This window comes from Pelmatolapia mariae, linkage group LG7, assembly GCF_036321145.2.
Source record: "Pelmatolapia mariae isolate MD_Pm_ZW linkage group LG7, Pm_UMD_F_2, whole genome shotgun sequence".
Classification (NCBI taxonomy): domain Eukaryota; kingdom Metazoa; phylum Chordata; class Actinopteri; order Cichliformes; family Cichlidae; genus Pelmatolapia; species Pelmatolapia mariae.
In genome coordinates this window covers 12789695-12861783 of record NC_086233.1, presented here as the reverse complement: position 1 = coordinate 12861783, position 72089 = coordinate 12789695, and the positions used below count along the sequence as shown (strand labels likewise).

At 39.5% G+C, this 72089-nt stretch overlaps 2 protein-coding genes across 9 annotated transcripts in view; both read right to left on the bottom strand.

The window, feature by feature from the left end:
- The window catches only part of nrg1 (neuregulin 1), a 71542-nt gene extending 38648 nt beyond the window's left edge, over positions 1 to 32894 (bottom strand). For 2 of the 6 annotated variants that reach the window (XM_063477937.1, XM_063477938.1), the window contains exons 1-4: positions 32492 to 32886; positions 31439 to 32403; positions 26509 to 26647; positions 10673 to 10731 (exon numbers count right to left, since the gene is read on the bottom strand). In XM_063477937.1, the coding sequence (XP_063334007.1) occupies positions 10673 to 10731; positions 26509 to 26647; positions 31439 to 32138 (898 nt within the window). In that variant the 5' untranslated portion in view covers positions 32139 to 32403; positions 32492 to 32886. Of the gene's footprint in view, positions 1 to 10672; positions 10732 to 21051; positions 21120 to 26508; positions 26648 to 31438; positions 32404 to 32491 lie in introns of all 6 variants that reach the window. The other 4 variants (XM_063477934.1, XM_063477939.1, XM_063477940.1 and 1 more) reach the window with 4 other exon arrangements.
- Positions 32895 to 49590: 16696 nt separating this feature from the next.
- slc38a9 (solute carrier family 38 member 9) lies at positions 49591 to 71587 on the bottom strand. Of its 3 annotated transcripts, none has more exons than XM_063477931.1 (16): positions 71469 to 71587; positions 71229 to 71300; positions 68059 to 68202; positions 66397 to 66526; positions 64974 to 65092; positions 64780 to 64843; positions 64526 to 64619; positions 62416 to 62586; positions 61886 to 61945; positions 61249 to 61455; positions 60347 to 60454; positions 58793 to 58899; positions 58541 to 58654; positions 56883 to 57031; positions 52210 to 52299; positions 49591 to 51184 (listed from the first exon to the last, which is right to left on the bottom strand). In XM_063477931.1, the coding sequence occupies exons 3-16, from the start codon at positions 68154 to 68156 to the stop codon at positions 51019 to 51021; spliced, it is 1677 nt and encodes a 558-aa protein (XP_063334001.1). In that variant the 5' UTR covers positions 68157 to 68202; positions 71229 to 71300; positions 71469 to 71587; the 3' UTR covers positions 49591 to 51018. The 3 variants fall into 3 exon arrangements, with proteins under 3 accessions (XP_063334001.1, XP_063334002.1, XP_063334003.1); XM_063477932.1 differs by having other exon boundaries at positions 71491 to 71587; XM_063477933.1 differs by having other exon boundaries at positions 71475 to 71508.
- Between the last annotated feature and the right edge of the window lie 502 nt (positions 71588 to 72089).

Below are 72089 nucleotides of genomic sequence, written 5' to 3'. Positions count from 1 at the left end.
CGAGACTACTAGGTATGCCCCATTCTACTTGATGTTTGGCTGTGTCCCACGGCTACCGGTGGATGTTATGTTCAAATCTGTCTTGGATGATCCCATTGTGGCGGACTTTAGCAGCTACTCCAAGCTTCTTCTGTCATACTTGTCTGAGGCTGCCAAGATCACCCAGGAGCACACCAGCAATGAGCGGGAGCATACCAGCAATGAGCGGGAGCATCAGCCTGGTCAGTACAATAAGAAAATCAAGGGTGTGTCTCTGAATGTTGGGGATCGCGTGCTGCTTGCCAATAAAGGCGAGCGGGGCAAGAAAAAACTTGCAGACAAGTGGGAACCTCGGGTGTATACTTTTGTGGAGAGGCATCCCAGGACCCACATCTACAGGATCAGTGACTCTTCAGGCCAGAGTAAGGTCGTACACAGAAACCTCCTGTTGGATGTGAGTTTCCTTCCTGTTCAGGATTCATTGGGAAGTCAGTTTCTGGACGTTTTCTCCAGTGAGGGGGATCTCAGTGCGTGTTGGGATCTGGAGGACCCTGGCAGTCTAGAGACTACCACAGCAAGGACATCCTTGTGGGTGCTTTTGGATTTGAGCCATGGGGTGGATGTAGATTCTGTGGCAGGAGAGCACGCCTCACAGTCCCCGGATTGTCATCACGGGTTATGTGATGGTGCGGACATGGACAATGCCTGTGTTGTTGCCTTACCTGACTCTCAGACTTGCACAGCTTACACTTCAGCAAGTCCTTCTGGTCAGACCCAGCACTTTGCTCTTCCTACTCCGGTTGACTGTTCCACTACCTCTGACGTGACACGGTCTGGCGCAGTTTCTGCTCCAGCCACCTGTCATGGGGACACTGTCGTTCCACAGACTGTTCCTCTTTTTGACTCTGACATGAATCAGACCTCTGGTCAGCCATATCTTGGGCAGCCACCCGACTTGCCAAGACATGACCCTGACCATGCTACTGTTCGAGGCAAAGTGGTCACCAGAGCAGGTCGGGTGGTCAAGTCAGTCAACAGGCTGATAGAGAACATGGTCCAGAAACCTATTGTCTGGGGCCTGATACCGCCACGGAAGGCTCGGTCTCTGGCATAGACCGTTTCCCGGTCACCCCATTGTATATCATGAATGTGTATTTGCTTGGGGCATCATGACGCCCGTCCAGTGCGTCTTTGGGGGACCATGTTTGATGAGGTGTAGGCCGCACCTTTGTGTTCTAAAAGGGTTGGAGGCCTGATCAACCTATCCATCTTCTTTTGATCCGTTTTAGGGATAGTTTTTTTTAACTGAACTATGGGATAAGATCCTTCGGTTGCCTGGTCTGGAGGTGATGGCAGTTCAGCATCGTTGTGCCTCTTGGTATTGCAGTACCGTTCAGATGTGTAGTGATTTTGGTGAAATTCAGGGGGGGTGAATGTAACATATGTCTTAAATACTTGTGAATTTCACCCAAAACACCTTTTTTTTTTAATTAAATATTTCATTTTGCATTTTAATCTCCTGCCTGTGTGATCTGAGTCTGTGTGTTCGTGTGTGTGCGCTGCGTATGACGTAGGCGCGTGCATGTGTGCCCCGGTCACAGCTCCTTTCAGCATGGCTGGAGGAGAGGTGTCCTGGCAGACGCGACACACACAGCTCAGACCTTTATTTCTGTGTTGCAGATGTGCAGTAAAAAGCCAAAGACCCAGTGCTGTCTCCTGCCTCTTACTTTCACGCTAGAACACAACGCATAGACAGGCGTAACATACAGATGGGTTACACTCACAGTAGAAATTATTATTAGTTGTGATTCTTTTACCCACACTGAGCCACGTGAAGCCACTACAGGATCTCCACCTGTCGAATCTAACTTTAACCCCTGAGAGTACCTGCTTTCCTGATTAATTGTGGAGGCAAAATCTCCTTCTATTTACCTAGAAGAATTAAATTCTCTTTGTTCTCCTCTTTTTTCTGTGCTCATGCTCTACATAACTGATTCAAGCAGATTACATTCATTTAGTATATTTAAGAGACCACACTTTTTCATTTTAACTTAAGTAAAAGAAATTGATTCATTACTTCAACTTTAAGCAGAATAGGTTTTAACACAAGTATCTATACTTCTGTTTCTACTTTTCCCACCTCTGATCTTACAAAACTATTAGTCAGTAAATGAATAAGCAGAGAAATAATCCAACCATCCTTCAAGTGCCTATGCAACTCAGGGTTGCAGATGTGTTTTATATAAGCATTAGATCATCCAGAATCGATACAAAGGCACAGGAAAGAAACAGCTACAAAACTATAAAGGACTATAAAAGTCTTTTCTAATTTTTCTCACGTTTTTCCAGACTGAATGATATGTGCATACTTCTATACAAACAAAACTGATACAACAAAGAATATGATGAATCTCACAGCCAAGCAAAAAGCTTGAGGAATAACACATAACACCAATACATAATACACCCCAACACAGATTTAACCTAAAAGACCAAAGACCTAAAAGTTATTGTATTCAATCTTTCTACTAATAACCTTATTTCTAAAATAATAGATGTATTTAACAGTGCTTTTCCCCCCCATCATTTTTTGTCATCTTTCTGTGTTTCTTGCTTCACTTTCAGCTCACCCCCACTGCTCACTGTGGATAGCTGCACTCTCTATTTGTTTTGACAAAGATTTTTGTCTGTTGAAAGGGAGTTTTTCCCCCCCCCTTGTGATGCCAAGAAGTGTCCTTCCTCACAGGAGATTTTGGAATTGTTTGGTTTTTATTTATAATCTTTTTTTTTTTACCTTGCAACATGAAGAACCTTGAAAGAAGTATTGATTTGTCTGTATACTCGTGTATATATATGGACTGAGTAGTCCATGTTATTACAAGAAACAGGCATGTGGACACCTGCACAGACCCCTTCGCTCACCATCTAATGATAACATTTATGTCTCTTGAACCTTTGACCTGTTTGAAAAATTGCATTTGAAAAGACTTGGAATGAGCTACCTAGATACTTAAGACCTGCAACTACAACTTTAAATCTCCACCATAAATGCATCACATCACAGTGTAAGCAGGCATTATTTTCTTATTACTGAGCAAGTATTTCCATGCTGTCACTGGAGTCACCAGGATGTAGGACACAAAAAATGAACAAATTCAACATTCAACTTGCCAATCAGATTTAAATACTCAGAAACTAAAGGTGCCAGAACACTGTTATAGATTGTACAGGCTCACTTTAACCCATGATTACACACATTTTAAACAGAGCCAGAGTCCTGAGACTGACTGACTTTTTGTGTTTCTCAAATTCTAAAATTGTAGCACAGGTTCTCCCTCGCCACAAAGAGTACACCATCAATCCATCCATCAATCCATCCATCTTCTTCCACCTATCCGGGGTCAGGTCGCAGGGGCAGCAGCCCAAGGAGAGAAGCCCAGACCTCCCTCTGCTGATTCTCATTCCCACCGCTTCACACTCGGCTGCGAACCATTCCAAAGCGCGCTCAAGGCCATCACCTGATGAAGCCAACAGAACCACATCATCCACAAAAAGCAGAGATGAGAATCTGAGACCACCCAAGTGAAAGCCTTCCGCCACTTGGCTACACCCAGAAATTCGGTCCATAAAAATTACAAACAGAATCGGCAACAAAGGGCAGTCTTGGCAGAGCCCATCACCCACGAGGAACGAGTCCGACTTATTGCCGGCTTTGCGGACCAAGCTCTTGCAACGGTTGTACAAGGATCGAATGGACCGTAGCAATGGGCCAGACACCCCATACTCCTGGAGCGCCCCCCACAGGACACCCCGAGTCCACACTAGACTGGTTGGGCAAAATCCCATGCACCCTCAAGTATCCTTGAGAGGATAAAGTGCTGATCCAGTGTTGCACGACCAGGACGAAAACCGCAATGTTCCTCCTGTATCCCAGGTTCGACTAACGGATGGACTCTCCTTTCCAGCACCCTGGCATAGACCTTGCCAGGGAGGCTGAGGAGTGGGATTTCCCTATAGTTGGAACACACCCTCCGGTCCCCTTTCTTAAAGATGGGAATCACCATCCCGGTCTGCCAATCCAGGGGTACTGCCCCTGATCTCCACTCAGCAGTGTAGAGGCATGTCAACCCAGATAGTCCTACAACATCCAGAGCCTTCAGGATCTCAGGGCGGACCTCATCCACCCCAGTGGCTATGCCACCAAGGAGTTGTTTAACTGCCTCAGTGACCTCGCCCCTGGAGATTGGCGGGTCATCCAGTTTGTCCCCAGACTCTGCTTCCTCCACGGAAGACGTGCCAGTGGGATTAAGGAGGTCCTCGAAGTATTCCTTCCACCACCCAACAAGTCAGCAGTGCTCCACCAGCACTATACACAGTGCCGGTAGCACACCGCTTTCCCCTCCTGAGTCACCTAACGGTTTGCCAGAATCTCTTCAAGGCAGTCCACAAGTCTTTTTGAGTTTTTGCTTCAGCCACTCCCTGCGCCGCGTTCCGCTTGGCCTGTCGGTACCTATCAGCTGCCTCCAAAGTCCCACAGGCTAACCCTACAGGACATCTTCTTCAGCTTGGTGGCTCCCCTCATCTCTGGTGTCCATCATTTGGTTCAGGGGTTACCACCATGACAGGCACCAGCCACCTTGCAGCCGCAGCTCAGTGCAGCGGCTTTGGCAGTGGAGATGCTGAACATTATCCATTCGGACTCAGTGTCCCCAGTCTCCCTTGGAATGCTGTTGAAGCTCTGCCGGAGGTGTGTGTTGAAGATCTTGTGGACCGGGGCCTCTGCTAGGCATTCCCAGTACACCCTCACTATACGTTTAGGCGTGCCAGGTCTGTCCAGTGTCCTCCCCGGCAACCTGATCCAACTCACCACCAAGTGGTGATCAGTTGACAGAGTACACCTAATAACAATACTAAAATGAAGGAAAATGCACTCATTGAAAAAGCTATTAAATCCTGTATATTTAACCACATGTTTTAACACTTTAATGTTTTAACTTAACTAATGGGGACCTCATACCTGGTTACAGCCTTGAATATCTATATCAGCTAAAGAGAAATGAGCCTACACCAATGATCAACCAATCAATCAATCAAGGCTTTATTTGTCACATGCAGGTTGCCCTGCGGTGAAATGGGATCCCCCCCCCGACCTTACATACACACACAGACATTACATGGGATACAAGTCGGAGATTGGTAGCGTTGGAGAAGAAAAACATTGAAATGTACATTACAACGGGAAAGTACAAGAGGAAAAAAAGAGACCCCTTCTCATGCTGTGCCTCCGTGGTGGAACAGCATGGGAACAGGAAACAAAAAAAACTCCTCTGCACAAAAAGCACATAAATGTCCACAGCACAACATTGTGAAGACATAACAAGCCACACAGTAGGGTGATGGGTCAGCAGTAATCTGAAGCGAACCCAGCAGCCGCCTCGCACGTCGCTATCTTATCTAGCGCCACACGTAGACCCGCCGTGCTCCCCCAGAGGAAACAAGCGTGGAAGGCGTTTGGACAGGGAGGGGGGTGATTGTCTGCATATCAGTGTAAGTGTATGTGTTTGCATGTCCATAGTTCAGCGGAGACAGTGTCCTTCGCCCTACCAGGCTAAGTAAACAGTCTACCAGCCAACCCAGGTGGCCTTGCATGGAATGGGGAGGAACAGTGTCAACATAGTCGTTATCAGGGATTGTTTTGTTCGGCTCCAGCCTTGAGCCCGCAGCTGGCGCCGGAGGGGTAGCCGCATTAAGATGGCGATTTCTTTCCAACAACTCATGAGAATTTGGAGCTGTTTTTGCTTTAGCACACCGACACTGGTCTCTCCATCTCCCGTTGGATAGCCGCCAGTTTCTCCACGATGTTGTTTACCTTCAATTCCGTGGTCTTGTCAATCCTTTGCTCACAGAGCAGATTCTGAGACCTCACGACCGCAGCCAACTGATCCGTGATGTATTCCAGCTTCCGCCCATAGTTGTTGATTTGAGCTGATTCTTCCCTGATGTGACCCAGTATCCGCTCAGAGATGTTATTCTGAGTATTCACTGCAGCCGCAATAGCCTCCAAGCTCTTGACCATGTCCCTGTCTGTGAGCCCTTTCTGAGAAGCCGCGCCTCGTCCCGTCAATTCAATCTCAGCGGGCAGCTTTGTGGGGGTTTGAGCAGCCGGTTCCACTGTCTTAATTCTCCGATAAGCCAGGGCCAAGCCAGCTCCGATCAGCAAGAACCCTGTTATCATGGTTCTGAATAGGTAGATATCTTCAGCCAATGAATGTCAAAAACAGACACTATCCGAATACCCAATCAAAGTTAATCAAATGAGAAGTGGTTAAAGATCATCAGCCCAAAGATTATCAAAAAAGGATGAAATTCAGAACAGCCTATCATCTTTTGCCATTTGACTGAAGTTCCACACATACCCAGATTTGAATTTGAGATGATTGCTTACTGAGACATGGGCCCTATCATTTCCAAGGCAGTTACACCAAAAGATAACACTAAGTTCAAACTTTACCTTGCATTTAAGACACAAACCTTTTTTGATGTACTGATAAACCAAAATTAGTAAGTTAGATTTTTTTATATAATTCACATAATACTCTTGCTGTTGCACAGAACTTCCAGCAGGAACAAAATCAAATGGCATCATTCTTATGTAGCACTTTTCTCCTCTATCTGAGCACTAAAAGCACTTTGGTTTGTAGACATCTTTGCACTTTAATGTCAGAGCAAACTAAGACTAAATGCCCTGGTCTGTTACTTAGAAAAACTTCAGCCAACTATATAAGTTCAGAATTTAAAAGGCATAATAAAAAATGTGTATAATTTATGTAATAAATGTTAGTATCAATGGTTATTACAATGTTATTACAGTGGCCTCAATCAGCATGTAGTGGGGTGTGGTCTGAGGCTTGGCTGCAGGAGTGGGGTGGTGAAGTGGGTTCAGAGGACAGTGCCAGGGGACACTGGCAACTATAATCTAGTCATGCCTCCCCTATTTCAGTAGCGTGCCAGGACCTGGAAGGAAGAGCTGAAGCTGGGACTGGACCACTGAGTGCGAGTATGAGACAGCTGGCAGTGTGTGGCCAAAAATGCCCTTCTAAATAAAATTACTGTTAACCACTTAACAGTGTATGTTGTGCTGGACAAAATAACACTGGCGTGTGTGACTCACTCAACTGGGGAACCCCTAATAATAACCACGTGTATTTATGGTCCATCTATGAAGTGCACTATATTACCAGAAGTTTTAACGCACCAATTCAAATCATTGAATTCAGATGTTCCAATCACTTCTATGACCACAGATATATAAACTCAAGCACCTAGACATGCAGGCTGCTTCTACAAACATTTGTTAAATAATGGGTTGTTTTCAGGAGCTCAGTGAATTCCAGCATGACACAGTGATATTATACAACCTGTGCAACAGCAAGTCCAGGCGTGAAATTTACTCCCTACTAGAGCTGGGCGATATAAGATTTTTTCATATCACGATATGTTTTTTTCATTTCAGGCGATAACGATATATATCACGATATAAGCCAAATAACTATATGTGTAAGATTTAAATGTGCCGTTGCTCACAAGTAAAATGTGAAATAATCACCAGCTTGTCTTGATTTTAATATTTATTTCCCATAATAAGTTCAACAGGGTAGATGTACTTAAGGAACATGAGACTTTTTCAGATAAATAAAGGCAAATATTGCAAACTACACAAAAGGCAGCCGCTAAAGCATTTAAGTTTCAAAATAGAACAAACAAAACGGACTACTAAATTGTCAATTCCACTTAGAAACAAAATATTAATTCTAAAAATAAATCTTAGTTTGTTTTACAGAAGAACAGACAAAATTGACTAACTTTTGTCAATATCAAATAAACTGAGAACTAAAAGGAAATTTTCAATCTCTCCTTGTTGTATAGCTTTCTAAACTTTCTGAATCATTTATCATCCGCAACTGAAAATAGTTGTGGATGATTACTATACCTTTCTAATGTGACGTTGTTGTCCCTGGCTCTCTTTCTCTCTCTCCCTCCGGCTCTGTTCCAGTGCCACTGCGAGTGTAACTACCGCCCCTCCCCCCTCTTCCCAGCGCAAAGCACAAGGCTCGCGTGCGGAGTGAAGCGGAAAAAAAGTGCGAGAGAGAGGGTGAGAGAAAGAAAGAAAAAAAAACCCATGGCTCGCGATAAGGAGCCGGCTCGCGACGTTCACGTCAAAGATTTGGCTCTAGAGCCATTTCCCAAACAACTACACATGTGCGTCTTGGAACTCGTGCTGTACGTAACAAGTCAACTTAATTTGGATTGGCTGTTCTTCTTTTCTTTTCTTTTTTTTAAGAGATCAAGAGAGACGAGTGTCTATCGCAATAGTTTAATTTTTCTATCGAGAAAAAGTTATTTCGCAATACATATCGTTATCGTTTTATCGCCCAGCTCTACTCCCTACTAAATATTCCACAGTCAGAGGAGGCGCAAAATGATAGAGGTTGTCAACTTTCTGCAGGGTTAATCACTATAGACCTCCATATTTCATGTGGCCTTCAGAATAGCTTGAGAACAGTGACGTACAGAGCTTCATGGAATAGGTTTCCATGGCTGGGAAGTTATATGCAAGCCTTACATCACCAAGTGCAATGCAAACCATTAGATGCAATGATGAAGGCTTAGGTGTCTGGTTTTGGCAGTTGCGGCAGTTGGTACTCATTTAAGTGTCTGTGTAGGTTCTCAGTCGTCCAGATCATGGTAGTCTAAGGAGCTTAGAAAGGTACTTGTTTAACTGCACTGTGCTAAGTGTGAAGTTTGGTGGAGGGAGGATTATGGTGTGGGGTTATTTTTCAGGAGTTGGGCTCGGCCCCTTAGTTCCAGTGGAAGGAACCCAGAATGTATATCAATATTTCTGTTTGAACATGACTGTGCACCAGCGCACATAGAAAGGTCCATAAAGGTTCATCATGGTAGAGTGGGTTTGGTGTGGAAAAACCTGACTGGTTTGCAGTGTCTTAACCTTAACCCGACAGAACACCTTTTGGATTAATCAGAGCTGAGACATCAGAGTCTGACTTCACAAATGCACTTCTGGAAAAATTGTCAAAAATCCCCATGAACACACTCCTTATGGTTTTTCTGGCTTTTCTTCTATGCTATTTTCGTAAAACATTGTTTAATTCATTGCAGTTGTTTAAAGGGTATAAGGAAAAATTCCTGTTTTGTGGGTATATCCTATTTTCACTGTGCTACTATTTCTAATGCAAATGTATGATAAATAATGTGTGAATTCATCTTTGAAATGCTGATACTGTATAAATGTTGACTGTCTTATTTTCAATTTGGATGAAGATTTGCAATAGAAGTTAGCACACTAAAGCATCTGCTTGTTCCATTATCAGACTTACATGATGAAAAGTGAACAAACATGTCACAAACCAGAAACTGAAAATTTACCTTAATAAGTATGTGTGTGTATGTATGTATATATATGTACATGTGTGTGCAGATATATATGTATGTATGTATATGTATGTGTGTTTGTTACTATGTAATTATTTTGCCTGTTACCTGTGGTAACGCAAATTATAATTAATATACTCTGTATTTAGTTATGAAGGTTCTGTTTGTTGTTTGCGAGCTGCCGTTGAGAAGCTTGCATGTGCCCAGGGCTGTTGATGGGTTTGTATGGTTTGCAACGATGGGCGTAGCTGCAGGAAGTTTGTTTTTTGTTGATGAGTGAGTATAGGGGTGGGATTTAATAAGTTTTCTTTGTCCCACTCCTTTTTCAGGCAATTTTTGTTTTTTTGTTTTGTGCACTTTATGTTCAATATAGGTATTTTTATTGTGCCTGAAATGAATAAATAAATGAAATGAAATGAAAATGAAATGAATATAAAGGTTGTGCCTTTTGATCATTGTAGCATAAAAGACAATGCAATATAAAAGTAAGAAACAAGTTTGCAGCGGTTCTGTGGACGAAAACACCAAACAAAAAGCTTCAGTAACTAACAGTTACAGTGACTAAGACAGTAAATGTTAAATAGTAAACGGAATGATTCTTATATAGTTTTTTCTATTCTCCCAGAGCACTCAAAACGCTTTATAGGGCAATCACTCTTTACAGTAGACCTGAATTGGAAAACTATCACAGAATGCACTACCCATAATGTGCAACCATAAAGTGGATTGACTATGGAGAATATGTTTGAGTACATCAAATGTGTCCACAGAGATTTGTTCATCAGAATGTAAATTTCTGCTGAACCTTTTGACATTTTGGTGTCAATGTCTTGGATCCAACCCTCCATGTGTTGACAGTCCAGGCTGGTATTCGTACTGTAACAGAGCAGGGTTTTTTTTTTCTTAGTATGCTTTGAGCCATTTGAGTATTGTTGCTAACCATGTGCATTGCCTTTTAGACTCAGTTTAATATGTTCTAATATTCAAGTATGATAATCCACCATTTCGTTTTTGTGAGCATGTAAAAGGCTGTATTTAAGAAAAGTGGTTGTATGGATTGAAACACTCATTTTATGAATGTATATAAATATACATAATAAATAAATATAAATAAATATAAATACAGCTTTAAAGAAAACACTTAAATGGAGAAACACTGCATTAATGAAAAATATAAGAAGAAATAAAGAGGTTAACTGTTAGTCAAGTTGCAAGCCAAGAAGATGAGAGGAAATAGACATACTGTAAAAGCTGGCCATTACATAGTTTTGGCAGCGATCACCAGTAAATTCAACTGGACACCTGAGTAGGAAACACGAGAAATAGAGAAGAAGAGAAAGAGGGTGTTAGTTTATGTCATATGCAAAACCCACAGTCATCACTGGTGTTATGGATATCTAAACCAGCATGTCTAGCTATTGAGTCTTTATTTAACGTTCTCCTTTCAGACTATGTTGTGTATTGCATAAGTCATAAATGACAGATGATCAATTCTAATTTAGTGATTACAGTTAACCTAATTTAACTACTCTCTTTGCAACAGACTGAAATTTGCATGTATGTAATAAGACAATTAGGATAACCCCAGTTGCATAAATTTCAGATAAAATAGAATTAAAGACCCCAGTAATGGCTCCATTACTCTTGGTCATTCAGTACTGCAACAGGTAATCCCTCTGCTCTCTTGTATGTGACATTTATTTTTTTCCAACACTGTGTTTAGACTTGAAAATTTACAGTGACCTGCTAACCTGCTCAAGATAAATATGCAGTAAAATATGCAGTGCTGTTGATAATAATAATAATAATAATAATAATAATAATAATAATTATTATTATTATTATTATTATTATTATTATTATTATTATTATTATTATTATTATTATTATTACTACTACTACTATTTTGAAAATTTTTCACGCTTACACGTTTCAAAAACGGTTTTAATATGTTTAATACACAAAGATGTCCCAAGTACAAGTTACAAAATGCAGATTAGAAACAATCATTTTATTTTTTATACATAATAGTTATCAACCTACCTGGCCCTATGTAACACAGTTAACCCTCTGAGCTCTATCCTGGCCATTTGTGGCCACTTTGCTTTTCGCTTTTCAACCATTTTTGTTCTGTTAATGCAAATGGAATGAAACTTCCCAAAGGTGTGTATTTCTTTCAGATTTTTTAATTTTCAACATCAGCTCCTTAATAATGTCAATAATATTCACTATAAATTAAACTGTTCCTCTTGGCTCTATCGTGGCCATTTTTGGCCAATTGAAACCCATTATAACCACTTTTTTGATTCCTTGTTATTGACAGTACTATATCATGCGATTTAGGTAAAATTGCTTTCATTCTAAACTCAACACATGAAAATTGTAGTTTTTAATGTTTTTTTACCAAATTACATCATTTACCCATTTTTGGCCAAGCAAGCAATTTCATGTAATATTCTGAGTTTCTAGTAGCGGCCTTTGATGGCCTACCACACTCCAATGGACCAAAATAATGAAACAATTTTGACATAGGTTTGATCTTAAGGATCTAATAGTTTGTGTTTGTGCATGACATTGCAGTACAAACATGTATTTGCAAGATAGACTGGAATAAATTCAAACATTACATAGGCTGCAGTGAATTTCTGTGGATGCAGGCTATTGAGCTTTGAGGTTCCCAGTCAAACTTAGCTTTGAAGCACATGTTAAAAGCACTTTTACTCTTGTATTTTTCATCAAAAGATACCATACCCAAAATATCAACTCTAGAAACAAAAACAAAAACAAAAAACCCCCAATCACAGGACATTTTGCAGAGTTCAAACCTGCAGCTGCAGCTGGAGCGCAAACAACAACAAACACTATTTGTAAACGTGTCCTGGAGTTTATGCAGGTGCAGACAGAGCTACTGCTGTAAGTAAGCCTAACAGCTTCCAGATCATTTATTCTGGCAATATGGCAATTAGATCATCACTGCTTCAAGCACTGCCTATATGATCTGGTCAGAGAGCAAGGACAGCAAGCAGTCCTCTGCCCTTGAAGAAAATACATCTGCCCAAGATGAAGAAACCTCCTCTCCAGAAGATGAGGGTCCAATCTGCAAAGAGGCTGACTGCATCACCACTGATGTTGAGTTCTAGCCAGTGCCCGAATCCTCTTCTTTGGGGGAGGATTGGGGTTGGGGGGCATGGAGGTGGAGGTGGAGCGCCCCCCCCCCCAAAAAGAACACAGGAGCATTTTCTGAGACCGAGGAGCCGGCGACTCAGTGGATCCGCCATGAAAGGAAAACCATGTGGGTCCCACTACTGAAGAGAGACTGCACCACAATCCAGTACCCACTGCTATCAAACTAGGGGTCACCCTGTATGCAGTTTCCTGCATTAGCAGCCTGAGATCTACTTTTGACTTTTTTATAACAAAGGAGATCTTTTAGCTGCTGTGCACCCTTACAAACCTGCACGGGAGGCCAAGGTGTGAGGATTGGAGGATTATAGATGAAGTGGAGATAAAACCTACACCAGAATAAAGCAATACATAGCATGTTGGATGAAAACACTGGAAGTTCTCAGGAAGTAAAAAAGGCATGGGGTTCAGACTCCAACTGACGGAGGAGCTCCGAGGACAACATCTTTCCTTCAGTCACATTGGCAGAGGAACTCCTCAGATGAAAACCGGCACAGGGGAAACAACCCAGAGCTTCCTCCTCAGCTCCTCCAGTTGCAACAGAGGAAGATCTTGTTGTCTGTCTTTGGCTTCACCAAAACTACCACAGCAATATCCCACATGCCAAAGCAATGGAGGAATATGCTTCTTTTGACAGCAACACACAAGGAACCAGCAGTCGGTGATGGGGAATAAAGGATGCGTGAAAGGAACGGAACAGCAGCCCCTTGAACCAGATGTAGAAAGTGTGCCTACAAAAACCACTCTAATGTGGTTAGTACATCTTGCTGCTAATGAGGATGCACACAGAAGCACACAGATACTGGAATATAAATTTTGATCATTTTATTGGTGATTGCAGGGATTATTTGGTCATTAAATTGCCTTTCTGGCCACTAACACACCATGTGTGACATTGCTTTTGGCCATTCATCCCCCCCCCCCCAAAAAAAAGAATAAATAAATAAATAAATAAATAAATAAAGTAAAAATAAATCATTGTAACAGTTACTGTTACTGACCTGCAATGATGATAAAAAACATATTAGGTTTCACCATTTATATGCTAAAAGATGTGAACTTTATTACTATTTTTACTATAATAATACATAATCTGACTGGTATTCAAAGGGTATAATATCAGAATTTGAATTATATTTTGGTTTTTATGACTAGAAGTGGTGCTAATTTAAAAAATCAAGTCAATGAAAGTAGAAAAATGTTTTAATATATATGAATTTTATAGCATTTTGTAAATGTAAACAGGGGTGGCCATTTTTGGACATGAACAAGCTGAGAGGGATTTTTTTTTGTTTGCATAAAACTCATTGATACTTTTAATTATTGCTATGCATCTAACCTCCATCATGGTTAGAAAATAAATCAGTTTGCATGTATTATTTAGAAAAAAAATGGGGATTTTATGCTTTTATCCCTATGTAAATCATTAAAATTATGTGATTTAACTGGTATTTAAAGGGTTAAATTTCAGAATTTTAATGAAATTTTGATTTTCATGAACAGCCCTGATGCTAATCGAAAAAATCATGTGAAAAAAACTGGACATTTTTTAATATATATATGAATTTTATAGCATTTTGTAAATGTAAACAAGGGGTGGCCATTTTTGGCCACGAACAAGCTGAGAGGGAGTTTTTTGATTTTTCTGCCACTGCAGAAAAAAACAATGTTGCATAAATGTCATTGATGCTGTTAATTATTGCTATGCATCTAACCTTCATCATGGTTAGCAAATAAATCAGATGGCATGTATTATTTAGAAAAAAAACTGGGATTTTATGATTTTCTCTATTTATGAGTTGTTATGATTATGTGCTCTAACTGGTATTTAAAGGGTTAAATTTCAGAATTTTAATGAAATTTTGATTTTCATGAACAGCCCTGATGCTAATCTAAAAAATCATGTAAAAAAACTGGACTTTTTTTTTTAATATATATGAATTTTATAGCATTTTGTAAATGTAAACAAGGGGTGGCCATTTTTGGCCACGAACAAGCTGAGAGGGAGTTTTTATGTTTTTGCTCTCTCTGCACTAAAATAACAATGCATTGTAATCAATGTTGATGTGAATCAATTATATGCCCCAGACTCTACTATTAATAATACAAGAAATTTCAGTAGCAATGCAATTATATAAAATTGCGAGATTTGAGGTTGTCTTCCAGCTGGTGCAGTGGACAAACAAACTGGTGTTTAAAGGGTTAAAAAATAAAAAAGTAATAATTATTTTATATTTATGGAAAGAACTGAAGTTACTTAAAAGCTTTATGCAGAAAAAATGGCAAAACAAACAAACAAACAAAAAAGAATTACAGGCCTAATCTGTAGGTGGCCACTTTTGGCCACGAACAAGTTGAAAGGGTAGTGATTTTGATCAAGGCCAGAGGGTTAATTAATGTTAAATCTTGAATTAACTATGATTAACTGCATTAAGAACTGCAAGCCTCACTTGCATCAGTTAAGACTGATATGATTCAACAATATGAAAGAGACTAGATAAAAATTGGCATCCTGAGAAAACCACAGTTGATCAAAAAGAATTGTCTCACATTTCCCCCCAAAAACCCTCAATGAACCCCAAGACTTTGGGGAAAATATTCTGTGGATAAATAGGACAAAAGTTTAACTCTTGGGAAGGTTTGCATTCCATTACAATTGGAATAAATTAAACACAATGTTTCACAAAAAGAACATCATACCAACAGTCAAACATGGTGGTGGTAGTATGATGGGCAAGGCCTGCTTCAAGGTCTGGATTAAGTGCCCCAATTTATGGAATCATGGATCAAAATAAAACACAAACAAAAAATAAAAATAAAAAACAAAGTCAAGGCTTTGTAGTGGCGTAGTCAAAGGTTAAATCCATCTGAGATGGTTTGGTATGACTTTAAACAGGCCATACATGCTTCAAAACCTTCCAGTGTAGCTGAATTTTGATCTGAAAGACTCATTGTCAGTTATTGCAAATGCTTGATTGTAGTTCTTGCTTCCAAGTATGGCACAAGCAGTTTATAGGTTTTAAGAATAGTTATCTTTTTACATAAGCAGGTATACATACAGGTATACATACATACCTACATAAGCATAAGTAGGTTTAAATAGCTTTTTCTCTTAAATTAAATCATTTAATAACTGCACTTACTCAGGTAATCTTTGTCTGATATTAAAAAATGTTTTGATGATCTGACACATATCAAAAAATATCAAAAAAACAAATATCAAAAAAAGAAAGAAAAGAAATCAATAGGACTGTAGCACTGTAGGTTAGGGGCAACTTTCATCTGCTCTTATGCATTTTCAGACAATTTTAAAGCTTTTCAATAAGCTGTAATATAGTGGTATAATCCTAAACTATTGCATCTAATATTGTTATTATTGTTCATATCATTTCTACATCTAAACTCAATTGCCAGTTTGGATTTTCATTTTATATTGTAATAATATTTAATATTTTCCTTTTTATAGTTCTTTAATGTGCTGACACCATTTAACACTTTCTGAGTTGCAAATAAAAGAATAGGGCTTGAATTAGACTTGTACATCATGGGTATATCTCCAAAAGTTGATTCTGTTCATCTGGACGTAGCGTTTTGGGGGAGAAACGTTTCGTCACTCATCCAAGTGACTTCTTCAGTCTCAGCTGACTGCAGGTTTCCCCAAATCTTATAAACAGTACATTTGCATAATGACTGAAACCAGCCCACTGAAGGAACAATGGGCTGGGAGGTCAGTTCTTTAATCATAATTATGCAAATTATCATGACCGTTGATCAATAACTACTGACCAAAACCCACTGATCAAAGACCACTGATCAATGGCCATGAGTACCATTCACAGAGAGTTGGGGAATGGCTGCAATCACAGCATTGTAAGATGGCGAAAGATGTACCCTTAGGCCCCCTCCTTGATTCACGTAAATGGCCTCCTTGACTCCGCGCTCAAACCAGCGTTCTTCCCTGTCCAGGATGTGTACATCCTCAGCATTGAAAGAGTGTCCACTGGCCTGTAGGTGTAAATAGACTGCAGAGTCCTGGCCTGACGAGGTAGCTCTTCTGTGTTGTGCCATCCGCTTCGCCAGAGGTTGTTTGGTTTCCCCGATGTATAAATCCTGGCAATCCTCCTGGTACTTAACAGCGTACACTATGTTACTCTGTTTGTGTCGGGGGACCCGATCCTTGGGGTGGACCAATTTTTGGCGCAGCGTGTTTTGGGGTTTAAAAGCCACAGAGACCCGGTGTTTAGAAAAAATGCGTCTCAACTGCTCCGATACTCCTGACACATATGGGATCACTACAGGTTTTCGCTTGGGCAGCGGTTGTCCTTCTCTCCTGGATCGGCTGGAGCTTTCTTTAGGTGCCTTTCCAGCTTTGACAAAAGTCCAGCTGGGATAACCACATTTACTCAGGGCCTTCTTGATGTGCTGTTCTTCTGCCTCCCTGGCCGCTGTGTCAGTGGGGATGGTGTTCGCTCTGTGTTGTAGCGTCCTGATGACACCCAGTTTGTGCTCCAGTGGATGATGAGAGTCAAACCTTAGATACTGATCCGTATGTGTAGGTTTACGGTACACGTCAGCTTTTAGATGTCCCCCATTACTGATGGAAATCTCACAGTCTAAGAGACTGCCACTTTTCATATCCTCCCTGGTGAATTTGATGTGTCGGTCCACCGAGTTAATGTGATCCGTGAAATGTAGTACGTCCTGAGATTTGATTTTCACCCAGGTGTCATCCACATATCTGAACCAATGGCTTGGTGGTGTTCCAGGGTAGGATAGCAAAGCCCTCTTTTCCACTTCTTCCATGTACAAATTGGCCACGATGGGTGAAACTGGGGAGCCCATGGCACACCCATGTTTCTGCCTGTAGAACTGACCCTTGTATGTGAAGTAGGTGGAATGAAGACACAGTTCCAAAAGCAAACACACTTGGTCAATGCTGAGAGTGGTCCTGTTGCTGAGGTTGGTGTCATCCTGTAATCTCTTACTGACTACCTCCAACGCTTCCGTGACTGGGATGCAAGTGAAGAGAGATGTAACGTCGTACGAGACCATGGTTTCATCTGCCTCCATAATGACATCTCTCACCTTCTCAACAAAATCCAGGGTGTTCTGGATGTGGTGTTCAGAGCTGCCCACCAGCGGGTTGAGGATCGAAGCCAGAAACTTGTAGATGTTATAGGTGACAGAGTTGATCATGCAGACAATCGGTCTTAAAGGTGCACCCTGTTTATGTATTTTCGGTAAACCATACAGACTTGGTGTAGACTCCCCTGGGTATAGCCTGTGGTATGAGGTCCGGTCAATAGCCTTGTCTTGTTCTAGCTGCTTCAGACAATCTATTACCCTCTTCCTGTAGCCACTTCCTGGGTCTCGTTTCAGGGGCTCATGAGCAGTGTTGGGCAAGTTACTTTGAAAAAGTAATTCAATTATAGTTACTAGTTACTTCTTCAAAAAAGTAACTGAGTTAGTAACTGAGTTACAATATTCTAAAAGTAATTAATTACTTGAAAAGTAACTATTGCGTTACTTTAAAAAAAAAAAGTTTAACCCTCTGGGGTCCAGGGTATAACTGGCCATTTTAACTACTTTTGATTTTCCCTCCACATTTTACCTTTAAAAACTATTTACTTTGCCTTGTTTGGTATCATTCTTTTCAGCACAACCTCACGTGTCTGAATTTACAGTCATGTTTTCATTTTGGCATACTGTATTAACACAATTGATCTAAAATCAGACAAAAACCATAAAATCAGAGTAGAAAAAGTTATATTTTTTACTGTAACAACCACAAACATCTTTAATGAATCATATTTCATAACTTTAAATGCAACTATAAATTGTCAATTTTAAAATCCTATGCACAAGTTTACTTTTACCCTTTTTTTAAATAACCATTTCAAACTGTTTACAGAACAATCAGGTGTTCTGCATTCAATAAGATGCCAAACAAATTATTTGTGCCACTCCAAATATTTCTGTCCACTATAAAGGAGAACATCACAGCCTGATACCTGCAGGTCTGACAGCAGCAGGTGTATCACTCCTTTTTCTACCTGGAGACAGCAGTCACCTTATTGTTCTGACACACAACACAAAACTATCCACAACACTACACACTAACTACACAAGACAACAAATTAACTACACACTCCAAACACGCTAAACGTCACAAATCTCTCACATCTCAAAACTCGCTCTCTCTCTTTTTCTGCTCTCTCTCTCTCTCTCTCGCCGTCACTCCTAAAACTTCCCCTGTTTTTTTTTTGTTTTGGTCATAAGCAGAGAGTGCTTGCTAGCGCTGTCCTTAGACAGTAAACGTGACGAAACTATTGAGGAAAAAACGCCGCGTATATATTGTTTATCATGACTCTGGTTTTACGTGGCCTATCGACACAATTTATAAACTGGTATATATCACCTTGTTGCTTTGTCTTTAAGTGGTCGTGTGACTGGCTTACCACAACTACTTTATTCTTCCTCAGTCAAACAGCAGCACTCATGCGATTGTTTTGCCCCCTTAGCTCCAGGTGTTGTGCTAGACAGTGATCGTGATTGCCGTCCGCGGGAGTGCGCGCAGCTGCTTAAAGCTGTAGCGTCCAGATTACTTACAGCTACTTCTGTGCAACTGATATAAGATGCGGTAAGCTGAACACAGCTTCAACCGTCTGTTTGTTGAAAAATAGTAATGGACCCCGTCTCCTTGTTAGTAACTGTAACGGCGTTGTAACGATAGGAATAGTAATTAGTTAGATTACTTGTTACTGAAAAAAGTAACGCCGTTAGTAACGCCGTTACTTGTAACGCCGTTATTCCCATCACTGCTCATAAGTATTTTCATCACTGAGTAGTGACAAAATCTTCTCATGATAGTCTTTCTGCGCCAAAAATTGGTCCAACCCAAGGATCAGGTTCCCCGACACAAACAGAGTAACATAGTGTACGCTGTTAAGTGCCAGGAGGATTGCCAGGATTTATACATCGGGGAAACCAAACAACCTCTGGCGAAGCGGATGGCACAACACAGAAGAGCCACCTTGTCAGGCCAGGACTCTGCAGTCTATTTACACCTACAGGCCAGTGGACACTCTTTCAATGCTGAGGATGTACACATCTTGGACAGGGAGGAACGCTGGTTTGAGCGTGGAGTCAAGGAGGCCATTTACATGAAAAGGGAAAGACCATCTCTGAATTGAGGAGGGGGCCTAAGGTTACATCTTTCGCCATCTTACAATGCTGTGATTGCAGCCATTCCCCAACTCTCTGTGAATGGTACTCATGGCCATTGATCAGTGGTCTTTGATCAGTGGGTTTTGGTCAGTAGTTGTTGATCAACGGTCATGATAATTTGCATAATTATGATTAAAGAACTGACCTCCCAGCCCATTGTTCCTTCAGTGGGCTGGTTTCAGTCATTATGCAAATGTACTGTTTATAAGATTTGGGGAAACCTGCAGACAGCTGAGACTGAAGAAGTCACTTGGATGAGTGACGAAACGTTTCTCCCCCAAAACGCTACGTCCAGATGAACAGAATCAACTTTTGGAGATTTACTTTCCTGGATGATTGAGAATGCATCAAGACATCATGGGTATATCTTCATTTACGCATTTGTTTAACTAAATCCACAATTTTGACTGTAGCCAGATCTCTCTGTATTGTAATAATAGAGATTATTAAGTTTAATAACTGGCCACTTATTTTCAGCTTTCCTTTCTGGCTTTGAATAAATAGTTTATTTATACAACGCTTTATATAATGCTGACTACTAAAAGCAATTAAAATACACGCACATAATTTAGCTGTTTTAATAATGTAGGCCTATATACTGTCTATTGATTTTCTTATCACACACACTCATACACTGATGCTTTGATTTCCACAGTTACACAGGTATATTTAGATATATTGTGTGTTTAATGTCTTTATTTTAATATTAAACCTTGTAAAAGCTTGTAGCTAAACTGGTGAAACCCTGGGTTGAGTTATCAGGCTGATAACCACTTTTGTGACCGATAGTATGATAGATGATATTAGCATAAGAAAAAGATTTGGAGAATCTGAACTTGCTTTGCACTACAGCACCCAAATTGTACAAGAACATAATCAATGTTTTGTTTTCTGATGATGTGGCTGAATGCAAAGAAAAAGAAACACCACTTCATATTGAAGTGGAGATCACTGGTCTAAACAGGATGGATGAGGTGTGGTGAGATGTGAATTACATGCAAATTCACTGCAGAAGAGAGTATGCTTAAGCCTTTAGACCATATTCCACATAGAGTCTACTTGAACTTGGAGAAATAAGTTAAGCATGCTCACCAAGTTTATATCTGTGCATAGAAGGCAACATGAATTTCTCCACTATTTCCTGGAGAAAATATGCTAAGAGTGAAACACCAGCAATGACATGTGGGACTAAATACAGTTGTATTCACATACGTTTTGGGTCTGAGACATTCTTAAGAACTGCTTGTTCACATCGGTGCCCAGTGAATCCAGCCAAGCACCTAGTTAATGGATAGAAAGGACAAGACAAAAACAGCACCTACTGTTATCCACAGGACGCAAACACTCAATGACACACAGTCACAAAACATACTATGTTCCAAGATAGAACTTTATCATATAATGCTTTTTTTTTGTAAAAAATAAATAAATAAAAAATATCTAGATATAATGTTACAATTACAACATAATAAACATAGTGGAAGTTCCCGACCTGGATGGGAGGCATACCAAGAAAGCCCTAAAACACCCATGGTCTTTAGGAACTAGGGCGATCCTCATCCACCCCAGTGACCCAGCCACCAAGGAGTTGTTCAGCTACCTCAGTGACCTTTTTCAAGTAATGGGCAAATCATTCCCCTCATCCCAGACTATCATGGAAGGATAGGCCCCTGCACGGTATGTACCACCAGCAGATAGAGGAAGTGGCTGACATCCAAAAGTCCTACCAATGGCTAGACAAATCTGGACTGAAAGAGAGCACCGAAGCAGCACAGGAACAAGTTCTGAGCACAAGATCCATAGAGGCTCTGTCACAAGGCAAGACCCCAGGTGCAGGCTGTGTAAAGATGCCCCTGAGACAATCCGCACAAAAACAGCAGGGTAGAAGATGCTAGCAAGCAGAGCATACATGGAATTCCATAACCAAGTGGCCAGCATAGTATATAGAAATATCTGTGCTAAGTATGGTATGGAAGTCCTGAGGTCAAAATGGGAGACACCCCCTAGGGTGCTCAAGAATGACCAAGCTAAGATCCTGTGGGACTTCCAGATACAGACGGACAAAATGGTGATGGCTAACCACCCGGACATAGTGGTGGTAAACCAGCAGAAGAAGATGGCTGTAGTGATAGACGTAGCAATATCGAATGACAGCAACATCAGGAAAAAGAAACACGAGAAACTGGAGAAGTACCAGGAGTAGGGATGGGTATCGTTTAGGTTTTATCCGATACCAGTACCAAACCGGTACTTTTGAAACGGTGCCGGTGCTTAAACGGTGCTCAAACGGTGCTCAAACCGGTGCTTAAAGAATGGAGAACACAAAATTGGTCCAAAAACCTCTCATGTTCAGCTGTTTTTTTGTAAAAAGATAACAATGTTAGCCTTTTCTGCAGCTATAGGGCATATATGGTATCACTCTTGGCTGAAAGCAGTGCTTAATCAATGGAAAAAACACAAACTTTGTCCAAAAACCTCTCATGTTTAACTGTTTTCCACTTTTTCTTTGGTCATTTTAGCCTTTTTGGCCCGAGTGAAGGGAGTATCTGCCATCAAACAAGAAGACAGCCGCATTTAACTACGACAGTGTTTGCTAGTTCACCTTACATGCATTAATGTAATAATGTGGTTAGCCTACTCAATGTAAATTACACACGAACAACATTAAGCTACTCACGCAGAGAAGAACGGCTGCTGCTGGCATCATCATCCGTCATCATTTCTGCTACACTGGCAGGGCTAGGGGCCAGGACTCTACTCTTCGGGTTTTTGGGGGATGTTGCTAACTCCGGGTCCGATAACAGGCACCACACCCGCAGTATATGTGCACGGTGTGAGGTCTCGCAGCAAGCTATCAAATACGGCGCATTTCTCGGCTTTTATAAAAACGCTATGCGTCGCCAGGTATTTCATCAGATTCGAGGAGTTACCTCCTTTGCACAGTATCACAGTATCACCTTAAAGCACTTGTTGCAGGCTGCTGGGTTTGCATCTTTTGCTGTGAAGTACAGCCAGACTTTGACCGTTTCGCCTTGGGCATTTTTAATCTGTAGCTCTGCTCTAAAAGAACGTACGTACCTGGGCCCGCCTACTATCCTCGAAAACGTAAAATGATTGGCTAGAATCTAAAGTGTATCACATCTCAGGAAAAAAAAAGCACCGAAATAAAGCACCGAAATGTGCGCTGCTTTTCGGTCTGGTTACTACCGTTAATGTCAGAACCGGTGCCATGATGGCACCGGAAACCGGTACCCATCCCTAACCAGGAGTGAGTGGCTCCAGCAGATCCCAGGAACAACATCCGAGATCTCTGTCCAGAAGAGCACAGTCCTAGGAACAGCAAAGATACTGTGCAGAATCCCAGGCCTCTGGTAGAGGACCTGAGCTTGAAGGATAAAGACCGCCCCGCAGGGGCAAGAGGGGAGTTTTTTTATATATAAATCCTTCAAGCTCAGATCCTCTACCAGAAACCTAGGTGCTTTAGGGTCCTGCACATTATCTTTGCTGTTTCTAGGACTGCACTTTTCTGAACAGAGCTCTCAGATGGTATTCCTGGGATCTGCTGTAGCCACTCACCCAGCTTGGGAGTCACTGCACCGAGTGCTCCGATTACTACTGGGACCACTGTTGCCTTCGCCCTTCACATCTCAAGCTGTTCTCTCAGCCCTTGGTACTTCAAATGTTTGTGTTCCTTTTTCCTGATATTGCTATCATTCAGTATAGCTACATCTATCACTACAGCTGTCTTCTTCTGCTCGTCTACCACTGCTGGTTTGTTAGCCATCACCAGTTTTTTTCTCTCTATCTGGAAGCCCCACAGCATCTTATCTTAGCTCGATCATTCTCAAATAGCGTGTCACATTTTGACCTCAAGACTTCCAGGCCATAACTTAGCACAGATACATGGCATACTATGCCAGCCACTTGGTTATGGCGTTCTATGTATGTCTCGCTGGCTAGCATCTTGAACCCTGTTGTTATGTGCCTGATTGTTTCAGAGCTTGTTTCTGTTCTGCCATGATTACCATAATTACTGCATCTGTGCTGTTTTTCAGTTCAGCTTTGCATAGCCACTGGTAGGATTTCTGGCTGTTAGCCAGTTCTACCATCTGCTGGTGGTACATACCCTGGAGGGCCCTGTCTATCCATGATGGTTCCTCTCCTTGTCTGCAATGTTCCCTTCTGGTAGTACTTTTCCTCTCTTTGTTACCATCTGGCTAAACTTCTCCAGTCCAAATGAAATTCTGATGTTGTTGTTATAGATCCTGGTGGTATGGATCGATGAATCAATGCCTCATTCACTCCTGGCATACAGCATGATATCATCCATGTAGAGGAGGTGGCTGCCAATTGTTCTATTACGTATTCGGTACCCATAGCCAGTCTTGTCAATGATGTCACTGAGGGGGTTCGGGCCTATGCAGAACAGCAGTGAGGACAGGGCATCTCCTTGGTAGATCCCACACTTGATGGTGACTTGTGTGTTTGGCTTGAAATTGTCCTCTAATGCTGTTCACCACATCCCCATTGAATTCCTGATGAATGCTCTTAGGGTCCTGATGATCCTGTATAGTTCTAGGCATTCCAGGATCCATGCATAGGCATTGAGTCATCGGCTTTCTTGTAGTCAACAAGTGGTACACAGGTTGGTCAGTCTACTCTTATAGTCTTGAGTGACTGCTCTGTCTACCAGTAGCTGGTGTTTCACCCCACTGGTATTCCTGCCGATTCCTGTCCCACACTCACTCGTCCCTCGCTTTCTTGCCCATTCTCGTCCCTCACTCTCTTGCCCTCTTTTGTCCCTTGACGAGAGACAAGAAGTCCCTTGCTCTCTTGCCTTCTTGTTCCATTACTCCCTTGCTCTCTCTCCTCCCTCTTTTCCCTAGGTTTTGTCAGTCTGCATCTTAATTAGTGTGTTTACCCCACACTTCCTGTTTTATTTTGATATACTCCTGTCTGGTGTGTGTCATGTTTAGTTTTGAAAAATAGGCTCCTTTTTTTCTATTCCGTCTTTATTCTTGCTGCATCATTTTGGATCAACTGAAAGCTTGATCCAAAAATTTTTAGAACAAACTGATAAAAGATTTCTGGCGTCCAAGGTAATGCCATTCAGAATAATTCAGAATAATGATTTAGAACCAGGTTATTAAAGGTCATCTAGGTATTTATGTCTTTAACACTTTCCTGCTGTTTAACTAATTGGTGTGTATCATCTGGCTTCATGGATAGATAAAGCTGGTTATCACCTGCATAGGCATCACTGCATCACTTACGCAGTGATGCAGTCCTAGCACAGAAACCTGTGGAACTCTATTTACATGAACAATTTGGACTCTATTAGATAGATATAATTCACACCATTGCAGGTTAGTACCTAAAATACATATGGTATTCTCAAATCTCTAAAAATAAAACAAAGTATTAATAAAGTATTATGGTCAACAGTACTGAATGCTGGGTTTAGGGATTAGAGAGGTTAGGGTTAAGATAAAAGGAAGGGTTGGAGAAGGTTAGCCTGTTAGCCAGCTAAGACAGCTGTGTCAAGTGATGGCTTTTTAAGAAGTGGTTTAACCCACAGTATCCAGAGTCATGTGCAGTAAAGATGCAGTAAAGATGTAACACTACGCCGCTACCTAAACTTTACTCATCTGTGGGACCAGAGATTAGGTAGTTGCTACATGGGACTGACAAACAATGAAAGACTTATATCCTTAATCATAAATTAATCGGCCCTTTCAGAAAGACATTTACTGTAATGAAATGTATTCCTCACTGCTATGTAATCCAGCACTTTAAATCCATTCATTTAAATGTTATTAAGAAACTGTCTGACAAAAGAGGGTTTTCAGGAAATACTGTAAAAGTTGTTAGTTTCTATTTTTGGGGTTTGATAAATTTGGCCAGATTTCAAAGTAGGGTAGATGCCGTCTCTCCTAACAAGACCGGGAAGTTTCCCAGTTATCTATGAAGCCCACATAATTTTGGGAGACAACTCAGATAGCCAGCAGTTTAAGGAGAACATGTAGCTAAACATGTCACCCCTGATCTGTAGACAGTTACACTTCTAGACTTTTGTTTTCCCTGCCCCAAGACATGCTGCTACCATCAAATTGAAAATGAGTAAATAGTTTTCTTAAAATCATACTTTTCTCAGTTTTAACATTTCCCTTCACCCCATCTGCTCCCAACAACTGGCTCACCATTGCTGAGCCTAATTCTGCCAGAGGTTTCTTCCTGTTAAAGAAAGTTTTTACTTCCCATTTATACCATACCAACTGGGGGTTGTCTGATTGTTGTTATTGTAGAGTATTTACAATAAAAAGGGCCTTAGGGCAACTGTGTTGTGTTTTGGTGGTTTATAAATAAAACTGCATTTCATTAAATTGAATTGATTTTTCTGTGTTCTACTGTGAATAAAATATGAGTGTATGGGATTTGCATATCATTGCATTCTGTTTTTACTGACATCCCAGCTTTTTCAGAACTGGGGTTGTATGATCCATTATATTTCTGATGTTTTCATCAGAAATCATCATGTCTCCTTTTCAGACAATATAGGTTGGATTTAGTTAGTTAAGCAGGATAAAGTACAAAAACTATTTTGTTCTGGCATTACAAATGCCAGCAGTAGCAGTATTCAGTGAGCTTAACCTACAGTTCATGGCATACCTGCAGAGAAACTTTGTACTGCCCGGGATGATTTCAAGGGTAAAGCACTCTCCTCCATTAACACAGTAGTTCCTCTGACTGTCACTGCAGCGGGTTACGTGACTTGAGGTCTTTGCTGTAGTGGAAGTGCTGATGGTAGCTGGGGAGAGACACCTATAATTAGCATTTCATGAAAACAACACATGCATCCTCGGCCTTAAATGTGAATTATACTTCTGTGCCAGATCTATGCCATAACTAGAACACCATTTTAACCCTACCCTACAGGTAACCTGATGTCCAGTTTCCAGTTACAACCTCAGTTAGGACGTAGATTCCCCACAGAAGTCTAAATCAAGCTTAATGGTGTGTTCACACTAGGCACATGGTTAGCTTTTATCAAGCGCTAGCACAAATATTCCTTCTCCCCACTTTCCTACTACCCAATGAACAGCTCAGAGATCACAATAAACACGTGTAAACTGTCATCATTATATTTTGTTAAACATATGCATGCTTAACAAAATGTTTAAAAAAAATGCTTGCGGGAATTTAAAATGTAATAAATTACTTCTTGGCCAATAATCTGTCAAATATTGGTCAAACATTTCTCTCATGAAATGTTTGACCAATATTTCAAAAAATTGTCAGGCAGAAAGAGCATTCCTATCACAAGATAGAGGTGGCAATAACTTTTTGGCAAAGCAGGTAACCCATATCATGGAGAGGAAATGGCATTTTACAAACTTAGAAGATCTTGAAATCTTCTAAGTTTGTGAGAAGAAGAGTTGAAAAAAATGTTGTTGCTCTAAAAAAAAAGCTCTCTGTAAAACTAGAATATCTTATCTTGGAATATCACGGAAGAATATTATGTTCCTCTTCAGCACTGTAGCCAGTCTGACAAAAAGTCAGCAATCTGTTGAGCTATGCATTCCTTTAACTTGAACTAGTAATCACATCATCATTTTCATGAGATTTTAATCATTAGAGATAAAATTACTCATAACCATCTCAGATTTATCATTATGTACATCTACCTCAGTACTAAGTTAACTTCAGTAATTAATTCCTGCAAATCACCAACACATCTTTTAAACTCATTCCTATAAAACTGCTCAATATAAAACTGTACAACTTTGACAAACATTAAATAATACCTCAATCTTAAATGTGATCAACCTATTTCTGCTAATGGGCTACATACCACAGGCCTTCAAGCTGGCCATTTTGCAAACAGTAGCATAACTGGCAAAAATCTGCCAGACTGTTCTTCCTACTTAGTCAGCTTGCCTCTGTTGGCCTCTGCATGTATTCTGGATAGCTGACGCAAATCCTGCTCCTCGGTCTCTGTAATTTATTGACAAAGTGACAACAACAAAAAAATAGCACAAAAGGTAAAGGTGTCTAAATATGTTATTCGATCCATTGTTTCACTGCAATGAACTTGTCCTTTACTAAATCAATTGCATGACACTTATCTCAATCAAACAGTAGTAGTTTTCCCAGTTTATTGCAAGTAATTAACTTAAAGCACACCCATTGCCATATTTTAACACTGATTGACACTTGTTTAAGCTGACATCAAATGTTTTATATCTTCTATGGGGAAACGTCTTCACAGGGTACCATGGAAAAGGACCTAGCTCTAGCTATGTTTCCCAAGACTAAATCTATCAGCAGTATAATAAGTAGCTTATTTGACCTAAAATTAAAACTTCTCTTACTGTTTAAATGTTATACAGTAGTGGATTAAAATAAAATATACATCTTAGAGAAATTGTTTAATTTTATGATTTGTGTATTACAGTACAGGAACATTCAGATTTCAGTTAATATTAGGAATATTTGCAAATATGTAATCCAGCTAACCATCAGTTGTTTGTTCCCACCATGTGAAGCAATCCATTACTGTGTGCCCAGTAAGAAGAACATGCAAAAACATTAATGTGGATCAGGGATACTTGAAGTTCACAGTTTGGATTATAAATACTACCTTTAGGGTACATATTACAAGGTTACACCCTGCCTTGTTACACCATGGTTATGCCACTAGAACACATTTTACATGCAGTTATTCACATAATTATTAGCGGTGGCTTACGGTTAAAATATCAAAAGCTCCCAAAATATCTGGTTTCCATTTAAGGATAGGCAGGCTATAACAGTTGTATAACAGTTATAACACTTGTGTAGATAATTTGCCAAAACAGATTTTTAATAAATATATTAAGTTCCTAGAATTTTGAATAAATTAATGCTCAATACTCAGTATCCTGTCCTGAAGCATGACTTTTATCCACAGCCATTGTGAAGGGACGGATTACATTTTATTGCAACATGCTTCAAGTTGTGCTAATGAAATGAACTGTAGCAATGGTGTGTAAAAGCTATTAGTGATTAAAATAAGCAATCATTTGCCGAGAGCCATTCCACCTATCATGCGTGAAGATAATTGTCAAAAATGTTGTTTGACAATATAAGTCATCCTAAAAGGTCATGGTCATGGTATATAATTCCACAACATCAGTATCTTAGAAATGTAACTCATCAGCTTTTAGTAAAGGTTATAAACTCCCCTGCTATAGGTTTTTATCCTCTTTGATATTATCTTGATTCTACTAGGCCTCGGCTGCTGGGAGCATGATGTACTGTGTGTTTCTTCTTCACTCACCTCTTTGGACTTTTTATGTATTTATACAATACGTTGCATTTAATCATTAGTTAACATTAAACTCTGGCTCTCTTCCAATATCTGTCTTTTGCCTGTCTTCCTCTGCGCTCTTCCTTTTCTATCACAACTGATGGCTGCCTCTCCCTCCGTTTTTCCTACATTTTTCCAAGCACTTTCTCATTGGGGTTTTCTCTTGATTATTGAAGGGTCTTCAATTTACAGTATAAAGCACTCTGAGACAACTGTTGTTGTGTTTTGGTGCTATATAACTAAAACATATAAGAAGCCATAAGGGGGTGGGGTGGGTAAATTATCTTTCCTTCTAGTTCCCATCAGAATTCTAGCTGCAGCTAGAAGGATTTTTAAGGACAACCTGTTAATGAATTAAAATAGTCCAGCCTAGAAGTGAAAAATGCATGAACTAATTTTTCAGCATCAATCTGAGACAGGATGTTTCTATCTTTAGAGGTATTGAACAAATGTAAGAAAGCAGTCCTACATGTTTGTTTGATATGGACATTGAAAGCCATATCCTGGTTGAAACTGACTCCAGACTCCAGAAGATTCTTCACAGTGTTAGAGGAGGCCAAGGTAAAACCATACAGATTAAGCATCTGGTTAGATACATATATCCAAGATTTTTAGGACTGCAACACAGTGCTGTAGTGTGTTGCACTGTTGCCACACAGCAATTAAATACTGGGTTCAAACTCAATGGCCTACATGTGTGGAGTCTACATGTTCTTCCTATGCCTCTCCACGTACTCTGGCTTCCTCTCATAATCCAAAGATATGCAGGTTAGGTTAGAATAGAATAGAATAGAATAGAATAGAATAGAATAGAATAGAATAAACCTTTATTATTCTAAATTAGCCATAGGTGTATGAATGTTTGTTTGTCTCTATTTTGACTCTGCAATAGACTGGCAACATGTCCTAGGTGTCCAGGTCATCCTGTGACATCTAAGAAAGGGTCTGGACTCTTCATGACCCTCACCTGGATAACTGGTTAAGAAATGGATGGATGAACTGTCATCAATTTTAAAATACTGGAGAAGAGGTATTTTTTTTTAAAACATAGAAAAGGGTAGCGTAAGACAGTTACAATGCATCTCATAATGTCAAACTTCAAAGTGAAACGTTTAGAAAGTACAGACAGTCTTTGGAATAAAGCTGCACTTTCTTCCTAAATTTACAGCAGGGCTGCAACTTTGAGATGAGTGATAGGGGCGGAGCAGCAGTGCTATCACTGAGAGACACCAGCTTTGCCAGAAATCAGATAACATTCTACAGGCCAAAACAAGACATTTATACATTTCAGCATCAGAATCTCACTTGGGACACTCAGAAAGAAAATTAACAGAGGTAATTTTCTCAAACATTAACCTTCTATCACTGCTGGTATTCAAGCATTCTTAAGTAAAGCACTGTCTACAAACCAACCCCTGACCTACCACCACTACCTCACCACAATACAACACAGAGTGATGTGACTACAAACAAAACAGCCTAGTTGAAAGGCCCTGGCAGAAAGAGAGTATAAATGGATTGGTGTATTTTTCCCTGCGCCTCAGGGATGGTGGGGACATCAGTTAGCTTCAAGAAGGCTCTGACCTTGAAATGTAGCACAGGCAGAAAACAGGAAGTCTCCCTGTGCCACAGCCTGGGGTTTCAGTTTATGTCATGCATCATTTATTGATTTGCACTTTTCAGTATATCTCAAAATGTGCATCCACACACTATAGAGATCTTTCACATTTCTCACGTTTTTTTGCAACAGGAAAAACATAAAAAAAAAAAAAACCACTGATTGACTTTAATTACTTAAGTCATTTCATTGTAATATAAAAGGGCCACTTATACTCTAAAGTGGGTAAAAGAGGATGACTCACAGAAATCGCACAATTAGTGTATGGGTAAAGTAGATTTAAACTGAAGGTTCATGCTGTACACACTTACACAGTTTGTGTAGAAATAGTTCAGGGGCTTACTCATGGCATCGTGTGCAAGTCACAACATATCTGTTTTCAGGTACAGAACATTCTTGTACAGAAAAAAGAACACTACAAAATGAATGACACAAGAGAAAAAAAGTTATTTGAACCTTATCTTATCAACCTGTTTTACCTTTTGCAATGATGAAAATCATAATTTGGTGTTAGCATGTAATGTCTAGCCATTACAACCTATATCTAATTTAGGCTCATAAAAATATGTAAGTAACTTAAAGCAAAAAAACCCACTTACAGATTTTTATATAAACAAGTATTGGGTACTTACAGATAGTTTGATGATGGCTGTGTGATTTCTGTGTTGACTTTGGTTGGGGAGTCTGCTTTGGGGTGGTATATTGTTCAGCGTTATATTTCAGTGTGACAGCAGGCTCAATCACTCGTGAAGACTGAGACACATGCGGCTGTTGTGTAGATTTATCTTCTACTGAAACTTCAGGATGCTCTGGGGTAAGGGTGAAGGTGGTGGTTAGGGAGTTATTTGAAGGAGTTGCATGAGGAAACGAGACTGTTATTCCCAGCGTGGGTTCAACTGGTATAATAATTGGGTCTTGTCCAATAGGCTTAGGATCTAAATGTGATGGTGGTTCATACTCAAATATCTTATCCACAAAGACCCATTTGAGGCCAGCTGTGCAGAGGGCTAAGCTAAGCAGACAGGCCAGTATGGGGAGGATGCAGATTTTCTCAGAGTGCAGGCAATTGTTAATCTGTTCCATCTCTATGCACACACAGCAGGCCTCTGGCAAGGTCACAATTCCAAAAGCCCCCACATGTTCCCCATCGTCACCAGCACCACCTCCTTCTGCAGTTCCCTCTATAGCCTCCTCCCCACTCTCACCAGCTGCCTCTGTCTCCTCTGGTTTCTCTTCTGGGACTTGCCTAGTATCAACAGTAGAGCCAGTGGGGGAGACTGATCCAAAAGGGGGAGCTGGCCCTGCAGAGACTTCCTCCATTCCCTCGGTCATCCTTTCACACTGCTTGAAGAAGTGTTTCTTACCACCTTAGCTATTAACTCAGATCATCACACAATGACATTTTTCCACCAATGTCTTTTAGTATCTTTTCCATTGTGTAGACACAGAGTGAGAGCCGGGTTTCAGAGAAAGGTGATGCCCTTCAAAGAGTGGAACCTTGCTAACAATCCAGGGGATACGTAGACAGTCTATGCATTAGAAAAAGGAATTCCTTATTCATGCTTTTTTTTCACAAGGAAAACAACTGTCAAATTTCCTGCAGGCAGAAAGAAAAAATAGGGAAAAGATTTTTTAAAATGTGCGGTCTACTAGTGAGCAGCAGTGAAACAGTTGTACTCACTCACCTGAATACTTGGGAAGAAAAGGTAGTATCGACGTGATGGGCCAGCTCTAGCTGAGGCAAATGTAGTGCAGAGGACAGGCCAGCCAAGCACTGCAGTGGCAGGAGGGACATGCTGTCTAGTCTTGGGAGCTCCAAACAGCTGAAAAGCTGAATCATCAGGGAGCGGCAGGTGTCCTTCCTCTCAGTGCAGCCACTGAAACAGATGAGTAAGGGGAAAGAGGAAAAAAGGAAATTACACAGAGTGGGAGGGGGGCTGCAGCAGCACAGAAGGGCAGAACTGGATACTCCCCTTTTTCTTCTCTCACCCCTCCTCTCTCAATCCTTTATTTTCAAGTGGTGAGCTGTGCAGACTCTGGCCTCCTCCCTCACTGCCTCTCTTCCTGTCTGGTAGTGTGCAATGCAGGCTGCTCCCAATCCCTGTACAAAGCATCAACCTAAGCAAGTTCCTACTTGATCCAATTAGAGCATATGTCAGCAAATCAGAGACAGGCAAACTGCTGTAGCCACACCCTCTAGCACCACTCCCCATTCATTATGCTGGTCCAAAAGGGTGTGTTGGCTTTTTCCTTTTTTTATGCAGAGAAAGCAGCCACATGATCCACCTAAGGGGATAAAGCTGTTGTATCCTACTCATCTCAAGCATCAGGTCTGCACAAATAATAACATGATAAATTTGTGATAGATAGATAGATAGATAGATAGATAGATAGATAGATAGATAGATAGATAGATAGATAGATAGATAGATAGATAGATAGATAGATAGATAGATGCTGTTCTTAGGCATTTCTAGCCTTAAATATGGTGTTATGTATTTCTTGGCCTAGATTTCAACATATATCTTGGTATATAGTATTATGTTTCACTGGATAAAATGGGGATATTGATTCCAAAACTGGCACTTCTTTTTTTATAACGATCAAGTGTGACAAAAAGCTCCAGGACTACCAATTAAACTATTAACTTCCCTCTCCCACTCATACCAGCAGGGGCTAGAAGGACAATCCACAGTCCATAGTCTTCTGGATGTGTCTGGGCTTAAACAAGATGGAAACAGCTAGAAAGGTCGGGTCACTGCAACACTGAACATTGACACTACTGTGACCCTTTCCACTTACTCAGACAGAATTAATACCATTAGTGGTATTTTTTGGAGATGACTTCCTGTGATTTTGTGCCCAATATTGATTAATGTTCCGCTTTTGTGTGTGTGTGTATAAATATATGTATAAATGGAAAAAGTCTACATTAAAAATATGTACTAAATTACTAAAATTATGTTAAACAGACTTTGACTTTAACAATTAACTCAGTTTTCAGAGAAGCTAATCACAGTTTGTTCAATCAACTCTGATTATGTTCTCTATTAGTTAGGCACATGCATGAGTGCTGAAAAAGACAGAATGCCATCCTCGATGGAAATCCAAGAGTAGAGTCGCCATTTTAAAACAGTGGACTGAGGAACATGAATGTGTGTCAGTCCATATGGATGTTTATCTTAAAAATATCTACTAAATTACCAAAAATTAAGTAGTATTTATTTAACTATAGAAATAATTTTACAGATTTTGCAGAAAGATGCAAAGCAGCACAAATGTTTGTTTGTTTTTTTATCTGATACTGTCAATTTCAAATTGCTAAATAGTGGAAGATGTTTTTTGTCTGTGTATGTTTGCTTCCCTTTCTGTAAAAGTCCCCCCCCCCCCACACACACACACTGTATTCAGTGTTTGCATTCAGTGTTTGCATTCAAAAGACATACAGGTCTAAACATGTCGGAGTTTTCTTAAACACCAAACTCATTTATTGTTGATGCTTCAGAATAAAAAGAGTAGGATGAAACTGGGTAGTTACATTAATATATTCAGTTTTCATGTTTTGTCTTTAATATTTTCAGTAAAACAGCTACAACTTTCACTGACAGCATATAATATAGTTTTGCCTTTTTCATCTGTTAATTTAGGAGTTACCACAAATTTACTCTATCATTACAACAATTAAGTGTATTCATCCGAGAGTTCACAAATCATCATCAAAAACTATCAAATGTCCCTCAAAACTTAAATAAAGCTAATCCTTCCCTGTCCTGAGTTCCTGTCCTCAGTTCTCTATGTTTTTTTTTCTATCCACAGTTGCGCTGAGAGCTAACATGTGAACTTGTTGTTTAAAAAAGACACAGCTTTATTTAGCACACTATTATCTAGTATGAACTTTGAATTTAGTTGTGTTTTTTAAAAATGAAGAGCTGCAAAGATGAGATGATTGGGCAGTTTTCCAGTCCTGGTTCAATTCTGGTGCTGCATCATTATAACCTGCAGGAAGACAGAGAAAAACGCATGGAGGTACTATCACTAGTTTTATGTTTGGCAGCTGCATAAGCACTGCACACTGAATTTTCTTAACCATAACTCATGAGTAATTCATACTGCTTTGTAATCCGGCCCTTTTAAACAAAGGATAAAATAATTACATTTTTTTAAAAAACAATAATATAAATATAAAATAGACACACATTTACTTTTAAACAGCCATGATTATGAAAATTAAATGCTGACTGATCCCAGGAATTCTACTCTCCACAGTTGTTAAACAGATATACACAGGTCTCTCTGTAATGGAGGATGTCACTTTAAGAGAGACAGACTTGACCTCCTGAACTATGAATGATGAAGATGATAAGGTGCTGACTTTATGCATCCGCAATCTCAACAGGGTTGTCCGATAAGAACAAATGACTTATCCACAAAATCCACTGCCACTCAGGTATCTGTCGTTCACTCATTTATTGAACAGGAATCCAAGTTACACATCCATAATGTGAGTGAGGGGATTTACTGTAAAATACTGTATGCCGTGTGGTGAAGTGATGGTGTGGTTTAGTCTCACGGACGCACACCGCTAACAACTCATCCCTTTCCTGTTGCCATTTGTGCCACGTGTGGAGTGAAGGTAGTTAATTTCGAATGTAGTGGATCCAGAATTGATCCGCCAAGGCTTGGCACTGCATCCACCTACGATGGCTCAGGAGCTCTGTTAGACGACCTGTGGCATACCTGGATCAGGCCGCCCCATCACTCTCCATGACAGCAACTGCCAATGAAAGCTATCATTAATAACCAATTTTACAGCATTCAATTTAGTAATTAAAGTCAGACTTATTAGAAAGATGACCCACTGAACCTAAATCAGTGAGATAACTAATACAGCTATTACAGATAACGTTACAGTGTTTAAAATGGTCACCACTGGATGTCAGTAGATTTCAGATTGCAGGTCCCTGAGTTGTTTTCTCAGACCCCACCGTACACACTAGAGGATGGAGGGTCCTACCATTAATACCCCTTACAATGGTACGGCAGTCCACTAGGTTGTACTGCACGCCTTTATGGTGGGACCAGCTGCTGCTGAAGTATGGATCTGGAACCAGGCAGGACATGAAGTATGACAGGATCTCTGGGAGAGTGCGTTTACACTTTGCTGGTTTTTCCCTAGGTCGAAGCACCACCCGGGAGTCTTCCACTTCAAGCTTCTCTAACCAGTGGCAGAGATGATACAATCACAATCCAAAGTTTAAGACCACTTGAAAAATGGCAAAAAGTCATATTTTTCGTGGCTGGATCTTAACAAGGTTCCAAGTAGAGCTTCGACATGCAGCACCAAGAAATGGGAGTCAGACAAAATATTTTTTTGAGCATGCAATTTATTGAAAATAACGCTTAAATCGAAACAGGCTGTATTACAGCTGATCAAAAGTTTAGGACCACACTCCAAAAACAACCCATAAACCCCCCAAAACAGAAATCAAAGTTCCAAACATGAACTCAGTAATGACTAGCTCCACCGTTATTGTTAATCACTTCAAAAATTCATTGTGGCATGCTTGATGCAAGCGTTTCCATGAGGTAAGTGGGAACATTTCTCCAAGTGGTGAACACAGCCGCACAAAGAGCATCCACTATCTGGAATTGTTCTCCATTTTTGTAAACTTCCTTTGCTATCCATACCCAAAGGTTCTCAGTTGGATTTAGATCAGGGGGACATGCAGGATGGTCCAAAAGAGTGATGTTATTCTCCTGGAAGAACTCCCTTGTCCTGCAGGCATTGTGTAGTGTTGTCCTGTTGAAAAACCCAGTCATTACCACACAGACAAGGGCCCTCAGTCATGAGGGATGCTCTCTACAACAGTGTTTCCCAACCCTTTGGAGCCATGCCATGCCACATATTTCCCATTAGAAAAATCACACGGCACACCACCAAACAAAAATGTCAAAAAAAGCATATTGATAATTTGCATACCAGGTATTCTAATGTTCTTATTCTTCTATGAATAAAACATCAAGAGTTGCTCCTGGTGCTAGCTTCAGCTAGCTGTTTATTGTTTTTCTACAATGAACACTTTCTTCTTCTTCTGTATATCTTATTGAATACAGAGTGCCCCCTGTGGGTAGCTTCAACAATAGCAACTATCATTACGTCCCCTTTCCAAACAGGTTGGTGTTATAATAACCACAATTCTGAAGAGTACTGTTACTCTGTAACATCTGAACATTCTTGTCTAACATTCAACATGTTATAAATTGTCCAACAAACTACATTCAGTAGTGTTTTTCTTTATAACCAAACGTTGTAGCACAAGTCAAACAAAATAAATCCAAATGTATACCTTACATTTTCCAGAATGAACCAAATGAGTCTCATACAGCCGTCAAGCATATTAGAACTCTTCGCCTTTGACAACTTGAACAGTCAATAACACATTATAACTCAGCAGGTCTCAAGTAAGTGTGAACAATTACAATTCTACATGAATTATTATCCTTTATTTACTTGTGATTTATTTGTTTTTAAACAATTCTTTACCATAACAGTTCACACTTTTTCTATGAGCCTCTCTGTAGGTTTCTTAGGTCTGGTAGACCTTCTCAGTGTCTCAGACATTGGGAAAGGTGAAGGAGGCTCACTGTGGTGCTCAACAGGGTTAGCACCTTGTTGTTCACTTCCAGTCTCTGTGTCCTGAGGTTTAACATCCTGTGTCTTTAACAGACTTCTACGGTTTCTTCTTAACACTTGTCCATTCTCTGTCTGAACAGCAAACGATCTGGGCCCTACTTCGCTGAGAACTGTTGCTTTTTTGTCCCAGAAATCTGGACCTGCAATCCTCACAACATCTCTTTCCTGAAGCGGCTCCAGACGCCTTGCAGTTTTGTCGTAGTTCCTTTTCTGTCTGTGCTTGAGTTTCATCCTTTTGTCAGTCAGCTTGTTGTCATGTGCATTGTCATTTTCCTTGGAAATGTGTGGAAGTGTGGTGCGTAGCTTGCGATGCATGAGTAGCTCAGCAGGTGATGCCCCACACTCCAGAGATGAAGCTCTGTAGCTTAGCAGAGCCAGGTAAGGGTCAGTCTTACTGGCTCTTGCTTTTTTGAACAGTCTCTTTACTATTTGGACTCCTTTTTCTGCCTGTCCATTCGCTTGGGGATACAAGGGACTAGAGGTGATATGTTGAAATCCATATTGCTTTGCAAAGTCACTAAATTCTCTACAGTCATTTTGTGGACCATTGTCACTGATGACACACTGTGGAATTCCATGTCTGGCAAAAAAGCCCTTCATGTGTGTGATGACTGACTGTGCTGATGTACTGGAAAGCTGTGCCACTTCTGGATAATTAGAATAGTAGTCAATCACCAAAACATAGTCCTTGCCATCCAGATGAAATAAATCCGTGCCTACCTTTTGCCATGGTGCAGTGGGTAGATCTGCTGCCAGCATTGGCTCTTTTGTTTGTTTGTAGTGATGTTTGAGACATGTTTCACATTTCTGTATCATCTCTTCAATATCCCTATTGATGCCTGGCCAGTAAACTGCTTCTCTCGCTCTCCTTTTACATTTCTCCACTCCAAGATGTCCTTCATGGATACGCTGAAGCATGTCCTTCCGCATGGATTGAGGGATGACAATCCGGTCTTGTCTCAGCACCAGCCCATTAGCCATGCATAAATCTGCTCGCACAGAGTAGAACCCTGGACAGACTCCCTTCGACCACCCCTTTTGTATATGGTGGGATACTTTCTGCAGCATTGGATCTTTTGTCGTCTCCTGTACAATTTGCTGCAACATGACATCTGATGCTGGGAGTGAAGCAGTTACCATGTTTACATGTGATTCAGCCTCCTCGGCTGTAGTGCTGACTAACCTGTCACCACTTGGTGCTGGCGCTCGGGATAATGCATCCGCGAGTACGATATATTTCCCAGGCGTGTAGATCAGCTCAAAAGCATAGCGCTGCAACACCATCATCATGCGCTGAATTCTGGGTGACATGTCGTTGAGGTTCTTTTTTCTGATCGATATGAGAGGTTTGTGATCAGTCTCTGCTGTAAAGGTGGGTAATCCATATACATAGCTGTGAAATTTTCCACATCCAAACACTAAGCCCAAAGTCTCTTTTTCAATTTGAGCATAGCGTTGTTCAGTTTCTGTCATGGATCTGGACGCATATGCTACAGCTTGCCACTTGTCTTTGTTCTTTTGGAGCAGAACTGCTCCCAAGCCATCTTTTGAGGCATCTGTTGAAATTTTTGTTGGCTTTGATGGATCAAAGAATGTCAGGACTGGCTCTGTAGTTACAGTTTCCTTTAATTTTTTCCACTCTTTCTCATGCCGGGCCGTCCACTCAAACACTGTGTTGTGCTGTAGCAGCTCCCTTAAGCATGCTGTCTTGGAGGTAAGATTAGGAATGAACTTACCCAGAAAGTTGATCATCCCCATTGCTCGCAAGACACCTTTTTTTGTCAGTGGGTGCTGGCGTATCCAATATGGCTTGTACCTTTGACTGATCAGGTTCCACCCCTTCACTTGTGACCTTATCTCCCAAGAAGGTCATCTCTGAAACACCAAAGAGGCACTTGTCTCTATTCAGTTTAAGTCCATTCTTGTTTACTCTCCACAAAAGTTTCTCCAGCCTTTCATCATGTTGTTGCCTTGTATTTCCCCAGACTATGAGGTCATCTATGTAGACTCTGGTGCCTTCCAGCCCTTCGATCAGGGACTCCATTGCCCTGTGGAAGATCTCTGGTGCTGATTTAATTCCAAATGGGAGCCTCAAGAAACAGTAACGCCCAAATGGTGTGTTAAAGGTAGTGTACTTGCTGCTTTCTGGGTCTAGCCTCAGCTGCCAAAATCCATGTGATGCATCCAGTTTGCTAAAAAACTTAGCTCCTGCCATTTCACTCATTATTTCCTCTCTCTTGGGGATCTGATAATGCTCTCTTTTAATGTTTTCATTTAGATCTTTGGGATCAAGGCAGACTCTTAAGGTACCTGTATTCTTTTTCTTGACACAAGTGATAGAGTTCACCCAGTCTGTGGACTCTTCCACTCGATCAATGACACCCATTTGAGTCATTCTCTCAAGCTCTTTTTTCAAACTTGTCCGTAATGGAGCAGGCACTCTCCTTGGGGCATGCACCACAGGCACGGCATCATCCTTGAGCTGGATTTTGTAGGTGTAAGGCAATGTTCCATGTCCTTTGAAGATTGAAGGAAATTTACTGATAATGTCTGAACTTCCTTCATGCCCTTGGTGTTCCAGTCTTTTGCCTTGTTTGGCTTCTTTCATGGCGTCAGTATTAATCTGGTAGATCCTCTTTACTAGTCCCAAGTCCTCAGATGTTTTATCTCCTAAAAGTGACTCGTGTCCATCAGGCACAATGGTGAACAAAATGTTATGCTGTTTGCCTTTTGCTGTCACTTTAAGTCTGCATCCACCTTTTGTTTGTATTGGCTGGTTATTGTAGGCCTTCAGCGGCGTGACTTTCTCTGTAAATCTTCTAGGCTTCTCAGTCAGTGCCTTGAAATCCTTCTCGTTGATCAAGTTAGCTTTGGCCCCTGTGTCAATTTTAAATGTTACCAATGTCCCATTGACTAACAGTGGAACAGTCCATTTATCATCTGTGACTGAACTAACACTTTGGCCAGTGATAATTCTTGAAGACTGAGCATTGACATCTTCATGTGACACCATCTTAATGAAAAATGTTTCACTTAGATCATCACTGTCATCTGTGTCTTCCTGAACAGTGTGTACTTGTTGTCCCTTCTTCTTGGAGAGACACATTTTTGCATAATGGTTTTGTCCTTTACATTTTGCACATTTTTTTCCATATGCGGGACATTGTTTTGGTCTGTGTTTCTCTCCACATCTCTTGCAAGTGAACATTTCATTGTCATACATTTTGTTTTTGTTGTCGTTGTTTTTGAATTTACTCCATAGCTTTCTTTTAATCGACACTGCGTTCACTGCCTCATTTTCTTGTTGCGCTGCTCCTTGAACAGGCTCTCTAAATGTCAGTACATGTTGTCGTGCTAGCTCACTGGCTTGACTTATCTTTATAGCACTTTCCAGCGTTAGTTCTGTTTCTCTTAACAGTTTCTCTCGGAGCTTCTTCTCATTAGTTCCAAACACTATTTGATTTCGTATCATAGAGTCTCTGAGATCACCAAAATTACAGGACTGATCTTGAGGTCTGTGAGAAAAGTATCAAATGACTCACCCTGATGCTGTAAGCGTGAGCGAAAGACGTATCTCTCGCACGTTTCATTTTTCTTTGACAGACAGTGCTCGTCAAATTTCTTCATGACTTCATCAAAGTTATCTTTGGCCTCGGGCTGAGCAAACACAAAAGTGTTGAAGACCTCTATTGCTTCTGTGCCAGCGATGGTGAGCAGCATGGCTATTTTTCTTTCATCTGCCCGTCGATCCACTCCGACAGCTGCAATATACAGTTTGAACTGCTGTTTAAAAGTCCTCCAACTTGCATCCACGTTTCCAGTCAGTTTCAACGGACTTGGCGGTTTTATTGCATCCATCTTGTTGCGTTGCTTCTTATTCTTTACCCGTCTCCTGGTACCATGTAATGTTCTTATTCTTCTATGAATAAAACATCAAGAGTTGCTCCTGGTGCTAGCTTCAGCTAGCCGTTTATTGTTTTTCTACAACGAACACTTTCTTCTTCTTCTGTATATCTTATTGAATACAGAGTGCCCCCTGTGGGTAGCTTCAACAATAGCAACTATCATTACAGGTATAGCGGAATTGGTTCAGTTTGTCCCCAGTATACCTTTTTTGCTTTCTTACTTTATTTGCTTTAGTATTCATGCTAGGGCCTTCATTTGGCTCAGAATTTTCTCCAGGACCCAGGTCGGGCTGACAACTTTTTCTTTTCAAATATTAATCTATTGCTATTAAATGCATCATTCTGGGCCGCCTGATCCTTTCTCACGGCACATTGGCACAGTGGTTGAGAAACACTGCTCTACAACATCTGGACATAGCCAGCCTCTTTCAGTTTAAGCATTGTTTTCAATAACTTGCATGCTCAAAAAATGTTTTGCCTCATTCCTATTTATTCTTGTTGCATGTTGAAGCTCTTCTTGGAACATTGTTAAGATCCAACCATGCAAAATATGACATATTGCCATTTTTCAAGTGGTCTTAAACTTTTGATCGGGACTGTATGTCCCAGGAAGGCAACTTTCTCTCAAACTGGGCATTGCTTTGATTGTTTTAACTTTGAGACATTGCACTAAAAGATTTGTGCAATGTATTGCATTTTGAAGAGCCAGCAAGAGAATAAATCTATCAGTAAGTGTAAAGGAAATACACAACACCGGTGAGTGATATTGAAACTCTGACCTACCAGAAGTCTCCCTAACCTGCTTGTGCCGGAAAGCCCATCAAGATGGCAGTCATACATAAGACACTGTTTAGCATTAAGAATACACAAGTTTAACAGTATGTTATGAAGACATCCATAAGACAGACACTGAAGTTTTTCTTCTCAAGAGTGACACAAAGACCGAAAAAACTACAAGGGACTCTGTATATCCTAATAAAAACAACACTCATATTAAGGTAGGTGGAGTTTTTTTTAATTATTCCTATTTGCGTTATGTTTCTCATTCATTAGTCATTGAAGAAAAGTATGCTAAAGAACTTGTGTACACTTTAGTAAGCTGATATTTGAAGTAACATGAACATTTGTATTCAGAAGTATTTTTCTATGCTATTACAAAGGTCCTTGTCAACCATAACTGACTGTAAGACACGTTCAAGTTTTATAAATTCTTTTAATTCTTTAAAGTGTTGAATGAAAGATGTGCACCTATTGTGGTTTAGCCTTTTTTCTGGGTGGTTTAGGGCAAAGTTATTAACTACACTGTTTATAAGAGAAAACCTCAGACACAGTCTAAAGTATCTAACATAAAACAAGCACCTGAACCATGGGACATAGATGAGTTTGCACAAGGAGCAACACGGTCTGAGCTGTCTCGTAGAGGGGAAAGAACCTGCAGACTAATACTAAAGGGGAAAGACTTTCATTTTTTTTAAACTGTGCTTCTGCTTCACTTTGATAGACTTTATGAACATTGGATCCCAGTAGCATCCCACAAGAATATATCAGTACTATTCAAGAAAAACTATCCAAACTAAATACAGTGTATGATGAGGTCCTTGTCAACCTTAACTGTATGTTTGTATAGCCCACCTCTTGAAATGTACTGCAAACTACACAACTGTGCATTAGTTGCCAGGATAGTTTCACAGAATGCTCAGTCTTAAATTCAAGGAACAGGAGAGAAGCTCTGTATTTGCGTCATCCTGGGGAAGGATAGGTTGTATTTTTGGTTTTGCATGATTTGTTTTAAATCTTTTACAGTAATTTTTTTGGTCTTGCGTATTGTTTTGTTTGCTTCTTTGTTTGATAGCTATGAGTTTATGGTATGTTTTATTTGTGGAGTTTGTATTTTTAGTCATATTCCTAGGGCTGCCACAAACGATTATTTTGATAGTCGACTAGTCACCGATTATTTTTGCGATTAGTCGACTAATCAGATCATGCATCCATTGGACGTAAAACGTACAGCTTATTGCACCAGCATGCATCTGCTCTTATATAACTATCATTAGCTTACAGCTTTAAGTGTTTAAAGTATGTGCTAACTAAAAATAAAGACAAGATGATAGTTTATTAAATTTTAATGAAATTTGCAGATTGTTTCGGTGAAGTTTAATAAACTCCTTGCTATCTAAAATATAACGGGACATCGGAGTATATTCTCGAGCATCTCACACTTCTGATAACCAGTTGTGTGCTTGACGTTTATTCAGCTGTGTAAAAACTATAACTTTAATCTCAGGCAAACCGATTTAATCAGGAACAAATAAAATACTAAAAAAAAGCCAAACAATAACATTTTTAAGTTATCTAAGTGACTTATGCATGTTTAACCTGAGTAGCGAAAGACGGCGGTGGGTTTGAAAACGATTTGCCGGGAGTCCGGTGTTCTCAGCGGCTCTAGTGAGCCTTGCCCCCGGCTAGCTATCGAGCTAGTGGGTAACAGACGTCTCCGAAAACTTCGGAGCGCTTTTGAAAATATGTGGTGTCTTGATAAACTGAGCAGATATTTGAGGTTTACACAGCTACATTCTCGCCTGAAAATATGTTAAACGTTTATTTTGTGACCCAGAAAGAATAATAAGAGTAATATTAAAACTAACTAGCTGCCGCCATTGTTGACAACTGAGCTGGGCTGCGTTATGAATTCTGGGACAGAGCTACTTCTTCTTCTTCGGGGTTTAACGGCAGCTGGCATCCTTGTACATGCAGTGCTGCCATCTTCTGTTTCAGTCCGTTATTACACTCTTAAATCCTGCTACTTATTCCTGCGTCTTTTGGGATCTTACAAAGCTTCAAACGACGCGTCGACTATTAAATCAGTCGTCGACGATTTTGATAGTCGACGTAATCGTGACTAGTCGACTAATCGTGGCAGCCCTACATATTCCCCATAAAAGCTCCACCCTTTTTACTAATTATTCTCACTTGCTAAAGAAGCAAGAGACCTTTGTAGTGAAAGATTGTCTCCTATCAGGCAACCAATGCAATTACCTTGCGATCGAAAGTGATCAATAGTGTGTTTTAATTTATTTTAATTACATTTGTTTTACTCAATTTATTTAATACAAACTATGATATGATGTATGTTTGCTTTGGATTTGTAGATGGCTGAATGTGACATCTGCAAATAAAAGTTAAGCAGATATGGATAATTATTGTATACATGTGAGTTCAAAGGTGGACAATGGCTGCACACTTTTTTTCCTTTTCTTTTTTTAAAAAAAAAAAAAAAGTACTTCAGGGTTTCCAACAGGGGCGATTTTAGCCCATTAAAGCACCCCCAAAGATTTCTTTTTTTTTTTTTGACAATATTTGCTGTTTGTGGGACACACTACTAAAAATATAAAAAGCATACAGTACTTAATTGAGATGGAACATTTTAACAACAAAAGTATAGATACCCCCCCTCCCAAAATGGTTTGTTCCAGCTCTGCTCTACCCAGGTAACCTGCTGTGTTGAAAACGTGTTTCCCGACTATGTTTGCTACCCTACAATCCGTCCTGTTCTGTAGTAAAATCAGCGACATTTGACCGTCCTGTTGCTCCCATTGAAATTTATATAGCCTATTTAAAATCTAAAACTTAACATTGTCCGTAGCCTACTGTTGTTACCACTGTCCTGTTTGAAATGTAATGAGAGAAACTGGTTATTTTGACATATGTGTATGTGCCGATATTGAACCCAAGGTACTAACTAGCTAACGGACTGGATGCCCATTAACCTTATAACTCCTGTTGTGTGTGTGTGTGTGTGTGTGTGTGTGTGTGTGTGTGTGTGTGTGTGTGTGTGTGTGTGTGTGTGTGTGTGTACAGAGAAACAGCCAGGTTCATAATGGATATGAGGAAGTTTTTTCAAAAAAAGGAGCCACATTCAGGTAAAAGTGTAAGATCAAATGATCCATCAATAAAGGATAATGTTGGATCAGTGTTTCAATATTTGTATTTTTTATTAGATGTACATGTGGTTTGGTTATTTGCCTTTTGGTTGAAAGTACACAGAGAGGACTTTTTTTATTAGTGATCTTAATAGTATTGTTTTTTTAATCTAATTGAATACAATCTATTTGTGTATGATTGTCAGTCCAAAGAGGGAGAGAGGAAAGAGGAGAACATGAGGAGAAAGTACAAGGTCAGGAAGAACCAGGTAAGAAAACAGACAGGGAGTACTAACAGGCAAAATAGAAACTGTTAAACTGGCAAAGAAAAAAAAAACAAACAACTAATTTTACTCATACAGTCTGGAAGTTGTGTTCTCCCTATATTAAAGCTGCTATACAGAATCTGCAAAACAAACTGGGTTGTCAGCCCTGACACTGCATTACCATATTGAACTTCAGTCAGAGGAAGTCACGGTTGCCAAAAACTTTTTGAAGCTCAAGAGTGAGGCTGGTGCTATTCCAGATATGTTAACATTGTACAATCTTCTGGATAATCAGATCTTCCCCACACTGAAAACTGTTATTCAGGTTGCCCCAACAAACCCAGTTAGCAGCTGTAGCTGTGAAAGGTCTTTTAGTGTCTTGAGTCAGCTCCATACCTGGCTGAGAAGGACCATGGGTCAAAGCAGACACCAGCACCTGGCTGTGATATCAGTTGAGAAAGACATGCTTGAGAGACTTGACCACCAAAATGTGATAGACAGATTTGCCAACCTCAAGGTGAGGCGACATAGGTTAAAAGAAAAGAAAAAATCTGCAGAGCCATAGTAGTATCTGCAGTAAAGATCTTTTCATACATTGTATACATTGTACCATAGGCCAAGGTGTCTCAATTTTTCACATTTTTTAATAATATTTTGTACATTTCAAGGACTCTTCTATTTTTGGAGTGTATTTTTTATGTATCTATATTGTATTATACACACACTTTAAAAGTGAATCTCTGTCCAAAAAATGCACTCAGTTTACTTTTTACTCACTATGAGCATCATTCATTATTCTCCCGCAGTAATTAAGGTTAGGATATGTATTTTTTGTTATACATTCCAATCCATTCTTCTTTGGCAGTAGTCGACTTTAGCAGCATTTAAATAACCTTTATCAGATTTGATGGTTTTGTTACAGACTTTTCAAAAAAGTGTTTTGCTTTTCTTTCACAAATGTGGGGATTAAATTGTGTTAAAATGTACAAAACAGTGATGTCATGTTTTGTGACGAAGACCCAGGCACAGAGAGACTTGATGAATTTAAGAATCTTATGATTTAATAAAGAAATTTGCAGACTTGCACAGAGAGGGTAAAATTATGATGACTGATAATGGAGATGAAGACAACAGACGATGAGGACAGGGAGGAACAGGGGTTTAAATGCACCAAGGAGACAGTCAGAGGGAACTCGGGACAACGGGAGACATTTAAGGATGCAGGGACTGACAGAGACAGGGAAGAAGTCTCATCGTGACGAGTAAAGTTTACCTTGCCTGGATAGGCAACTCTCTGGGTGCTCAGCACCCCCAAAGGTCTGATCCTAGAATCGCCCCTGGTTTCCAATAGGACAGTTGTTCTCAAACTTTTCACAGGGAGTACCACCTCATAAATATATGGCTTTTAAAGGACCACCCTTATGACCAACATTAAAGTACAGTACAGGCCTATTTAACACCATATACAGTTTACACTAGACAGTTTTATTTTTTATATGAATGTTATTATTTTAACCGTCATAAACAGGATGTGACAAGTGATAATAATAACAACTGTACTGCATTAAAACCAATAAACATGCACAGCAGGTGGAATATCCGGTCTTTAACACAACGCGAACCCTCGCGTTAACTTTTAATCGAATGGGAAAAAAAAAAAAAACTAGCGCGAACCTCGGACAAGTCATGCCGAACTTCTACCAGCATGTCTCGTGTCCGACGAGGGGGGATCGAATTTTGGACCATTGCTACACGCCAAGCAGGGCTACAAAGCTGTCTCACACCCGGCTTTTGGGAAGTCTGACCACAACGCCATCTTCCTCATTCCCCAGTATAAACAAAACATACGGAGGGAAGAAGTAACCACGAAGGAGGTGAAACGTTGGTCTGCCCAATCAGAAGCTACGCTACAGGACGCACTCAACGACGTAGAGTGGGACATGTTCAGAGCATGCGCAGTCGACATCAACGAATTTACGGAAATAGCAGTATGCTTCGTCAACATGCTAGCGGAGCAGATCACCCCCACTGCAAAAGTCACCAAATTCCCGAATCAGAAACCGTGGCTGGACAGATCGATCTGCGCTGCAGTGAACGCCAGGACCGCCACCTACAACGCGGGTCTTGCCACTGGCGACATGAACGCATACAAAGCGGCCTCATACGGCGTGCGGCGCACGGTGAGAGACGCCAAACGCCGGCAGAAGGTTCCGCATCATCCGGGCTAGGACAGAGAGACTCAAGAGGAGCTTCTATCCCCAAGCCATCCGGGATCTAAAACATAACATCCCCCACACCTTCACCCACCACCACCACACACACACACACACAGACCTGCCCGCTCACAGCATCCATAAGCGGCTGACACAGGTCTCTCTTCTAGACACTCTAAACCCACGGGCACAATGTACATTTCAAATTCTTTTTTCATTTTAAATATGTTAATATTGTCTATTCTTATTTAATTCACTTAATGTACAGAATTCACCTGCTTACTGCATACATGCTACTACTGCACATTCACCTAATGTATATAATATATAATGTTCTTCTCCCCCCCTTTTGCACATGTCGAGGAGCGTGTCAGGTTACATTTAACTGCATGTTATACTTGTATAACTATGCATGTGACGAATAAAGAATCTTGAATCCTCCAGCTTCAGTGTGTTAATGTGTTTATATTATGCCAACCATAGCTGTGTAGTTAGCGATCAAGTAGCACATCTTTACATACCGGCTAGCCCAGCTTTAGTAACCCTACAAACATTACTACTGTTTAGTTTTCTGTCTTCATTTATGTCGGAAGTGATAGCAGAGCTGTACTACGGTGGCTCCTAGAGACAAAGCACGTACAAACTCCAAAACACATACAAACTTCAAAAACCACGTACAAACTCCAAAGCACGTACAAACTCCAAAACACAAACTCCGAAGCACGTACAAACTGCAAAGCACGTACAAACTCCAAAACACATACAAACTTCAAAAACCACGTACAAACTCCAAAGCACGTACAAACTCCAAAACACAAACTCCGAAGCACGTACAAACTGCAAAGCACGTACAAACTCCAAAACACATACAAACTTCAAAAACCACGTACAAACTCCAAAGCACGTACAAACTCCAAAACACAAACTCCGAAGCACGTACAAACTGCAAAGCACGTACAAACTCCAAAAACCACGTACAAACTCCAAAACACAAACTCCGAAGCACGTACAAACTCCAAAGCACGTACAAACTCCAAAACACAAACTCCGAAGCATGTACAAACTCCAAAGCACGTACAAACTCCAAAACACAAACTCCGAAGCACGTACAAACTGCAAAACACATACAAATTTTGGAGTTTGTACGTGCTTTGGGATTTGTATGTGTTTTGGAGTTTGTACGTGCTTTGTCTCTAGGGGCCACCGTACTGTACGTTTTAATTTTTCAGAAATCCCTCAATCAGAACATTATTTAATCTTCCCACATACCACTAGAGGGAGCCCATGTACCACAGTTTTAGAATGACTGGAGAATGGATGGATGAATGAATGGAGAAGCGACAGGAGGGAGACACTGGGGAGGATTTTTCTCAAAAAGGAAACACCAAATCACAGCTGACTTCATTCTTTAGCAATGGATGATTTCATCATCCTCAGTTACTAGACTCAGGTGAATGGGTAATAACTGAATAGACACAAATGGGTAACAGTATGAAATCATAACATCTGCCTTGCACTTTAATGACTTGTGTGTGTGTGTGTCTGTGTGTGTATAGAGGGCGACAGAATCAATTATTAGCCAGCTATTTACAGTAAACATGTCTACTTACTTTATACCATTTTAGATTAGTATATCAACTTTGGCCTCTTACCCTGTGACAGCTGTAATAGGCTTGGCCCCCTCCCCCCTGCAACTCTGAATTAGATAACCGAAAGAAAATGAATGGAAACTGTTTGTACTTGGTGCAAAGACAAAGGCATTCATTTCAATTAAGCTTTATTTAGTGTACACTGATAGAAAAAGTCTTCAGCTGTATCCATTTAAAGATTATCAAATAATACAAAGTGTGGAGAAAAATAAATCAGATTTTGGTTTGTGGGCTACAGAAAAAAAACAACAAACCTCATAATAATAAAATAAACCAAACACCTAAAAAGTTTGACTGATTTGTACAGGTGACTTTCGCAGCACCTTATCTTCCCTCACACCCAACATTTCTGTTCATTTTTGCTGTGTGGAAAGGGAAATCACTCTGAACCAATCTGAAAACCCCACATTGATATTTATAATTTTGTTCACTATTATGACAGGACTTAATAACAGCTCAGTATTAACATGATAATACTGGTGTAATGTCTAAACAGTGCAATACTCACATAATAGCATGAGAAATACCAAGGTATAAACCAAGTAACAGCTTGTATCAACACATGTTATGGCTGAAACATATTAGACTAAAATGTGAAAGAAGGGGCCAAAAGCTATGGGCATGGGTAACATACAAAGATGCCTATGAGGCAAAACTAGTTATTAATAGTCTAATATTACCCTGCTATAACAATTATTAATACTGAGCTATTGCTTGCTTTTTACCACAGTGCATCTTGATCCCCATGTGACCTCAGTGAATGTAGTATTACAGATAATAATGCCCACAGTACTAAAATTTGCCTCAAACCAAAATTATTTTTCACACTGATACTGATGATTAAAAATAACGTGAAAACTAAAGTTAATACAGACTCTTTCCACGCACATCATCCCTTTAGTTTCCAATCATTAGTAAAATATAGTATATATTTAAAACTAATCAAGACAGCAATTAATTATCCTATGGTTGAGCCAGATGTTATTTATAATTTTAATAAAAAATAGCTAGTCTATACTTGATAGTTATTATCAGCAAGCTATAACTGTGACTGCTGTAATCCAGCTCTATCAAGTTACAGTTGAGGAACTATAGAGAGCTAAAAGCCCTTGGCTTTTTCCAGGGAAACTGTTGCCAAAAAAATTATGTATGGTAACCATAAACCCATTAATAAAATGCTCACACCCATCTGACACATCTGTGTTTCAACACAGTTTACAATATGGTATACGACTAGCAGGGCATCTCTTGAAATTGTCTGTTGAAACTACAGTTTGTGAACAAATATCAGAAGAAGATGTGATCAAAGAAAAAAAGGCTGGATAACATGAAGAAAATAAAAATGAACAAAAACACTGAATTCCTGTTATTAAACTGTATTACTGCCCCAATATTCAACTGTAACTTCTTGTGATAGCCAATTTAACTACCACAAACATTAATCTGAGTAGCTGATTTGATTCATCTGCCTTCACACTTAAAGTTTCTTCAAATAATGTCAGATTGTCAGCTGAATTCTTCTTCATGTTTATTAATCTTAATTCTGAAAGATTAACTAGCCACTACTACATGAAAAACTGAGCCACCAGGTTGGCCACACCAAGTAAGATTAGTAAACTGTGGGAAATCGCTGACTTCCACCTCAGCATCCCCTGTCGTCTCAGGGTGATCATGTGGACTAATGCAGGAAATACAAACACTAACGCCAATCCACAAATTGCTCCAGAAAACCTGCAAAGAGGAACACAAAGTTAAAACCACTACTCAGCAATCACTACACCATTACAAGGAGCCAACTAGTATGCTAAACAACAATGGCCACGACAAAAAAAAGGAAACATACTTGAATTTAGATTAGACTTTGTTTCTTTTCTTCCTTGCATAGGTAAGGATGAACTTCAATGCTAACACAGGTTTACCTTTTGGCCACTGATTTAAACGCTGGCGTATTGCCATTTAGTGTTGTTTGTTCTAAAGTAAAAACTTTCAAAGAAAGATCAAAACATAGTTTATAATTCAGTTTATGCACAAAACATCTTAGATGCATAATTATACCTATACCTTATATCTACATATCCACAGGGTATAGTGTAATTTCATTTTTTCTTTTTAGACAGGACATAAATGTAACTGCAAATATTTTACAACTCAGTGGTCTGCCTTTCTCAGAATCTTGAACTTAGTTATTTATATGTATTTGAACAAAGACATTCAATTCTAATTCAAACCTGGAACTATCAGAACAGTTTTATTTATGTATTTTTTTTTATTTATTAACTGTCACATTTTTCATACCATTTCTTAGGGTTTATGCCTTGATTTTATTGTTCATTTCTATATTATAATGACCTTTTTTTTTCTTTTTTTTTTTTAGCCTTTTATTATCTGTAAATTAACTTTAGGGTAAAATGACTGATTCTTATATAGTGCTGTTCTACTTTATACCCAAAGCGCTTCGAGGGTACGACAACAATTGGAAAAGCTTATTCTGTGACTATTTTTCAAAAATACAAATATAGATCTGTTTATTGAATTTTATTTTATTAAGTTAGTCATCCACTTATTGCCATTATTATAACAATCTATTTCATTTATTTTTCATTCAAGTATGACCAATGTAGTCTTTAATATCAAATACCTCAATAGCCACACAGTCAGTCTACTTTATGAAATGTTATTCAAGCTAAATTATTAAACTAAGACTAATTAGACTGTTTCTCTTCACATAAGTGAATGCAAAACAATTTCATACTTACCGTATGATGGATCCTATATTGGGATAAAGTGTGGCCATCAGGACACCAGCTCCAACAATTAAGATGTTCAGTATCAGAACATGAAGGAAACTAAAGAAAAACAATATAACAAACTATAAATTGCTTACAGGCAAGTCATCGATCGCTGTTTACCCAGGACATTAGTGCTGGGCGATATGGAAAAAATATTTATCACGATATGAATTATTTTATATCACGATAACGATATATATCACGATATATGACCTGACCTGTGGTCATCTAGAAAGTACGCAGTCTGTAAACAGCGAGTGCCGAGGGTGCAGTCTTTGTTTTGAGTTACCGTAAAGTATGTCGCAAATCCGGGTGCACGTACAGCAGCACCAGCTCGCAAACCACGAGACGGAGTTTCTTTGCGAAAAATATCTTTTTTTTTATACTTTATTTTTTCTTGCATAACGTTAAGAGCATGTATATTGAGAAGACAACACTAATATATTTGCCACAGGCTATTTAACCCTTTAAGACCTACCATAGAACCAAGTCCCCCAGAGCTTATCTTTATGTTTTTACATGCTGTAGTGCCACTTGTGGGAGTATTTCAAGTTTCCATATATCAATACAACCGTTATAGCCCAAATTTTAATAATATGTATGCATTAAGTCCATAGTAACTACATAAATTGCAAAAACTTGTAGTGCAATAAACTACAAAAAAATTGAAAATCGTTTTTGTTTTGTTTTTTACATATATTTCTAGTTTAAAAAAAATTAAGAGGTGTATCCCTCAAAACTGTAAATACAAAAGTTTCCAACCACGAGAAATTTATTTTGAGTGTCTTCATAGTTTTATTTTTGAGATACACTAATTTTTATATACTACAGGAAAAATGAAAATAAATATTATAATGCATCAAAATAAACTATTTCCAACAGTGTAGTTTGAGTTCTAAGCATCCCAGAAACGATACAGAAAAGCATAAAGTCAAACATGTCTTTTAAAAACACCAACATAGGCTTATAAGGCCCTTTCGCGAAAATGACGTCACTTCCGGTTTCGGGCAGGTAATGGCAGACATGCGATAGTTCGCGCTGACGTATATGCCAACGTAGGAAGTCTTATGAACGTTGGCAAAGCGTGTTTCTGGAATATTATCTTTTTGTTGCTGCAAGTTTGGAATATTATGTTTTTGTTGCTGCAAGTGCTTCTTATGCAATTTTTGCAAAGTTATATGTGGAAGGAAACCGTGACCTTGGACAAGCTAATGGCATAAGATGTAAGTACAACTCCTCCGGTTTCACATGCAAAAAAAAAAATAAAATATTGCGCTACCTTACGTGGTTCCAGTTCTACAGGGATTTAAAAATAGTTAGGTAAAACGGAGTGTGCCTGCTCCGACCGGTTGTAAAGGGTTAATTATATATTTTATGTAATAATTTATAAAATTTGGGTTAGTACGATATAAACGATAGAAGACAAATGGCACGACAGACACTTTTCTATCGTCCACACGATATATATCGTCATATCGCCCAGCACTACAGGACATTAGGGCTGCCACGATTGGTCGACTAGTCACGATTACGTCGACTATCAAAATCGTCGACGACTAATTTAATAGTCGATGCATCGTTTGAAGCTTTGTAAGATCCCAAAAGACGCAGGAATAAGTAGTAGGATTTAAGAGTGTAATAACGGAATGAAACCGAAGATGGCAGCACTGCATGTACAAGGATGCCAGCTGCCGTTAAACCCAGAAGAAGAAACTGTGTCCCAGAATTCATAGCGCGGCCCTGCTCAGTTTCCAACAATGGCGGCAGCTAGTTAGTTTTAATATCTTATTATTCTTTCTGGGTCACAAAATAAACGTTTAACATATTTTCAGGCGAGAATGTAGCTGTGTAAACTTCAAATATCTGCTCAGTTTATCAAGACACCACATATTTTCAAAAGCGCTCCGACGTTTTCGGAGACGTCTGTTACCCACTAGCTCGATAGCGAGCCGGGGGCAAGCCTCACTAGAGCCCGTGAGAACAGTGGACTCCCGGCAAATTGTTTTCAAACCCACCGCTGTCTTTCACTACTCAGGTTAAACATGATATATGAGTCACTTAGATAACTTAAAAATGTTATTGTTTGGCTTTTTTCAGTATTTTATTTGTTCCTGAGTAAATCGGTTTGGCTGAGATTAAAGTTATAGTTTTTACACAGCTGAATAAACGTCAAGCAGACAACTGATTATCAGAAGTGTGAGATGCTCGAGAATATACTCCGATGTCCCGTTATATTTTAGATAACAAGGAGTTTATTAAACTTAACCGAAACAATCTGCAAATTTCATTTAAATTTAATAAACTATCATCTTGTTTTTATTTTTAGTTAGCACATATCTTAAACCAGTGGTTCCCAAACTTTTTTTGCTGGGCCCCCCTTTGTTTCACAAGAAGATCTTCGCGCCCCCCCCCCCCAACAGACACAACTTTCAATCACACACACACCCATATTTTGTTTTCAAACTTCATTCCTGTTTATTTCCCACCTCAAAACCTTTTGTAAACAATTGAGGAAATGAATGTTAACAGTAATAAATTACAGGTTGAAATAAAATAAACTACTACCTCTTTGAAATAACAGAAAAACAAACCATCTTTATCGTATAATATTTTTTGTGTAGTTGTTTTTTTTTTTCCAGTGCAAAAATATTGAAAACTGCCTCGTATTTTTTTAAATGCCTCTCTGTGCAAAATGGGTTTACAAATATGAACAACTCCCTGAGAGGAAAAATAAAAAAAATTAAAGGTTTGTTGCAAAAAGAACCCACATTTAATCCTCACATCTATTCAGTGACTGGTGTGAGCCTGCCTGTTGCTGCAGATCTTCTCAAACCTGGGTTGCAGTTTTGAGACAGACACTCTGAGTTCATTTTCAATGTCCAGCCTTGATCTGTACTTCGTCTTGATTGAAGCCACAGCAGAAAAGCCTACCTCGCATAAGTAGGATGTGGTAAAAGGAAGAAGTATTGCCAGGGCTCTCTTACCCAGCAGTGGGTAATCTTTGTCCACTCCAATCCAAAATGCAGCCAGGGTCTTTGAATTAAACTGCAGCCTCTTAGTTGAATCAGAGGTAAGTATCATACAGTGCGTCCACTGCACATTGGGGGAGACGCGCTTGATGAGCACTTGCAGCCCTCCTCGTTTCCCAGCCATAGCCTGCGCCCCGTCTGTGCAAATCCCCACACAGTCCTCCCATTTCAGCTCGGCCTCTTTCAAGTAAGAGTCTATGATTTTAAACAGTTCTTCTGGAGTGGCTCTGGTAGAAACTTCTTTGCAGAAAAGTAATTCCTCCCTCATCTCATCTCCATCAATGAATCTGACATACGTTATCAGTAAGCAGTCTTTGTCACTATCAGTCGCTTCATCCATCTGCAGAGAAAAGCGGCTGTCACGCACCTTATGATTAAGTTGCTCCTCTATGTCCTTTGAGATATCATAAATGCGCCTGCCGATGGTATTATTGGACAGAGGAATATCCCGTAGTTTGCTGGCTGCTGCGTCGTCAATCATAGTTGAAACCATATCCATAGCACAGGGAAGTATTAATTCCTCTGCAATTGTGGGCGGCTTTTTACACTGAGCCACTCGGTAGGCAACTTTATAGGAGCAGAGGAGAGCATTTGCCGAAACAGATGCAGCTTTAGTAAAGTGATGCTGTTGACCACGACAATTTCGAAGTTTTTGTCTGAAAAAGTCTACTGATTTGTCTTTGTGCTCTGGATGTTTTGTCTCCAAGTGGCATCTTAGCTTGTTAGGCTTTAAACTGTCACTAGCTAGCACTTTAAGACAGACAACACACTGCGGCCTCTCCTCATTACCCACCGTTGCGCAAGTGAAGCCAAGCGCAAGATATGCTTCGTCATATTTTCTGCTTTTTGGTTTGGAAGGAAGTGGGTCTGTATGCATATTTGGTGATGCTTCATCTTCTGCTTTTCGTTTGTGTGCAAGCCCCGTCAAAAACCTGTCCATTATGCTAGCTAGCAGAGTTCTTTTTTTTTTTTTTTTTTTTTTGTGGTACTTCATACCGCGCCCCCCCTGCAATTGCTCTGCGCCCCCCCTAGGGGGCAGGCCCCACACTTTGGGAACCACTGCCTTAAACACTTAAAGCTCTAAGCTAATGATAGTTATATAAGAGCAGATGCTGCTGGTGCAATAAGCTGTACGTTTTACGTTCAATGGATGCATGATCTGATTAGTCGACTAATCGCAAAAATAATCGGTGACTAGTCGACTATCAAAATAATCGTTTGTGGCAGCCCTACAGGACATCATAAGTTCGTTAAAAGATGGCACACAAAGAAGTGGCCACATTAAGAAATCTGAAACATGCTTTTGTTTTTTTTATTAATTTATTTATTCGGTTACAATGTCATTTCTTTTATTAGTCTTGTTTAATTAATAACAATTGGATTAGAAACTGCAACTCTCTTATTACAGCTATGTACAGGAGCACAAAGTGCATCCCACAGCAGAAAACTGCCTGATTATTCACACCGCAGACAAAACAACTGGACAAAATTAAGCAGTTAAATTGAGAAATGATCACATTTTTTGTTTAAAATAAAAGCAACATGGGGGAAATATGATCAGTTATCAGCATTGTTTTGTTTCCTGTTAAATGGAAAAAGCACTACTCTTACCTGGGATAATGATTTCCAAATAGTTGACCCATCATCTGAACCCGCACCAGATAACCCAACAGGGGGTATACAGTAATCATCTGGAAAAGCAAGAAGGTCCTAGCCACAAACACCATAATATCACTGCTGGGGAAGTTATCCAGGAAGTTCTGTGAGAGAAAAGCAGTGCAGTGTTTATAAGCTAACTTATGTTTGCCAGAAATCAGCAAATAAGGGGTTTTAATGTTCATGTCCATGAAGAAACAAGCTGATAAAAAATTCTTGTGGTTATGGTTCAAACAAAAGCAAATCATATTTAAATCTAAACAGACACAAATTGACTGATATGTCAGAATAAACACCATTTAGCCACAAGATTAAAACCGCTGCCATGTTATGTATAGCATACTGACCAACACATTCCAGTGCAATGTTCTGCAGCGATACCTTGGGTCTTGGCTTAGTATGGATTCTACTTTTCATCTAAATATGGTTTCAGACCACACACCTAATGGAAGCGGAAACCCAATACACCACAGAAACTACTCAGGAATTTCCCAGTAAATACACACAAAAATATAAAGTAAATAATGCCAGAAACCACAGAAGACCATTTAAAGCTACATGTACATGCCCCAACAGATCAAAACTGTTTCAGCTGTCAGTGTACAGTATGAGGAAATAAACAAACAAACAGAAGGAATACTCTTTAAATCATCTATTTACATAAAAAACATTGTGAATGCTTAGTTACATGTTAACATTAATCAAATTGAAATGTATGAAAAAATTGGTAATACTGAAAAACAATTCCACTTACAAAGAGTAGATTAAAAGTGTGTAACCCTGTAAGTTAATTACATCAACAAAAGCTTATTAGAGTCAGAAGTTACAACAACCAATTCACATGGTCCCTCTCTTCTAACATATTGACTATGTTTATTTTAAATACATATTGGAGCAATTTAAAGAGTCCTCCCATGGATGGACTGTAACTACAACCTGAAACTTTGTTCTGCTCTGTTGCCCCTGTAAGCTCAGCGTCATACAGTAGTTCAAGGTCTACTGTGTGACAGCTGTAGTCAAACATGGTGACACTGCCTTAGGTAAAAACGTGGTGTAAAGGATGGGTATAGGTTGTTAACAGTGACTACATTTTCAAAATTGTCCAGTAGTAACCATGTTAGCCACTGAGCCCAGTTTATTAGTGTAGAAATGATCTACCTTTACCAGCTATATCTCAAAAGACTTAACAACACAGCAGATCAACACCTTTCAACACTATAGCAAAGCTATGATAAACTCACTTCCAACAAAGACAATCCATCTTTTGCCCTGCTCAGGGATAACCCAATGTATGAAAATGCAATTGAAAATGCAATGCAATGAAAATAACAGGCCCCTTTACCCAGCTACATCATGGATGGTAAAATCTGCTTCCACTGACTCATTTCAGGGAAGAATAGTCCTCCTAAATGTAGTGCATTGTACTGAACCACAGCTACCTGAATACACTTTCTGAGATTGCTGCTGCCAAAAGACATTTAATCGGTTATTAAATCGAAGGGTTTACTTGCATCTTTAAGTGGTAGTGGGTATAGGGAAAATATGAGCATTTTGGTGAAAAAAAAATGCATACATAAAATTATTTAAAAATAACAATAAAGTGAAAATCTTACTGGCTGAATGCAGTCTTTAAAGAGAGGAGGAGAGGGAAAAGCAGCAAAGATCAACACTCCAACATACAGGTAGGTTAGCCCCACTAAAAGATAAGCCACAGACAGGTCGCGCACCTGAAAACATACCAAATTTAGCTTAGATGCATCAGAATTAAAACTTTTGAGACTGAATTGTGTCATCTAAATTTACTTAGCAAAAACCAGATTTGAAGAGTACTAATATTTGGAAGAACATGGATAAATAACACTCACATTGTTCTCTTGGTCCTTGTTGCTCTTCATTAATGTGATGATGCAGTTGTGAATGAAGAAGGCCAGAGTGAGAACACCAGTGAGCTGAGGGAAGAGCAATCTGAACTCTGAAAGATCATAATTAAAACATAGATACATTTGTTAATGTAAAGAAACTGAGCACGCACGCACGCACGCACGCACGCACGCACCAGGCATAACATGACCATCTGCCTAATATTGTGTTGATCTGCCGTATGCTTTCAAAACAGCCCTCACCCATCAAGGCATGGACTCCACAAGACCCTTGAAAGTGTGCTGTGTTATTTAGCACCAAGATGTTAGCAACAGATTTTTCAACTGCTGCAAATTACAGTGTGGGGCCTTCATGGATCGGACTTGCTTGTTCAACACATCACACAAATACTTGAATAAATTAAGATCTGGGGAATTTGGAAACCAAGTCAACACCTCAAACTTCTTGTTGTGCTCCTCAAACATTCCTGAAACATTTTAGCTTTGTGACAACACACATTGTCCTGCTGAAAGCACCACAGCAATCAGGGTTTTCATATAGTTTTCATGAAAGGGTACGCATGGTCTACAATGCTTAGGTAGGTGGTATGTATTAAAGTAACATCCACATGGATGGCAGGACCCAAGGTTTTCCAGCAGAACATTAGCCAAACCATCACACTGCCTCTGCTGGTTTACCTCCTGCCCATAGTTCATCCTGGTGGCAGGATGAAGCAACGCACATGTACCCAGCCATCCACGTCAAAGAAAACATGATTCCTCAGATCAGGGAACCTCCTACCAGTGCTCCATGTCCTAGTTCTCAATCTCACATGCCCATTCTTGGCACTTTTGGCAGTGGACAGGTGTCAGCATGTGCACTCTGACTGATCTGAGGATATGCCCCATATGCAGAAAACTGCAATGTACTGCGTATTCTAACACCTTTTTATCAGAACTAGCATTACGTTATTGAGCAATTAGAGCAACAGTAGCTCAACTGTTGGATCAAACCACATGGGCCAGCCATCCCTCCCCACATGCACTAGTGAACCTTAGCTGCCCATGATCCTGTCACTGGTTCACCACTGGGCCACTTTTAATAAATACTGATTACTGCAGACCAACAACACCTCCACAAAAGATGCAGTTTTGGAGATGCTCTGACCAAGTTATGCAGCCATCACAATTTGGCCCTCATCAAATCTTGTCAAAATCCTTACACTTTCCGTTTTTTCCTGCTTCTTACATATCAGCTATGAAGATAAAATGTTCACCTGCTCTGTCAGTGGTCATAATATGCCTTATTACATGGCTCCATAGGTATACAGCCAATGGACCTCTGTTTTGCACCTCAATAATATAACATTTTGATTTTCAGCTGGTGTCATGACTTTTTGCACCGCCCTTTCTTCATGTGCTTTTTCCCTGTGTTATTTCCTATTATTACACAATTTATGGACATCTTTGGTGTCATTTCTTTCGGTTGTTACCAATATCTACATATACATCTACATTCCTGTTAAAAGACACTCAAAGAAGCATTAACACCAGTTTTACCTGGAACATAGAATTCTGTTTTGTCAAACCAGTGGAATTCCAGGTGAAAGCCAAGGCGGACAGCTTTGACAGTGACCAATACAATCAGGTAGACCACTGATATGGTGCCTGTACAAGATGGATGAATGACATCAATACATTAATGGATGAAATGCTGATGCAACACAGAAAGCAGATTAATCAAGCCCCACAGTTAACAATGAATTGACTTATCTCTACTCCACATCAGAGTATGCTTATTTAAGTAAGTACAAATGTTGAATAAAGGAAAACCATAATCAGTATTGTACTTCACCACTCATTCATCTTTGAGCAAATGTGAAATTCTTAATGAGAAGACACCAGTCTTAACTCCATGTCTACAAAGAAAAGGATCTAGCCATTTTTTCGAGCCTTCAGTCAAAATGATGTGACAAAAAGAATACGCTTCTATGCTGGCCCCTTTTTAATCAAATGCCAACAGTGAAGAAGTTCCAGTACACACTATATACGAAGCCCAAGTTTTCTGACTAATCTAAAACAAACCGACTGCTCTTGGTAAATAGACCGGTTCTTATATAGCGCTTTTCTACTCTACTCGAGCACTTAAAGTGCTTTATACTACAATATGCCTCCCCCACTCATAGAAGTTTTTTTCTAAGCTTCGGTACTTTCTATCTAACATTCACACACATCCTCACATTTCGATGGCTGCATTGAAGAGCAACCTGGGATTATCTTGCTCAAGGATATTTTGGCATGCAGACTGGAGCAGCCAGGGATTAAAAGATAAATGAGTGGACAATGCTGAAAAAAACTGTAAGCGTTTTTTGTTTTGTTTTTTTTTCCCATCTGGATAATCCTGATACATTCCCACCCAGGGTGGGGTGGCTGTGGCTCCAGTCAATCTCTTGATGTCTTACCCAGGAAAGTGAATCTTGCAAAGAAGGAAGCTGAGCGGAAGCAGAGCAGTGGAAGGAGCAGAATGATGAGATAGAAGGGGACAGTGTTGGTTTTACTCCAGTAGCGTTCAAAAGGGTTCACATCAGACATATTTCCATTGTCACTGAGGTAAAGGGTGCTGATGGTGTTGTTCCCTCCAGGGTTAGTATTTGGGTAAGGGCAGATGACTGGTGAACAAATTAACAGAATATCATCAAACACTGTTAATTAACTGGGTAACACAAAATTATAAAATGCACCAGATCAAAGGCATAAAGTACATCTTTGTTTTCATTCACATGCTTTTCCAGTCTCCTTTTGCTTTTTGCCTAACCGCTGTCTGTTTGGTGGTCTTTGTGAGGAGCATATTTAACCATCAGAAATTCCCAGACTTTTATTCTAAAACTAATTCTAACTTTAATAAAAATCTGAAAACAGACTGGAAATACGGGCCAAAAAGCTTTAACTTTTACAATATTTAGTATGCAGGTGGTCTCTGTCCTCTTTTCAAAGCAGTAACTTTGTGATTCCCTGGATGTGATTTATTTACTTGGAATTTATAACTTTTTTGAAAGGTATATGATAAAGCTGAAACTTTGCATAGAGCAAGTGACTTACCTTTTTCTGAGCCATTGGTTTCCAACTCTGAATCTGACACGTTGATATTGTGAACATGGTCTATGGACAGAGAAGAGGAAGCCATCGGTTAAGAGAAACAAGCCTTCTTGCAAAAGCCAAAAGCTTGATAAAGCAAATAATGAATTTAAATCTTTCTGCACAATGTCTTCGTGTAATGCAAATGTCTTCTGTGTAAATTTCAGAGATGTTCTCAGTGTGTCTTGCCTTGAGTGGTAATTTCTGTGTATTTAAACAGAAATTTAAAAATAGTGTAACAATATCTTTTAGATCATCCAATGGCTTAACCTCAGCGAAAAAAAAAAGTTATTACAAACATCAGGCACACTATGTGCCATATTACCACAGTTAATTAAAGCTTGCAGAGCTGTGAGTTTCGTTTTTGCTTAAAATGTTTCTGAAGTCACTGTGCTCCACATATAGTAACATAAACAAGTAAGCATTAACATGTCGAACAATAGTATAGAATGACATAATTCCACTCTTTTGCAGATAAAACCATTGTTTCTTACTGTAAATAAACTGTCCAGTGTTGAAGAGGAAGTTGGACATGAGTACCCAGTAGACTACCATAGCTCCAACAAGTGACACCATAGAGAACATCAAGCTGGACCACTGACCAACTTTTCCAAAATAGTACTGACAAACATCAGGGAATTCCCAGTCTGATGTGTCCACACAGGCTAGGAGAGCACAAAGAATAATTACAGAGGTAAATACTTGGTTCCCAAATATGACGTTAATATATCACAAAAGCTTTTCCACTTGTTATTCCTAGAGTATTTAAAAGTAGAATGGGAGGGAGAGCCTTCAGTTTTCAGGCCCCTCTTTTGTGGAACCAGCTTCCAGTTTGGATTCGGGAGACAGACACTATCTCTACTTTCAAGATTAGGCTTAAAACTTTCCTTTTTGCTAAAGCATATAGTTAGGGCTGGACCAGGTGACCCTGAATCCTCCCTTAGTTATGCTGCAATAGACGTAGGCTGCCGGGGATTCCCATGATGCATTGAGTTTTTCCTTTCCAGTCACCTTTCTCACTCACTATGTGTTAATCGACCTCTCTGCATCGAATCATATCTGTTACTAATCTCTGTCTCTCTTCCACAGCATGTCTTTATCCTGTTTTCCTTCTCTCACCCCAATCGGTTGCAGCAGATGGCCGCCCCTCCCTGAGCCTGGTTCTGCCGGAGGTTTCTTCCTGTTAAAAGGGAGTTTTTCCTTCCCACTGTCGCCAAAGTGCTTGCTCATAGGGGGTCATATGATTGTTGGGTTTTTCTCTGTATTTATTATTGTGCTATCTACTGTACAATATAAAGCGCCTTGAGGCGACTTTTGTTGTGATTTGGCGCTATATAAATAAAATTGAATTGAAAAATTGAATTGAATAGTACACAGTGGTGACAAACATGAACTTTATGAGCTAACATTCTTTTGCAAAGTCATTTAGTAAATGCAGCAGCATAAATTGTTTGGTTTTTTTTGATTCAGGAATAATGTTCGATAAGTTCAGTGTTAAGCTTCACCATTTTATTTAGTCTGAATTCATTTGCTCTGTACCTTCTGTCTTAACAATAACTTCTTGTAACTGTGCCAAAAATATAGCGGTGCAACCAAGTGTTTAGATGTATTAACAACACTGCACATTCGCATGTAATGAGTAGTTAGCTCATATTTATACAAATACATTTTTTTTAAATCTCTCATTTCATCCAGTTATCAATTTCACTCAGCAGGAAATATCCTAGATATATGTACAAAGCAAGGAAAGAGCTTTTCAAGTTAAATTGGTGGAATTTCTTTGACTCGCTGATACAGTCAGCACATTCCATGTCCACCTGCTAAGAGCAGACTTGAGTACAGGTTTGAAACATTATAAGTAGGTAAGATGAAAGCTGTTGCTGCTGTCTTCAGGTCACTGAGTGTAAAAGCTTTTAAACTACAGTAGTAAGGAATACTCCATAGATCAGGCTCTGACTGATATTAAACAGAGCAAATACAGCAGTGACATTCCTGTACAGTGATCACCCAAAAATGTAACACTTTGCAGAAGACAGACTTGTCTTCATAAACGACAACTTCTGATAAATCCCGATAAATACATTAGTTTTCATCATGCATTTTGGGGAATAAATTGCTGTATAGATCAGGTTCTGAATGATACTGGAACAAAACATTCTGTAAAATCTTTATAATGCAGACACTGAAAAAGTGTTGGGCAGAGAATAAGAGGGAAAAAACAATTACTTTTAGTATAAACAGGTACTCTATTTTTTAAATTTAAGGGTATAATTTATCTTTTGGGCCTGCAAATTATAAATAGCATAATTAATCAGTTATGCTAAAGTGAATGACAACATATTAAAGAAATGCTAACAACAAAAAACATAACTGCTCTCTCACAAAGAACCCCATACAATGTGTATGTTGAAAATTTGCCACTGGCCTTAATTTTGCATACTAATATGGAATGGAAAATATTTTTCTAGCATTTGAGATCTGAAACAAACCATTGTGAACTAGGTACTATTGTCCACTTTTTGAAACTTTAACGGATCTCAAAAACTACTAAAGATATTATTATTGGTCTATTAATCCCAAACCTAGTTTGTAAAAATGACTTACGTATTGACTTTGGTGATTTGAGGACAATATAACAACAATACAGCATCAGCAGGCCTATGAAGATGACAATGAAGACTCCAAGAGTGAAACCAGCCTGAAATAAAGTCAAAATTGTATATTTATTTTGAGCTTTTGCCCTCTAAACTAACCTTTATTTGAACAAAGCTCGCAAACAAAGTTTGTTTTTTTATGTGATTTTAGGTGTGGTTTTGAATGAGCTGAAAACATCAAGTATGTGAACTGAAACACATCACCTGCTTTATACCCCAAGGCATGCTGAGTATAGATGTGCCCATCATTGTGTTCCATATTGCAAATCTGGGACAAAAAAAAAACAACAAATAAATCAAAGCAGTTAATTGCATCCACTTAAGTACAAAGAAAGCATGTAGCTTTCACATGCTTTGTGCAGTGGATTTCACATTTTACTACTGCTGATAGGGCTTACATGGTGATGATACTGGGGTTTTTAGCGGTATGGTCACTGCCTGGGACCTTGAAAGCTGTTCCCAGTGGACTGTAGATGTAGATCTCATCTGGCTGGGGAATCACGTGATCTGGAGGACTCTAGGGAGGAAAAACGGAGAGGTGAAGGTGAAGATTTCAGAAAAGTGCATGTCATGACATCTTAGAATTACAAAGATAACTTTAATAGCATTCCCCTTATTAAGGTAGGTTAGCTTCATTTTAAGATCTTCAGTTTGTAATTCAGTGTTACTACAAAACTTTGAAAAGAAGAAGATTAGGAGATAGCTGATAACCCCTTACAATCTGAAGTTATAACCATGTAGCAATAACTTTTTTTTTTCTGTGAGAATTCACGAAATGAAAAGCAACTATGTGCTAACATATCCAGTGGATGGAAACATAATAGCAATAGAAAGGCAAATTAAAATTATTTTAAGTAAAAATAAAAACAGATGATAAGAGAAACAACAATACAGATGCTTTGACACAGGTGCACTGCATGGGACAACCAGGGCTTTAAGTGGATCTTGGCAGGTGGGAGAATCCCAAGATCTGATGTAGCAGTGCAGCAGGAAAAATGACTCGCCTCAAAATGAACAAGTAGCTTTGTATTCTGAGCTCTGGTAGTTTTTACAGATCTGTTTTCTTTTTGGACAGGCTATGTGATCAATTGACCTGTACTGCCTCTATGGCTTTGGGGCAGCTTTTTGTGGATTTAGCCAAGTGGATTTTCCAATACATTCTGACATGTTACAGAATGTATTGATCTATCATGGCTTCCTTCGAAATATTTGGAACTTTAAAAGCAATAGTTAAGGTTATCAGCTTAAACTTATGACTTCTTTCAAGTAATATAAATTATTACAGTCCATAATACCGATTTATATAGCCTGAGATCGATCACTGATCAAAGACCATTGATCAAAGAATGCTGATCAATGGTCATGAGTACCATTTACAATACTGTGATTGCAGCCATTCCCCAACTCTCTGTGAATGGTACTCATGGCAATTGATCAGTGGTCTTTGATCAGTGGTTGTTGATCAATGGTCATGACAATTTGCATATTAATTATCAAGGAACTGACCTACACACTCATCCATGAAAACTTTAAATTAGGAATCCCTACTACAATCACACGGTCACCAGCTCTCCATGCCTGTGTCTATAACAAAGAATAATCAAGGCTTCCTAAAGGCTTTCATGCCAAAATGCACTGCCGTTTTTTAGGTTTATAGCCATGCAATGAATAAATGCTTTTAAAATTGTATTTAATAATATTGAATTTGTCACCAATCTGTTGGTCAAAACATGTTTTTTCAGTGGTTCGCACTTGGCAAATTTTTTGCCCAGAAGCTATGATTGTTATGCATTCATGGTTGTGACAACAAACTTGACCTACCAATTGTCGATCAGAAGACCCCATGAGTCTGCTGTAGTAGTGTAATCTGCTGTTGAGTACAGCAGCCTCAGCAGATACTGTCTCTTGTGGGCCATCATTTATAATGTTCTTGCGTTCCACATGGAAAGGCCTGAAAGATGTCAATAAAAATCATGTATTTTTCAAGTCACGTAAAAACACAGAATTTCTTTGATTTCACTGCATACAGTAAGGATTTGCACAATTTACATTTTTTATATTATTTAAAGTAAGTAAGTAAGTAATATGTTACAATCAGATAAGGCCTTATACACAGTTTCTCACAAAAGTGAATACACACCCCACATTTTTGTAAATATTTTGTTATATCTTTTCATGGGACAACATTGAAGATATGGCACTTTGATACAATGCAAAGTAGTCAGTGTACAGCTTGAAACAGTGTAAATTTGCTGTCCCCTCTAAATAACTCAAGACACCTTCATTATTGAATAAACCTCTGGCAACAAAAGTGAGTACACCCCTAAGTGCTCTCACACTCTCTCATACTGGTCACTGGAAGTCTAACATGGCACATCATGGCAAAGAATTTTATGAGGATCTGAAAAAAAGAATTGTTACTCTACATAAAGATGGCCTAGGCTATAAGAATATTGTCAACACCCTGAAACTGAGCTGCAGCACAGTGGTCAAGACCATACTGTAGTTTGACTGGACAGGTTCCACTCAGAACAACCTCGCTATGGTCGACCAAAGAAGTTGAGTGCACGCGGGATGTCATTGTTTGGGGCTGCATGGGTGCTGCTGGCACTGGGGGGCTACAGTAAATTGAGGTAACTATAAATGCCAACATGTCCTGTGACATACTGAAGCAGAGCATGATCCCCTCCCTTCAGAAACTGGGCCATAGGACAGTGTTCCAATATGAAAACAACCCCAAACACACCTCCAAAAAGACCAGTGCCTTGCTATATAAACTCAGGGTAAAGGTACTTGGCTGGCCAAGCATCCACCAGCTCCATGATGTCATCATGGAGGAGTGCAAGAGGAATCTAGTGGGACCCTGTGAAGCTCTAGTGAGCTCCATGCCCAGAGTAAAGGCAGTGTTGGAAAATAATGGTTGCCACACAAAATATTGACACTTTGGAGACAGTTTGGACATTTTCACTTAGGGGTGTACTCACTTTTGTTGCCAGCGGTTTAGACATTAATGGCTGTATGTTGAGTTATTTTTAGGTGACAGCAAATTTACACTGTTATACAAGCTGTACACTGACTACTTTACATTGTATCAAAGTGTCTTATTGTCAATGTTGTCCCATGAAAAGACATAATAAAATTTCTACAAAAATGTGAGGGGTGTACTCACTTTTGTGACACACTGTAGCTTGACTAAGAAAATTCATGCATTAAAGCAAATATATTTGAGATTTGAGAGGTTCTAATCATTGTGTGAACTGGATTAAAACTCACTAACACAGGAAATGGTGCTAGGAAAATGAAGCACTCACACATCTCACAACTAACATCTTAGTATTTGCTTGCTAAGTGAATTCCAAGAAGTCAAGGTAATAAAGCACCTTGTTTATTATCTAGCAATGAAATGAACAACATGAACCTATGGCATGTGACAGGCAAGAGAGAAACTGATTCATACTTTGTACTGATTAGCACAGCATTTACCTTTTAGTTCTCAAGTCTAGCGAATTTGTAGAGTCTCTTTGCAAGTAGTCCTCTCCAGTCTGCTCTGAACTCAGCAAAGGCCTGGAGTCATCCTCCATGATTCTACTGACTTGCAGCTCTAGCTTCTCAACAGGTGTCACCTAACTGGAAGCATACATGTTACAAAATCTAAACACATACAACCACAGCAAACATAAGATATTGTTTAGTACAATTGTTTGTTTAATTGTGTGCAGATCAACATTTTTCAAGGTAATTTTTGAATGCGTGGGTCTACATTCCAGATGTGCTTACTTCACCATTTTGTAAAAATTAACCTGTATTAAAGTAATCCAGTGCAAAAAATAACTATTGATAGTTCATTTGGCAAACGTCTTTTTCAAAACTGTCAACAAAAACGGTTTTAAGCAAGGCTCATGTTGCTGCCAGGATGTAACTTGGCTTAACACAGTAGCCAGTCCCATTAGGACCCCTCTTCCTTTGGACAGTCAAAATTCTGTTAATTTTAAAGCTTTGAAAGCAGAGTACCCGCAAGAGCGTGAATCTGCTGCAGCACAGCATTGCCAATGCTATGAACTGCAAACGCCTGTAGAGTGAAGATTGCTGTAAAGGTCATTAGGAGTCCACTGCCCTCTCTGCAGAGGATCAACTATCGCAAAACCCACATGACCCTCGACAAAGTCTGTTCACACTTCTACCCTGAGGCTGCAGGTATAGAAGTGTGAAATCTAGGACCTGTAGACTAAAGAACTCAATGACATTAGACTCCAAAACACATGACAGGAGTTTATAACCTCAGATTACCTCAATCTACATTCCTGCACACTCAATCGCATTCTCACAGCTAGGGCTGTTCGATATAACGATATATATCGGATGACGATATAAAAACGTCTATCGTTTCATTTTACGCTATCGTTTGTTTCGTGGTGTCGTAAAATAAACTGTTTAGGGCAATATTTTTTCATCATTTTGATGGTCACTGTAGTGGCTATATTAATTTCTTAAAGTTCTCTCTTTCTCTTATATTTAATATAACCACGCTACAGACTGACAAGCACTTGTTTTTATGCGTTGTCGTTAGCAACAACGACGGTAAAACCACGGCGTGTCCGCTTGTTTATTTTCCACATAAACCTCTCACAATAAAGCTCAAGATCCTATTGAGACTTTTCAAAATAAACTGAATCACGTGAAAGATGCAGAGTATTTACGGATGAGAAGCAAAAAAGAGCCGTCAGGTGCTAAAAAATAAACCTTAGACTCAAACGTTAGAACAGGCTTTTCCCCGCAGCACGCCGTGTAATAAATACTCACAAAGGAAACGGCGGCCGTTACAACTTCTGTCTAAAAATGTATAGTTTCACGCATCAGTTAAAACACTCGACTCTAGGTCCATGACGCCCAGCTGGAAACACTTCACGCAAGTCAAGCTGCCCGAGATTCACATAATTTACAGAAAATGTTGCATTTTTGTGATTTATATCGTTATCAGACGATAGATGTCTTAATATCGGGATATGAGATTTTGGTCATATCGCACAGCCCTACTCACAGCTGTCTTGAACACCAACTGCTGTCTGCTGTACATACAACTGATGTAGTATAAATATGTACATAGCTTTTAAAGCTCTTTTTTTAAAATCTGTTGTGTGTTGTGTGTCTCAGTACTGTGCATATGACAAAATTTTGAAACCTGAAACTCATCTCCTTCCTCATTTCTCTTTTGAATAAAGAGACAAATGAGGAAGAAGCTTCAAAGCCATTCAAGGCTTCAACATACAACAGCTATATAAAACTTCTGAGCCACTCCACAATTCTTCATATTTTGCTTCCAATGATCCAGACGTTCTTTGAGCAATAACTCTCCAGGCTTTCTGAAAGTCTTTCAAAGTTTCTCTTCTGGTGTTGGCTGCATTTTCACTCACTTTTAATTCAATTCTTGTACCTGGTCTTTCTCAGAGGTATGTCTTTTTGTTGTTTGTTAAGCCACTTAACATTGTCCCATTACAAAAGCACCTAACTCAAGGGACGAGCCAGTGGAAGGATCATTGTCAAGAAGCCATTCCTAAGGAAGGAGTAAGGAGTAAAGCCTAAGGGAAGGCCAACATACACAAAACCCGCATGAAAAATAAGTGACAACAGGTCTTGTAGGTTGATGAATCCGAATTTCAGGTTCCTGGTTTATATCGTCATAAACAGCTTTATTTTTCAAATATCACAATGATCCCAAACCATAGAGTATAAGAAATGCACATCAACTACTGGTTTCTCAAGTTCGATGTTTGATGTTTCAAGATGAGCATTCTTGGAGGAAGAATGCTTCCTCCAAGAGTGTGGACTAATACCCCCCGTATTAGTCCACACTCTCATTGGCTTATAAACTGTATGTCACTAGCCAGTGAGAATGGCTGAGATTTAATTTCACAGGTAATCCTCAATTCTGAAATATAGAATGACCACGATTTACAAAACAGACTTACATGACAACAATGCTAACCCCTATGCCACCATTACAAACACAATTAATTTTTACTTTACACAAAATGAGTGAGTGAGCTCATAAACTCAGCAGAAAGTAGTATTCATATAAACTTCTAGAGGACATAAAGTCTCCTTGGACAGACCTCCAGCACAGACCTCACAGAAGCAGTGCAGGATCGTCTTAACAGAATGGAATAAAGGCAGCCGACATCCAAAGAGGAGCTTTGGAATGTGTTTTCATACCAAATATCAATTTTCAAGCTTTTTAGAATTGTATAATTTCTGTTTTACATTAAATCGCCACACTTATTTCACATTTTCTAAGGAAGAGCTTTTTGTTCTGCCTTTAGCGACTTAACCTTATAGATATAGTTCCGCCATGCACGTGACAACACAAATATTTCTCTGGACAAAGTAACAAGTCGATACTGAGATATAATAATCCATAGTGAATTCCTTCTGAAACCACATTTCTACACAGATACGTACTTAGTGTAAATTTTAAAGATTCATATACTCAAAGTCACGTACAATAAAGCTCAGACACTTTAAACACCTTAACGAGAGAAACTGCTGAGTGTGCAACAAAGGCTGGTAGTTGAATGGCAACGTTTCATATCTAAACTCTTAAAAAAAAAAAAAAAAAGATGTCATGCTAGGCTTGCAGGCTTCTTTGTAGAACTCACAGTCTGCAGTGAAGTGTCCTCTCCTCGGGTCTTCAGCTCATCTCAGTTCTGCTGTCTCTGCTATTGTTTCACCTCGAAAGTTGAAGCGAAATCAAATATCAACACAGTTGTTATTCATTTTTAAGTCTAACACCACCGGTGACATCAGCTAAATATTATTCCGGAAAGAAATAATTAATTAATAATTATACACGACTTATGAGCTGAGCAACGGCGTAGAGGAAGAAGAACTTAATTTACAAATACTCAGCAGTCTTCCTACTGGGCTTAGTGACGATGTTGTTGGTTTTCTTCCTGTTCCTCTTCTTCTTCGTATGCATTTAGGCCGGACTACTCTTCGAACGCTATGCCGCCCTCCACCTTCCTCTTCTTCTTCTACTTGCTGCCGTTAGGGGGCGCCCCCTAACGGCAGCAGAATTAAACTTGCTGTATATTTTCTACAGTGGTGCACCACGTTTCTGGACTTCTGATGCAACATAAACCATTTAATGTTTGCTTATAAATTTTTCAAACAGCTTGCCAAGCCTGGTTATGCCCAGCAAGAACAAAGGGTTAAAGTGGGCCACATTATTTATTAGAGGCATTCAGGGACCATCAGTTGAGTGAAGGTGTAATGAGTAATTAAATCTGATTCTCAGTTTAATAAATAATATCAACTCAAACTTTCATGTGCTTGAGCCTGTATTGCTTCCAGTTATTGTCTATGAGAACTGGGCCATTTAAGGTTTGAGAATGACAACTCTTTAGAAGTTAATGGCCAGTGACTGCAAATAATTGTTGTCGCAACAGTACTTGAAATTTAGCACTTGATTTTGGTCAGATTGGTCTGAGGCCAGGGCAATGTCTCATTTTGACACTGCC

Excerpts from the sequence above, each read along its gene's own strand:
- slc38a9 (XM_063477931.1), bottom strand. The coding sequence starts at position 68,156 with ATGGAGGATGACTCCAGGCCTTTGCTGAGTTCAGAGCAGACTGGAGAG. Across the intron at positions 66,527-68,058 it reads CTAGACTTGAGAACTAAAAG|GCCTTTCCATGTGGAACGCA; the intron begins GTAAATGCTGTG and ends GACATCTTTCAG. Across the intron at positions 51,185-52,209 it reads AATATAGGATCCATCATACG|GTTTTCTGGAGCAATTTGTG; the intron begins GTAAGTATGAAA and ends TCCTCTTTGCAG.